At 31.6% G+C, this 60,948-nt stretch overlaps 3 protein-coding genes, 1 long non-coding RNA gene and 1 other non-coding gene across 6 annotated transcripts; 3 read left to right on the plus strand and 2 right to left on the minus strand.

The window, feature by feature from the left end:
* Positions 1-9,231: 9,231 nt before the first annotated feature.
* On the minus strand, positions 9,232-12,443 carry LOC114186348. Of its 2 annotated transcripts, none has more exons than XR_003605025.1 (5): positions 12,371-12,443; positions 11,243-11,862; positions 11,044-11,101; positions 10,730-10,835; positions 9,232-9,580 (listed from the first exon to the last, which is right to left on the minus strand). It is a non-coding gene; the product is annotated as an uncharacterized LOC114186348 (long non-coding RNA). The 2 variants fall into 2 exon arrangements; XR_003605024.1 differs by lacking the exon at positions 12,371-12,443 and adding an exon at positions 12,103-12,215.
* Positions 12,444-12,842: 399 nt separating this feature from the next.
* On the plus strand, positions 12,843-14,688 carry LOC114185638. The gene is made up of 4 exons (XM_028073491.1): positions 12,843-12,935; positions 13,014-13,320; positions 14,034-14,608; positions 14,649-14,688. The coding sequence occupies exons 2-3, from the start codon at positions 13,052-13,054 to the stop codon at positions 14,566-14,568; spliced, it is 804 nt and encodes a 267-aa protein (XP_027929292.1). The 5' UTR covers positions 12,843-12,935; positions 13,014-13,051; the 3' UTR covers positions 14,569-14,608; positions 14,649-14,688.
* A 13,621-nt stretch (positions 14,689-28,309) lies between these two features.
* LOC114185518 (nucleobase-ascorbate transporter 12-like) lies at positions 28,310-34,855 on the plus strand. Its single transcript, XM_028073276.1, has 10 exons — positions 28,310-29,085; positions 29,235-29,332; positions 29,645-29,815; positions 29,969-30,069; positions 31,359-31,494; positions 31,588-31,638; positions 31,730-32,017; positions 32,719-32,953; positions 33,379-33,665; positions 34,250-34,855. The coding sequence occupies exons 1-10, from the start codon at positions 28,599-28,601 to the stop codon at positions 34,469-34,471; spliced, it is 2,076 nt and encodes a 691-aa protein (XP_027929077.1). The 5' UTR covers positions 28,310-28,598; the 3' UTR covers positions 34,472-34,855.
* Positions 34,856-48,467: 13,612 nt separating this feature from the next.
* Positions 48,468-50,148, plus strand: LOC114185572 (arogenate dehydratase/prephenate dehydratase 6, chloroplastic-like). Its single transcript, XM_028073388.1, has one exon. It carries the CDS (start codon positions 48,594-48,596, stop codon positions 49,866-49,868), a length of 1,275 nt encoding a protein of 424 aa, XP_027929189.1. The 5' UTR covers positions 48,468-48,593; the 3' UTR covers positions 49,869-50,148.
* An 8,786-nt stretch (positions 50,149-58,934) lies between these two features.
* Positions 58,935-59,015, minus strand: TRNAL-AAG. Its single transcript has one exon. It is a non-coding gene; the product is annotated as a tRNA-Leu (tRNA).
* Between the last annotated feature and the right edge of the window lie 1,933 nt (positions 59,016-60,948).

A 60,948-nucleotide genomic window follows, 5' to 3' on the forward strand; every position in this document is an offset into this window, starting at 1 on the left:
TAGTAGTGAAAGAAAATTGAATAAATTATAAACTACAAACTAAAATAACGAAAATAATCTAAGCGAATAACCAGTTTATTTCTCTTATCACTTATTTTCAATTTACGTGCAACTAGCATCCAAATTGTACTAGTTTTTTTTTATCAATAATTATTATACAATGTAAACTTAGATAAATGTATTAACATTTTATAATTTTTTATTTAAAATTTAGTCATATTTCCAATCAAATGTCTTTTATTATTTTTTCTTACTTTAATAATAATAAAAAAAGATTTAACTTCCTAAGCACGCTTGGAGGAATTATAACTTTTGCAGCGTCAGGAGCTATCAGAAAGTTCTGGAACTTAATTTGAAACTGTTGCCTATTTGCTCTATCACTGCTGTGTCCTTCAAATGAAGTCTTCAATGAAGAACTCAAAACTCTTCAATGCCGATTACCTGTATGATGAAAGTTCCATTCTAACATTTTGTATCCATGACTTGCTTGTGATTGTTATATATTTATAAACTCTAAGCTGAAGTTCATTGCTTTTAGCATCTAAGTTCATTGTTTTTGTCTTCTGCGTCTTTTAGCCGAAGGAGAAGAGCATACCAAATGTGAAGCATCTCTTTGATTTCATGACTGCTAGAACTATTGAGGCCTACCATGTGTTCAAGAAAACTTTATCATCACTTCTTGTTAAATTCCTAAAATCTGCAATACCACAAATGCAGATAAAGATGAATCTACATTACATCCTTTTAGTTTGTTTTCATTATTATACGTTGGTATTTCACAAATCTATCTTCACATCGTTTTTTACAGAAATTGTACCTTTCTGCTATGCTATATTTTGATCAAACTGTATCGGTGACAAGGATTTTCCTTGCTTACTTAATGACCCTGTTCAATGAGCGACTGAATGATTTACTTAAAGAAAACTTGGATGGAGCAGCTTAGCAAGGATTATAAAGGATTCAGATGCAACATCATTAGTGTATAATTTTTGATACTGTAGGATCTCGGTTGAACTGATGAACCATTAGCTTTTTTTGCTTTATGTTGAAAGATGCTTTCTTATTTTCTTTCTCAGTGTGAACTCTGCTTAAAGTTAATGTCGAAAAATATTGGTTCAGCAAAACCAACACGCACTAGAGAATGGTTGAAAGTATATTACCAATTTTTTGAAGTGATTTGAATGGGTTGAAAATAGTCTTACCAATTTTTATATGTGATTTACTGACCAATACCAATTTTTTAAATCACTTCAAACCATGGTGGAGTTATTTTCAACCTATTTTTAAGAGTCTATGGAGTTTTCTTGACCAATATTTTGATTCCTAAGATCACCAAAGTATAATGTTCACTACAGCCCCCAAAAAAAAAAAAACTATTTCAGTTAATAGATAAGCATAATTATTCAGAGAATTAGTATTGGACAAAATGTACGAATTGAAATAAAATATTATTAATATTAATTTTAAAAGAGAGGATTGAAATTGAATTAATTTAAATTATTTGAATTATACAAATTTTTTAAATTTGTATTGATGATGGATATCTTATTTTGAAGCGTATGTATTTTTATTTTATTCAAGACTAGATTATTCTAAATGATGATGTTTAGAATAGTTATTTTTTAAAATAAATTAATTTAACAATTGAGTGTAATTTTTTTAAATAATTCAATTTTTTTGTTAATAAAATCACAGTCATATACCAAGTAAGAATATTGTCTTAAATATATAGTTTAATTAACCCTTCATTTAAATATGATATCTATTACTTCGTGATAAAAACGAAATTCAATTATCGAATGTCATCATTTTATCCATGTGATGTGAATATCCTTAATAAAAATATATAGTTTATCATCCTTTACCTTCCATGTCAAAACTATTGTCTCAACTGTTTCTAAAAATTACTTTCCAGAATGGAGATTGATACCACTCCAAAATGTAGTTTTGAGACACTCTTTGAATTTAAAAAAAAAAAAATTCTACATTTAAAAAATATTTTATAATATAAAATAAAGATATCTTAATAAACATAGAAGTTGAATATAATTTGTGCAATAATCGTATCTCCCAAATCCTCCGAGATTGGGCTTGTAGAGGAGTATAAAACAATTTTGGGCCGTAGTGGATCACAAATGTTAACCCAACTTAGAGATTCAAACCGGTATTTAATAATAAAAAATAAAAAATAAAAGTTCTACACTATTTATTTCAAGTCAATGGAGAATTTGGTGTTTTCATTCGTGCATCTGTCATATTATAAGACAAATAAGTGTTTTCACGATAATAATTTTTTGTGTTCTCAATCGAAAATAGGTTAATAATGCAACTCTATAATATAAAATAGATAGAACAGAATGTATATATATGATTAGGTTTTAACTTCTCAATGGATGGTCAAACTTTTTTCATCTACAACCTATTCATTTTCCGATCTCTCTGTTTCTCGTTCCTATAGTTTTTGTTTTAGAGCATAATTTTTTTCTAAAGAGTTCATGTATGAGAGAAATGCAGCCCTAGACACAAACAATACTCACAGAACCACAACTATTTTTGAAAATCCAGCAATAACAAATATTAAAAACATAGGTTCCGACTAGATTGAAAATTCAGCAAATAACAAATATTAAAAACGTAGTCCCGACTATTCTGAAAATTAACCAATAACGAAAATTAGAAATGTTGAGAGATACTTCTGTTAGTGAGAAACCTTAGTCTTCTTTGGACTCTCCTGCCATCTCCTCCTCTCATCCTTGCTCCTATTAGGATTTTACAGCTCCAACTAAAATGCTAAAAACAATAAAAAACAAGCATCTAACAAATAATTAAAAAAAAACAAAAACAGCAAAGGAATCATCGTTTATACCTCATCTATTTTTTTAATACATATCTTCACTACCTTCCATACTCGTTCCAGTTTGGCAGAGAACTCTTTTCGTTTTTCAGTGACATCTGCAAGCTCTGCCTCAAGTCGAGCTAATCTGTTTATGTCTTTTTTAAGCGCGACTGCGAATTCCATCACTATTTTTTGATTGGGGGAGAATTTGGTTACGACTTTCCCTCGTTTGTTTTTTTTCTGTTTGGCCTTGCCATTCTTTATCAAACGAGAAACAGTAAAAAACCTCATAAGATTGAGGGCAGCAAGAAGAACGGTAAAAAAACAGGGCACCGGTACCAAAGCACGCACTAGAGAAAAAGTATCAATCGATTTACCCTAACAATAATATACACATGGTATATATATGTGATGGAGGATGTGGATCCAGAGGAGAAAAAGCCCAATTATAAAATTCTGAGGTCTCTTAACATGATTTTTATTTTAAAGCATAACTAGCATGAGACCCGTGCATACGCACGGGTCGTTTTTTTTATATATTTTGTAATTTTTAAAACAAAATTTTTGTTATTATATATAAATTAATTATTTGAATATTTATTATTAATTTAATTATTTTAATATATATATTATAGTAAAATGTAAATAGTCTACAAAATATTATATAATATGAAATTGATATTAAATTTTTTAAATAGAAACACATATAAATATAAATACAAATATATTTTATATTAAAATAAGATAGATATCTATGGATCGTTATAGGAAATAATTAAAGAAATTTAAAATATTTAAAGAAGTCAACAAATAGGAATATATAAACTCAAAATCTTCAATTTAATGTTAAAGAAATTTAAAATATTTAAAGAAAACAAATAGGAATGTATAAACTCAAAATCTCCAATTTAATGTTAAAAAAATTTAAAATAATTAATGAAATCAACTAATTGGTAAGAAATCTTTACATACTAAATATATAATTATTAATTACAACTATATAAATTTAAAAGATTTCAAAACCTATGAAATAAATTATAAAATTAAAATAATTAATAGAACTAATTGGTCAATTGATGAAAATATTTAAAAACAGATCATATAATTGATTGCAAAAATTAATATTTTAATATTTTAAATATTGAAATCCGGTTTTGAAATAAAATAATTATTACTTTGAAAATATTAAATTTTTAAATTTTTTAAATTAAAAATAACCAAATACACTTTTATTATTTTCGCAATACGAAGGGCAAGAAATCATGAAAGTAAAAGCGGAAAGGACCAATATTTATTCGATCAACCGAATCTGAAATAACAGAGTAAATCACATTTTTGTTATAATTATTTAACTTGTTATCATATAGTACTTGTTTAAACTACAATTTTTTGTCAAGTCTTATATAAATAATCTCCTCAAGAGAAACTACTGTTGAGAGAAAATACATAAAAAAATTTATTAACTTTCTTTTATTTTGTAAAAAAAAAAACATTGTTATGAAAACATTGATATTTTAATTGTCCGAAGAATAACACAATTATAATGTTTTAAAGCAGTGCAAAGATGGTTAACTCTTTCGATATAATGTTTTACAATATTTTACTAACACATTTACAATGTTTTACTATAGCTTCGTAACCATATACAATATAATGTTGTTACTTTTTTTTTTTTTTGGTGAAAAACAATATGATGTTGTTACTCATTTTTTTTTTGTCAAAAACAGACTATGGTAAGTCTTTATGTTCACATCATATTATTTTACTTTTAAGTTAAAAATTAACGTTAATTATATTTTTTTGTCTCAAATATATTATATAAAATATATGTATTATATTTTATTTTATGACTTTGTTTATTATAGTTGTAACAATATTTAGTATTAATTTACAATTTTAAAAGATGTATAAATTGATTGAAATTATATTAATGGTTAAAAATATGTATAAATTGAAAAAGCAACACTACCGAATAAAATAAACATCACAACCTTCTTGATCCTATATGGTGCCAAGCAAGTATGCATATAACATCGCTAAACAAACACCCCAACCTTCTTCATGACGTCAATGTCAATATGTGTAATTTAATGTTCCAATAAAGTCTCATAATTATAACTCAATCGATTATACACCACTCACTCAACTATGTTTACCATTACTCTCTCCACACAACCAAAAAAATAAAAAGGGACATAAAATGCTTAGGCTCTACCAAAGAAAATAAAATGGAGTACATGCTACTATTTAAGTTAATAACAATACACCCTTTTTTCATTGATATCTTTCTTCAATACTATCTTTTCTTCTTTAGTAACGCAACTTATCTTTTGATAAAATGTATAATAACAATAATATAAATAGTTAACAATTATAATGATAATATTAGCAAAAGTAATACCAATTATACTAATAGTAATATAATACAAATAATATTAATAGTATGCGCGGGTGGTTGCTATTTTTTTTTTATATTTCAAAAATAAATAATATTGTTATTATATTTAAATTGGCAATTTTTTTGGAATAATCATATTTATACGGTTTAATTATTTAGTGTATGAGATTAATAGCTATCAAGCTAAATCAAAATTTTCAACCGTAAGTTGTCTAGATTAAGTAACTAAATATGACTACAAACAATTTGAATATAAAATAATTGAAATAAAGTAAATCAAATACCACAAAATATATGACTTACCATCACCCTCTAACAACAACATTAACACACGTCCAATTAAACATTAGCATAGGAGAAAAAAAGTAAAGAGAACCACACACCTAATGTTATTCTTATTCGTAGCTGACATTGATTTTCATAACAATAATATTTAATAAAGATAATTTCTTTTTAAGTCTCTTCATAAGAATAATATTTAAAGAAACATTATTTTATATATTTATCTATATTATTTTTAAGAATAACCATATTATTTTTTGAGATATAAATCGTAAAATTACATTAACATAAATATAATTTAATAATATAAACGTAAATTTAAATTTAGTAATTAAATGTATCAATTTAAAATGATGATTGTGTATCTTTTAGATTATAAATATATATTATATTATAAGTTATTTAGGTATTTCGCAACAGGTGCTAAGAAGATAGATCGTTTATTTTATAAATGGCCTGAAATTGTTATTCTACTTAATTAATTGTTCAAGTTTTATGTATTCACCGGTCTAATTTTTCAATTTCAGGTAGTCATGCTTAGTTCAGTGTCAAAAAATAATACTAATACTATTAATATTAATACCAATATTAACAACAACACTAATAACAATATTAACTATTATAATAATAATAATTATTATTATTATTATTATAATGATAAAATAACAACAACAATAATAGTAATAATAATCTATAACAATATATAAAGACGATATCTCTTTTGTATGCACATTTTGTTTTTTCAGTTTTATCCTCAATTATTATTTTAAATATTAATTATTTTATAAATAGTTTACTTTTAACAATTATTCTAAAATTCTCTTACGTCTTTAACAGTTATTTTAACAGTTTCTTTTGTGTATATAATTTTTTTTTTCTAATTTTACATTTAACAACTATTTTAAAAATTATTTATATATTCTTTATTGATCTTTAACTCAAATTTCTATAAAAGTTATAAAATGCTAACATAAGTCGCGCCTGTGTTTTCACTAATAATAATAATAATAAAAGATAAATAATAAATTATGAGTATTTTTATATAATAAATTAAATAAAATTAAATATTTTTTTTAATATTGATTTTATTATGTTAAAATAATACATTATTAAAAATAGAATTAATAATACCAATAATAATAATACAAATAAGATTAAAAAATAACATTTGGATATGATTTTTTGTTTTGTTTTAAATTATAAAATTGACACAACAATTGGTTAGTGATGCATAAAAAACAATATTGTTATATAATTAAAATTTATAATAAAATTTTTAAGTTATATATTATATTAAAATGAAATTTCTATTGGTAATTGTTAATAAGAAGGAAGGCATATTTTGCCAAAGGATCTCTTTCAAAATAAATTTAACATGTTGATGTTAAAGTTTTTAAATAGAAACGTAAAATATTTTAAATAAAAGTAAAGTATATATATATATATATATATATATATATATATATATATATATATATATATATATATATAATATCTTTTTAATATATTTTAAAACGTCAAAATTAGTGACAATTAATGTATTATGGAGACACAGTAAAAAAATAGTACCAAAAAAATTCAACATAGAATCCAAATTCATAAACAACTTAAAACATAGACAAAAAATATCGAAAATGTATTGACCATATGAAATAAAAAAAAATGAATTAAACTTCAAATATTTAAACAAAAGTGACATGTATATGTGAATAAAATGCAACATATTATGAAATGTAATCCATATTAAAAAAGTTATAATAATTTGAATTTGAGGTTAAAATAATTTTTTTAAATAGAAATAAATAGAGATATTATTATTAACGTATACATTGACATTATAATAACTAATTATTATTGCATATATAAATTTTTTTTTATCCTAAATTATGGATTTAACATAGTGATTGAATAGTGATGTGTAATAATACAATATTATTATAGATTATATTAAAATAAAGTGTCTATTCATAGGTCGATGTTAAACTAAAATGTAAGTAAATTGAAATTGACTTTGTGATTGAAAGTAATAAAATGTAATAAATATTTTTAATAAATATTACTTCAAATTGTTTAAGTCATAAATGAATGAATAATTTCAAATCAAATATTTTATTGATTCAAATAATAATAATAAAAATAATAGTTATATAATAGTATTACCAACTACTAATAGAAAACTCCGGTCATAATTAAAGGAATTTAAAATAATTAATAAAATTAACTAATTAATAAAAAATCTTTAAAAATTAATCATATAATTATTAATTGTAAATATTTAAATTTAAAAGATTTCAAAACCTATAGAATAAAAAACAAACGTTTCACAATTAGAAAATTAAAAATAGTTAATGACATGATTAATCAATTAATAAAATAAATTTAGAAACAAATGATATAATTATTGATCCCAAAATAAATGTTTTAATTCTATAAAAATATGACAGTTAAAGATACTTTATTTTGAATAATAATAATAATAATAATAATAATAATAATAATAATAATAAATAACACCAATGCTAATATCAATACTAAGGGTAATGTTACTATTATTATTAATATCACCAATATTAATATTATGTATTATGGATATCGTATATCATAAATACAACATCAAAATTGAAATTGAGCTTAAAATGTGATAATATGAACATAAATAGATACAAACGACTTAAAATAATATTTAAAAAGAATCTACTATTACCTTATTGTATTTGTAGTAGACTAAATTACAATTTTTTGACGTGTATTAGGTAGTATTGAATATTAATAATATAGGAAATAAATATTAATATTTATGTAATTCATATTTTTGTAAATAAATATTTTTAATATATAATTATATCATGATTAAAATTCATAATAAATGCCTTTTCCAATTTTAAGTATATATTTTTTAAATGGTTATATTGAAAAAAAATCTATTACCTTGTATGGTGCCAAGCAATTCTTAATAGTCGATTTTAAATGGTTATTCAATTGGAAAAATTGATCTGAACTTAGTAAACATGTTAGACAACTGGTACATTGGTACGCACAATTTATGAGAAAATGCAAATTACTAAGGGGTACATTTCTTTAGCAAACTGAAGCGCGATATTTAGAAATTTATACATTTTGCTCTTTAATGTTTTTATTTTCACCGTTTTCAACAGTTACCGTAGTACTAAAGTCTCATAAAAAACAGTACATTGTAATAGAGTTCTACTAAAAAAAAAGTGCAACGGTCATATAAAAATATTGCCCTCTATATTACTGAGCAATGTTTAATACCAGTATCATAGTATAAGAAGAAAATATGAAAGACCTGCATCAAAGTTCAAAAAAACAAAAGACATTCAAAAGTTCAAGACGTGCAATGATAGCACATGAAACCTAATCAAATTACATATTCAAATGTCATATTAATGCATTTTGTATTTTGATATACTTGAATACAATTTTTTTGTTTTTCCATATTGTGTTTATATTTTGGTTATAGACATTGGAAATAAAAATATAAAGCATTACTTATTTTTAATATGAAAACATGAAAAACAACTTGATCTGCTTTTTTCAAAATTTTTATTTCAAGTTTTTCTAGACAAAGATGCAAACCAACATGAGTGAAGTATGCGTTAATGATTGGAAACGTATTCAATTCTTCTATGTAAAAAAATCACCACAATCTAATGTCTCTTGGATGGGTAAATCCAAGGAAGTAAAATTGGCTAGAATCATTAACACAAACTGCTCTATCAGTGTAAATTTATAATCTAACAAAACCTTTGAGAGCAAGGGTCATTTCATTTCCACAGCATCCATAAAGCATATATGTACATAATATATGGTAGAAAAATTATGAAACATGAAACAGCCATAGAAGATGAAGATAAAAAGCCTTTGCTTTTGTGGCCACCTAGCAGTGTCAAATATCTCTTATAGTACATCACGCTCAATGCATGATTGGATGTTCTACCAGTAAATGTAAATTTGCTCATCCATCATCATCACCTCAGAATAGATAGAACATAAGACCATAAAATCTTCTGTATTTAAATATAACCCCGTCAATACATGTGCACCTATCATTACATAAAAATATGAAAGAAAAAATTTAATAGTTAACACAAAGCATTTGAGTGATGAATACATATAGTATAGTAGTATATACTCAAATAGATACTAACATGAAAAGAGATGAAAAAAGGAGTTGTGTTTGGCATTTGATAACAGGGGGCACTTAAGGGAATTTCCTATTCTAACATACCAGATAGTCGAATAAAGGAACAATTTCACATAAAAAATGTATAATATACATACACAGTTTCAATTCAACCTAGTTGTTATCCAAACTACAAATTTTTTATAGTTACTAAATTCATTAATTGTGGAAGAGGAGGGAAGTAAAAGTTTATAGGAAATATCTAATAGAATACAAAATAAAAAGCCTCTAACTATTAATCAATGAAATAAATTTCATTCATCTCAATGAATAACTAAAAGAATACAATATAAAATAAGTTTCATTTATCTCAATGAATATAAATGACGTCATGTGAGCACCAATATTCATAATACATGTTGATAATCCATTTACATGACTGCTGCAATATCGGTCAAGTCAAATAAAATAACACCTTATGAAAATGTTAGAAACTAATTAAGAAATCCTGACAAAGAAATCATTTCCAATTTTGTCAGATATTGTATTGATTGTTCTCCACCAACCCCGTCCTACAAATAAATTTCATAATCCATCATAATCACAATTCCAGATATAGATTAAAGATATCATGACCATTATAGCACAAAGGATTTCTAAATCAAGAGAATAAAGTTTGAGAGTACGAAAATATGAACAAAGTGGTATGCAACAACTTCCAATTGTAACACTTGGTTTTATTTGGAAAGTAAGGTTACAATATTATCAAGAGTAGCAACAAAACAATTACAACCACAATGATGAATGTGTATCATCTCAGTCATTAATATTAATAGTCATTTATACCTGCAATCATCATATGAAGTTATAACAGCAAGTCCCTATATGGGACAAAAATTAAGTTTGGGTCCATTCTAAAATGAATTCAAATAAAAAAAGAAAGTCATTAATTGATGTTAATAACCATGTCTACCAAATAAAAAATAGCTATAAAAGTAGCAACAAAACAATAAAAAAAAAATGAAAAGAGAATAATAAAATACTGATATGATCATTAAATTATACTTACTTTCAAATCATTAGCAAGTTTTAAATTTTCTTCAAGATAACCTTTTCTTGAAGCCAAATCATTAGACGCACAGAGAGATAACTTCATTTTGCTCCTCATCAATTGCCTAATAAAAATGTAACTCAAAGTTTAAGATTGATATCATATAAGTAAGATGGTAAAATACAACAATAATTTACAAACATATTTACTAATCATTTTTAGTTTAGAGAATTGTCTCTCTAGTTTGCATTTCTATTCAATAGCTGTAGTTCCTGCTACCATTAAATTTAGTTAATTTCCTTAAACCTAAGTGACACATTTATATTTTGTACCTTCGTGCGGGAAAAAACAATTTTTTCATGAAGGGATCTCCTATTCTTGCCTGCTTGCCTGTGAATAAAGAATTTTTGGGATCTTTTTAGAGTATATCTATCATTGCATTCATACATATTAAGAATATATATGAATTTAGAGTGATTTCAATCTAAAACCATGAAGGAAAAATATGGAGAAGGCAAACTTATAGTAAACCTTCAGCAACTCCAAACACGCAGATCAAGGATTATGCTCCCTAAGGTTTCATAAGGACAAAGAAAGGAAAAACATTAGATACACATTCACATGGAAAGGCTTTTTTGGATTATAAAACATATTCAAGATACAAAACAAATAGAAACATCAAGATAGAAAACAAAACCTTAACAAAAAAAGCCAAAGCAAACCTTAACTGCAAAAGCTAAAACAAACCTTAACAACAATCATCTCATGAAAGAAAACAAAACCTTAATAACAAAAGCAACAAACAAACCAACCATCAATATAATAAACAAATATACAAAAATAAAAACAAACCACAAACCCATTTGATAGATCCACGAAAATACGGTAATAGGAAATGGAAACAAAACAATCAGTTGATTAAGGAGAACAAAACCTTAACAGAAAAAAGCCAAAGGAAAAATATATAAATTTGGGGTTTCAAAAATATGAGCAGGAGAGAAAGGAGGGACTGTTCGCAAGTTCATTCCACAAAAGCACCACAAAATATAAAATTTCAGTCGTGGCTAGAAGCTTCCTCGACAATTGATTTGCAAAGGGCCTTAGATCCTTATCCATGAGTCTTATTTTCTTTGACGTCAAAGCACTTCAATCTGCAAAAAAATCAAAACTTTCATAAAGAACAGTCACCACAAAGTAAAAAAAAAATAACATAACACAAAGTAAAGAAAAAATAGCAGAGTATGAAGAAAAAGAAAGAAGAAGGATCCACAAAGAAGAAGAAAAAAAAGAAAAAAGGATGAAGAACAGCAAAAACTTATGTAAACCTTCAACAACAACAACAATCACAAAAAAAAAGACCAACAAAAAAAATAAATAGAAGAAAAACTTACCTACACCAACCAAAACTTCTGTCAACATGCAACAACAACAATCAACCCAAAAAAAGCATTAAAAAAAATATCTTCCACCCAAAACTTCTGTTAACATTCAATAACAACAATCAGCCAAAAAAAATAAACAACCAAAAGAATATTTAAAACACTTACGGTGTTGGTATGAAGTAGAAGAAAGAAGAAGCAATGGACTTGAAGAAGAAGAAGGAAAGCAAAAGACGGAGAGGAAGAAAGATAATGGAAGAAGAAAAAAAAAATCAAATACCTCGATCAACTGCAATGGCTTGAAGAAGAAGGCTCCGCCTGTCAGCAAACGTCAATCACCATTTAATGTTTTCAGCTGAAAAAAAAATAAAACCCAAAAGACAAAATTACCCTCAATTTGAGACAGGTGTCAATTAATTACGATGTCTATCTCAGTAAATTACCTATACTAAGAATTTCTTAGATATATAGTAGATTTTTTGTTTGTCAGAAAACATCGGTCAATATCAGTCTTTCCTAAAATATTGGTTACTAAAAATTACTTTCTAGAATGGAAATTTTTTACACTCTAAAAAGTAGTTTTAAGACACTTTTTGAAAGTTTTAAAAAATTTATACATTTAAAAAATATGAAATAATATATTAAAAAACTTAAGAGGTTAAAAAGAATTTGTGCAATAATTGTATCTCCCGAATCCGAATTCACCGAGATTGGGCTTGAAAAGGAAAAAAAGTTTGGGCTTCAATGGATCGCTAATGTTAACCCAACTGAAAGATTCAAACTGGCGGAGGAAACTATTTAATAAAAAAAAATAAAACATTCTGCACTAAGCTATCTAATTTCAGGTAAATGCTGTTTCTTTTAGATAGGTTGGAATCTAAGTATCATATTATAATTTGTGCTTGTTTGTTTGTGCACAACAGGTGTTTGAAGAAATTCCCCATAACCATAAACGAAACTCATGGGCAAGAAAGGAGGGGCGAAAAAACTGGATTCTGTGTCTCATGCTCCAATATCATTGAGGGAAGAAGCTACTGGAAAAATAAAAACCAAGGCAACCACTAACGCCAAGTCCAAATTGAGATTTGATCACTTAAAAAACCTAGCCGTATGGGCCACCACCAACGACCCTCTCATACCGTCTTTGGGTGCCTTCTATGGATACCAATTCGCCACCTTTGGAGAAGCCAACGGGGTACCTCCTGATTCTTCTCTAATAACTTGCCAAAGGTCTGTTTGCTTAGTCCCTATTTCAATTTTGCTTAATTTTTTTGTTTATCTCTGTTCTTCTGTGCCTTTTATTTACTTTCGGTTCAGAAGTTTTCCATTCAATAAGTAAATTTAATGGGTTGAACCACTAGTGGGGAACTCAATTTATTAAATTAATCTTGCTGCGACACTTTGAATAGTAATGCTGAACAATGTGGTCAATTTATTATTTATTATCTGATCAAATATAGTAAAGTGTTCTATTTATTAGCCATTTTCATATGTTATATCACCAATTCTAATTGGTGAATAGTAACAGTGTTCCATAAATAACATGCTTCAACTCTCTTATTAACTATCCAATTTGTGAGAACTGTATCATGGTTGCAGAGTGTTTTTCGGGTGCTTCTTCTCTATGCTGTTTTGTTCGTCAGAAGTTTTAATGGGGTTTAGGTTATAGTGTTCTGTTGCTTACTTACCTTATCTGTGTGGTATATTGTTGAAGAATTTAGTCATCTTTCATTAATAATAATTTAATTTGAGAGAATTAAAAAAACATGGGATAGTTTCAGTCTGCTAAAAGATTTTGAAGTTGCATTTATTTGAGAGTCTTTGAATATCTGATCAGATTCATGTTCTGAGGTATCTTTAAGTAGTTTATCCTTGGAAATTGCATGAGATTTCTGTTTGAACATGTGTTTATTAACCCCAATCATCATTGAACTGCTCTGCAGATGCGAAACTGTTCTTCAACCTGGTTTTAATTCGACTGTAAGAATTGAGAAGAATAAATCGAAGGTCAGGAATAAGCACAAGAAATCTGGTAACATCACTCAAAACAACTTAGTACACAAGTGTCATTTCTGTTTGCATAAGAATCTGAAGAGAGGGACTCCCAAGGGACACATAAAAGGAATCTATCCATCAAAAGATAAATCAAGGTTGGAGACAATACCTCCATCAAAATACATCACAAGTGAGACTTCTGAATTAGAGAAAGATTCCGTGAGTTATGGTGAAATCAATGAGATAAATGTGTTTCCCTCAAGTACAAATACAGTATCTTTGACAGAAGGAAGGAAGAGAAGGCATGATAGTTCCTTGTCCAAGAATGCCATTACCAACATGTCTTCAAAAGAAGTAGCAAAATCTGCAGGTACATCCAGCAAAAGACGAAGAAAATCTTGGACCAGTTTAAAGGAAATTGCACAAAAGAACGAGCATCATAGTCAAATTGTTAACTTCACAATCCCATTCATGTTAAAGTAGGGAGGTTTTCTGTGTATGGTTTATTGAATTATATATATATATATATATATATATATATATATATATATATATATATATATGTTTTTTTACATTATGCCTGCAGACTTTGCTTTGTAACGTCCCATTTAATTAATAATCTAAATTAAAGGAAACGTCACGCGATAATAGTACTGCAGAGTAAAACTTGGGGTCCCTAACACAACCCATACGAAACTAGGCACACCACGATGCCAACAAAAGCAGGATAGATGAATACGAATACAACGTATAAAGAAGCGTAGAAATACGGAAAGAAATACATGGGCCGTGGCCCTAAATAAACACGAAGACGACTCCAGCCCAGATGGCTAAGCTACTGGATCACCGCTCCCTTGCTGACCGCGAGGAACTCGCCCATCTGCTCCCATCAACCCAAGTTGATGATCATCGCAAGAAGAACAGCCACATACATCACAAACATACAACAAAAAAACGGGTAAGCTAGAGCTAACAACATGCATCAAGCAGTCAAACATATATTCATCATTTCATATCCACATAGCAACCAAGCATATTATGACTCTTCATCCATTACACTACGACTCGACTCGACTCATCCGGATACGTATAACTTGGTCGGATTCAGCGGATGCTTGCACTTGTGTGGGTACCCCTGCTCGATCCTGAGCTGCTCGATCCTGAGCCATGTATTTCCAGTGTTGCGATAAATCAAATCTCTCCCACCACAAGGTTAGCCCTTAATGAGTTTCAGGCCTCCTGCTACTCCCACCACAAGAGTCAGTCCGCTCTAAGTGAGACTAACTGACTCCCCGGAGCGTCAGGATGCAACCTTACCTTGAATCCTTACCTCGTTATACAGATGGGGCACCACCATGAACACCCACTAACAGGGGCCATGGAATTACGTCCCGACCACTGAAGCGCAACCCCGGAGGTCTCACCTAGAGACCCCAAGGAATTAGACGCTGACACGGACCAACATTCATAATTCGGTAATAAGAGAATATTAAAAGCATGTTTACGATTCCATACCCATCCATGAGATTTATTCCTCATACGCGTCACATTTGAGTCCATACCACTAATCATCTCCATCCTATGAGTCTAGGATCTCATCTCATGTCGATACCATGTTCCTTGGATTTTCAAACCACACATTTATTTCGCATGCTAAGTCTCATACCAACTCATTCACCCACAAGTCATGAATCATGCCAAACATATGTTTCATACTCCATTATATACATATACATCATCACATAATCATGCCTAATCAAAACAGATCACACGGGAAGCATCAAAAGTCCAATACAAAGCGCAGTCTCGCCCAGCATCTCGCCCAGGCTGAGGGGTCTCGCTCAGGCGAGATGGCTCGCTCAGGCGAGTCTCCCCTCGCCTAGGCGAGGGCACAAAAACAAGGGTGTGGCCATTACGGGATCTCGCTTAAGCGAGATCCCTCTCGCCTGGGCGAGTGGCCAGCTCGCTCAAAAGGTGAGCGAGTCGCCTGGGCGAGATTTCGTGCAGAGATCTCCCTGTTTCATCTCGCCTAGGCGAGATCGACTCGCTTGGGCGAGATTTACAGGTCTCGCCACTGTTCATCACTGTAACAGCCAAGAAAACGAACCAAGAGACACATGCAATATACTTTTGTACACCAGAACGAAGTATCACACCAGAAAAATCAATAACCAACTCCACACAACTCAGAATAATGACTCGACGTTGAAACCCTAACTTCCCGTACCTGGAAAAGGGCTAAGAGCGGGTGCGTCTCCAACAGCGGAACGCGAGGCTCCAATGGCAGATTAAGGTGCTGTGGAACAGATACAGAAGAGCATACATGAGCCCACTACGAATCCCTACTGGAAGCACATCGTAAGGCGAAAGAAAACAAGAACTGAGGTGTAGAGCACTTACATGAGGCTGGAAAAACGTGACTGGCTCACTGGTTCAGGGTTAGGAGTAAACCCTAGCAGAAGGGTTCTGTGAGGAGGATGACGGCTGCAGCTCTGGACGAAGGGCAAAGGTGCCTCTGAAGTGTAGGGTACCCTAGGTTTAGGGCAGACCTAAGACTTATATACACTGGGCCACGCTTAGGCCCACTCAGGAGCAGCCCATTAACCTTTAGGGCTGGAAAAACACAACAAAAAAAAAGAAAAACAGAAATTGGGCCTTACATTCTCCCCAACAAGAAAATTTTCGACCTCGAAAATAAAGACTCACCAGGTAAACAGATATGGATGTGATTTTCTCATGTCCTCCTCTAACTCCCAAGTCGAGTCGCCTGTCCTCCGATCCCAGACGACTTTGACAAGACTGACGGTCTTTCCACGACGTTCCTCCACCTTGCTATCCTCAAGAGCGATGGGTGGTACTTCCACTGTGAGGTCCTCCCTGATCTGTATATCTTCGGCTTCCAACACATGAGCTGGGTCGAACACGTACTTCCTCAGCTGTGACACATGAAACACTGGATGAAGGTTCGCCAACTGCGGGGGCAAAGCTATCTCATAAGCCACTGGTCCTATCCTCCTCGTGATCTGATACGGGCCAAGGAACTTGGGTGAAAGCTTCCTTGAGCGGAGAGCCCTTCCCACACCCGTGGTTCGGGTCACCCTCAAGAACACATGATCTCCCGCTGCAAACTCCAAAGGCCTCCTCCTGCGATCCGCATAAGCCTTCTGCCTGCTCTGCGAAGCCAACATCCTATCTCTCACCATCCTCACCTTCTCGGTGGTCTGTGCTAACAACTCCGGTCCAACCAACACTGCTTCTCCATCCTGATACCAACAAAGAGGAGTCCTACACCTCCTGCCGTAAAGAGCCTCGTATGGCGCCATGCCAATGCTCGCATGAAAGCTGTTGTTGTAGGTGAACTCTATCAAAGGCAATACTTCGTCCCAAGCTCCCAGATGATCCAATATGCAAGTCCTCAACAAATCTTCTAACGACTGGATCGTCCTCTCAGACTGGCCATCGGTCTGAGGGTGATACGCTGAACTCATGGTGAGCTTGCTACCCATAGCACTTTGCAGCGTCTGCCAAAACCGGGATGTAAATCGTGGGTCTCTGTCGGAAACTATGCTCGAAGGTACTCCATGCAACCTCACAATCTCTTTGACGTACAGCTGGGCCAACTTGGCCATGGACATCCTCAAGTTCATTGCCAGAAAGTGTGCACTCTTGGTCAACCGATCCACTATCACCCAGATAGTGTCATGTCCCCTGAAGGTCCGTGGAAGATGAGTCACGAAATCCATGGAGATGCTGTCCCATTTCCACACTGGTACCTCTAACGGCTGTAAAACGCCACCGGGTCTCTGATGCTCCACCTTCGCCTTCTGACATGTCAGACAGGCGGACACAAACTGAGCCACATCCTTCTTCATTCCCTGCCACCAGAAAGTTTCCTTGAGGTCCTGGTACATCTTAGTCATGCCAGGATGCAAGCTAAGACGACTCTTGTGTCCTTCCTCAAGGATCAACTTTCTCAACTCAGCATCATCCGGTATACATACTCTGCCTCGAAACCTCAGGATGCCATCATCACTCACAGCAAAGTCTCTAGCCTCATCTGATCCAAGCTGCTCTCTAACTCTGTTCAGACTAGCATCCAACAACTGTCTCTCTCTGATCGAGCCCAAGAAGTCACTAGATATAGTAAGGGTACTACACCTAATAGACTCGGACTCCAACTCCACCTGTATCCTCATATCTCTGAACTTCTCTAGTAGCTCTGCCTCTTTTAACATGAGATGTGCTGCGTGTACCGTCTTCCTACTCAGTGCATCTGCTACCACATTTGCCTTCCCCGGATGATATAGGAGCTCGAAGTCGTAGTCCTTCAAGAATTCCATCCACCTCCTCTGCCTCATGTTCAGCTCCTTCTGATCAAACAAGTACTTTAAACTTTTGTGGTCGCTGAACACCCGAAACTGAGCACCATAAAGGTAGTGCCTCCAGATCTTCAAGGCAAAAACTATCGCTGCCAACTCAAGGTCATGAGTAGGGTAATTACGCTCATGCACCTTAAGCTGTCGTGAAGCATACGCCACTGCCTTCCTTTCTTGCATCAAAACACATCCAAGTCCAAGGCGGGAGGCGTCACAGTAGACCTCAAACGGCTTTCCGACATCCGGAATCACAAGTATCGGTGCGCTGGTCAGTCTCTTCTTCAGTTCCTGGAAACTCTCCTCACACTTATCCGTCCAGATGAAGGGTTGGTCTTTCCGGGTAAGCAAAGTCAAAGGTGCCGCAATCCTGGAGAATCCCTCTATGAACCTCCTGTAGTATCCTGCTAACCCCACAAAGCTCCTGATTTCTGTGGCTGATTTAGGACTTTCCCACTTTACCACTGCCTCAACCTTCGTCGGATCCACTGCAATCCCATGGGCGGATATCACATGCCCCAAAAACTGAACCTCATCCATCCAGAACTCACACTTGGATAACTTGGCATACAGCTGCTTCTCTCTCAAAACACCAAGCACCAACCTCAGGTGTTCCGCATGTTCCTCTTGAGTCCGGGAGTAGATAAGGATGTCATCTATGAAGACCACGACAAACTTATCTAGAAAGGGTCGGAAGATCCTGTTCATATAGTCCATGAACACTGCTGGGGCGTTGGTCACGCCAAAAGGCATAACCACATACTCATAGTGGCCATACCTCGACCTGAAGGCTGTCTTCTGCACATCATCCGCCTTTACCAAGATCTGGTGGTAACCTGATCGCAGATCTATCTTCGAGAACACTGATGACCCATGCAACTGATCCATCAAGTCATCAATCCTCGGAAGCGGGTACTTGTTCTTGATAGTCACCTTGTTCAGTTGCCTGTAATCCACACACAGGCGTGAACTCCCGTCCTTCTTCTTCACCAACAACACTGGTGCTCCCCAAGGTGAAGTACTGGGTCGGATGAACTGTTTCTCCATCAGGTCTTCTATCTGTTTCTTGAGCTCTACCAACTCTGCCGGAGCCATACGATACGGAGCCATCGATACCGGGCCTGTTCCTGGGACTAGATCAATAGAGAACTCCACTTCTCTACTGGGAGGCAACCCTGGTACTTCATCTGGAAACACGTCTTCAAACTCATGTACCACAGGGATGACTGATGGTCTCTCTCCCTCTTCCACCTCCATACGAGCGAAGATTATGAAGCACTGCGCACCGTCCTTTAGCTCTCTCATAACCCCCTGGGAGGATACCAACTCATACTCCTCTGAGTCGGGAAACAACAACTTCTTCTCCCTACAATCTATCAGAATGCGATTAGCAGAGAGCCAATCCATCCCTAAGATCACTTCCAAGTCTTGCAGAGGCAAGCAGATTAGATTCACCTTGTACCTGCGTCCCTCTACCTCCACTGGAAGCCTAGCACACAGGGACGACGTCCTGACCAAACCCGACGCCGGAGTAGACACCGCAAGCTCACACTGCAGCTCGCGCACCGGCAGACCCAACCGTTCCACACAAGCAAAAGACACAAAAGAGTGTGTCGCTCCAGAATCAAATAACACACAACAAGATACACCAGCTATCAAGCAGCAACCCATAACCAAGTTACCTGAACCAGTCGCCTCTGCTCCTGACATAGCATAGACTCTGCCCGTCGCCTGAGGCCTGTTGCCTCTGTCTCTCCCCTGATGCTGCTGGGGTGCCTGAACTGGAGGGCGTGTCGCTGCCCTAGCAAGGTTGGGGCAATCTCTCCCAAAGTGGCCTTCCTTGCCACAGTTGTTGCATCTACGGTAACCCTCCCTACGTGGACAGGCGTGCCTCGGGTGGGGTCCTCCACATGAGTAACACTGCACTCGACCCTGCTGAGGAGGAAAACCCCTAGGCCCCTGAGACTGATGGTGAGGCCTATCATACGGTCTCCTCCTCTCCTCCTGCCTGGGCCTGGACCCAGATGGTCCACCGATCCTCTGAAGCGGCTGTGACTGCTGTGGGCGCTGGCCTTCCACCTCGCGCTTCATCTTCTCCATCACTCTGGCCTTCTCTACCAAAGCGGCGAAATCCTTGATGGACAAGGGTGCCACCATCAAGCGAATATCACCGCGAAGCCCGTTCTCGAACTTCCTGCATCGCCACTCCTCATCGAGTGGTAGGGTGTAGAAACGGCTGAGGTGTTTGAACCTCTCAGCATACTCTGCCACTGTCTTCCCTCCCTGGGTCAACTGGAGGAATTCCACCTCCTTGGCGTACCGAATACTGTCAGGAAAGTACTCCGATAAGAACCTCTCCCTGAAAATCTCCCATGACACGGGCTCATCCCTCTCCTCCAGGATGGATCTGGTGCTGCTCCACCAATGCTCCGCCTCTCCCGTGAGCATGTACACAGAGAACGCCAGCCTGTCCTCTGCAGGGCACATCTTTGCATCATAGATGCGCTCCAAGTCCTTCAGCCATTGGTCTGCGGCGTCAGGACTAGTCTTCCCGTCAAACTTCGCTGGGTGGTGCTTCAAAAAGTCCTCCAGGCTCCACTCCCTGACTGCAGGTCTCGGCTCGGGACCAAACACAGGCGTCGTCGTCCTGCTCTCCTCCATCTGGCGAAGAGCCTCCATATGCTGCCGATGAGCATCCTCAGCAGCTACCCTCGCAGCCTCCATCTGCTGCATCACAGCCTGCTGCTGCTCGAGCGACGCTGCCTGTCGCTGCATGGATGCCTCATGCTGCTGCATCATCACAGCACTCTGCTGCGTCATCGCTGCTACCATCGCCTCCATAGCTCTGGCGATATCTGATGTGTCCCCCTGGGATGACTGAGAAGCTCGGCGAGGAGGTGCCATGGTCTACTGGCACAGAGAAAAATCACTCGGTTAGACTCGATAAGGCAAGAATTCAACTAAGACTACTCAGAAGACACAGAGAAAGCTTAAGCGGACATCCAAGTCCACAGACCTAAGGAACGACCGCTCTGATACCATAAATGTAACGTCCCATTTAATTAATAATCTAAATTAAAGGAAACGTCACGCGATAATAGTACTGCAGAGTAAAACTTGGGGTCCCTAACACAACCCATACGAAACTAGGCACACCACGATGCCAACAAAAGCAGGATAGATGAATACGAATACAACGTATAAAGAAGCGTAGAAATACGGAAAGAAATACATGGGCCGTGGCCCTAAATAAACACGAAGACGACTCCAGCCCAGATGGCTAAGCTACTGGATCACCGCTCCCTTGCTGACCGCGAGGAACTCGCCCATCTGCTCCCATCAACCCAAGTTGATGATCATCGCAAGAAGAACAGCCACATACATCACAAACATACAACAAAAAAACGGGTAAGCTAGAGCTAACAACATGCATCAAGCAGTCAAACATATATTCATCATTTCATATCCACATAGCAACCAAGCATATTATGACTCTTCATCCATTACACTACGACTCGACTCGACTCATCCGGATACGTATAACTTGGTCGGATTCAGCGGATGCTTGCACTTGTGTGGGTACCCCTGCTCGATCCTGAGCTGCTCGATCCTGAGCCATGTATTTCCAGTGTTGCGATAAATCAAATCTCTCCCACCACAAGGTTAGCCCTTAATGAGTTTCAGGCCTCCTGCTACTCCCACCACAAGAGTCAGTCCGCTCTAAGTGAGACTAACTGACTCCCCGGAGCGTCAGGATGCAACCTTACCTTGAATCCTTACCTCGTTATACAGATGGGGCACCACCATGAACACCCACTAACAGGGGCCATGGAATTACGTCCCGACCACTGAAGCGCAACCCCGGAGGTCTCACCTAGAGACCCCAAGGAATTAGACGCTGACACGGACCAACATTCATAATTCGGTAATAAGAGAATATTAAAAGCATGTTTACGATTCCATACCCATCCATGAGATTTATTCCTCATACGCGTCACATTTGAGTCCATACCACTAATCATCTCCATCCTATGAGTCTAGGATCTCATCTCATGTCGATACCATGTTCCTTGGATTTTCAAACCACACATTTATTTCGCATGCTAAGTCTCATACCAACTCATTCACCCACAAGTCATGAATCATGCCAAACATATGTTTCATACTCCATTATATACATATACATCATCACATAATCATGCCCAATCAAAACAGATCACACGGGAAGCATCAAAAGTCCAATACAAAGCGCAGTCTCGCCCAGCATCTCGCCCAGGCTGAGGGGTCTCGCTCAGGCGAGATGGCTCGCTCAGGCGAGTCTCCCCTCGCCTAGGCGAGGGCACAAAAACAAGGGTGTGGCCATTACGGGATCTCGCTTAAGCGAGATCCCTCTCGCCTGGGCGAGTGGCCAGCTCGCTCAAAAGGTGAGCGAGTCGCCTGGGCGAGATTTCGTGCAGAGATCTCCCTGTTTCATCTCGCCTAGGCGAGATCGACTCGCTTGGGCGAGATTTACAGGTCTCGCCACTGTTCATCACTGTAACAGCCAAGAAAACGAACCAAGAGACACATGCAATATACTTTTGTACACCAGAACGAAGTATCACACCAGAAAAATCAATAACCAACTCCACACAACTCAGAATAATGACTCGACGTTGAAACCCTAACTTCCCGTACCTGGAAAAGGGCTAAGAGCGGGTGCGTCTCCAACAGCGGAACGCGAGGCTCCAATGGCAGATTAAGGTGCTGTGGAACAGATACAGAAGAGCATACATGAGCCCACTACGAATCCCTACTGGAAGCACATCGTAAGGCGAAAGAAAACAAGAACTGAGGTGTAGAGCACTTACATGAGGCTGGAAAAACGTGACTGGCTCACTGGTTCAGGGTTAGGAGTAAACCCTAGCAGAAGGGTTCTGTGAGGAGGATGACGGCTGCAGCTCTGGACGAAGGGCAAAGGTGCCTCTGAAGTGTAGGGTACCCTAGGTTTAGGGCAGACCTAAGACTTATATACACTGGGCCACGCTTAGGCCCACTCAGGAGCAGCCCATTAACCTTTAGGGCTGGAAAAACACAACAAAAAAAAAAAGAAAAACAGAAATTGGGCCTTACATGCTTTCTCATGTGTTGCACTTTCAAGTGATTTTTAGGTTCTGTTAAAGAAGTTGTGTTCTGATGTGTGCGTATCAATTGGCTTTTATATAATTTTGACATAAAAAATGTGCAGTGAAACACATTGTATAATGGCGAAAAAAAGTTTGAAAATAAGAATATCTTTGTCCCAACAATCTTGCACAGTTTTTTTTATTATTTAACTTTGTCCTAAATTGTGTGTAAATTTTTAAGTTTAAAAAAGCAACCAAATCCTTGATTAAGAATATATGAATTTGTAGGAAGATGAAACAGCGAATAACAAAATTTTAAACATTTGTAGAAATATCTGCAATGTATGAATTATTATAAATTTCTTGACACTCAAAAGAGATAACTGAAATGAATAATTCAGAAACAAAGAAAAGAAAAGAGGTGAGTCGCTTTCATCCTCAAACGGCTAGTTGGCGTTTGGGGCATTGCACAATAATATATGATGTCTCATTAACACAATCACGCCCTTCCAATATTAACCGTTGCTTTCTCCTTTATGTACTTTCCACCTACTATTTTCCTTGTTTTACCACTCTTCTGTTTTATTTTTTTCTTCCTTTTCAAATCATTAACCTCTCAACTCTACTCTTTACCATCCTTTACCATCGCTTCTTCTTCTTCTCCTCAAGTCTCAAAGTTCATGTTGATTTGTCGATGACCGAAGGTCGATACGAGTCATTCTAAATTAAAGGTCGAGTCAATTCGGCCAAGACAAAGATAGAGATGAGTCAGTTTGGGCTGAAAGACGAAATGTGTTTCTTGAGTCGAAGATCGTGACAAATCGACCTAGGTCGAAGGTTAGAGTAAGCCAATTCAGGTTGAAGGTCAAAGTCAAATCATCCTAAATTGAAAATTAGAATGAGTCGTCCCGAGTCTCGAATGAAAACAATTTGTCCATAATTGAAGGCAGAGAGAACTCGAGATTAGTCTGTTTAAATCGTAATTTAAGTTAAATTGACTCGAACTACCGAAAGATAAAATCAAGTTATAATAAAATTTTGTCTTAAAAAAATAAATTGCTTTGTTGAAAAAAAAAATCTAAAATATTTCAATCACTTCATAAAAAAAATTATTTAAATAAATAAAAATCAACTATAAATAATTCAAATATTATATATTTTAATTTTGTTAAAATTTTTTATCCAAGCACAAATATTTCAACCACTAATATAAAAATATTTTCCAACAAAATAGATGATCATTCTACATAATTCTCATTGTTACCTTTGAAAATACCTTTGCAAATTGTAAAGCCATGATTACCGCAATCAATCCAATATTACAATAAGTAGTCTCTACCCTTAAAGTATCACATTGTACCGGTGGTAGTATATAACCTCAACCTTTCTAAAATGTCTAAAATGTTAAAAGGATTTTAAAATAAGACACTGATATTTTGATACCATTTTTTTTTATTATCATTTAATATTATTTTTTATAATTATTTATTTTCTTTTTCTTTTATAAATATAAAAATTAATTTTTGTTAAGATTACTTTATCTTTATACAAATTGTTAAATGGTAGTCAAATGATGTCAAACAATTTTTTTCTTTAACTTTAAAATAATGAGGTACTTAAAAATAATGAAATATTAAATATTAAACTCTAAACCCTAAATTTATTACATGCAATATCATTAGATTTCACCTTTTTGAAATTATCATCCTAAGGTAATATATATTATGAAGCTCTTTCTGACAACCAATGATCTAGAAGAAGGAACACAATATTTGCAATTTGTTGGCTTGTATTGAATTTTTCAACAATTTTGTGATTCTGAGCACCCCATTTAGACAACCTCATCTTGCTTATCAGAAATAACACTGTCATCAAACTACTCTTGTAAGAAAAACGAAACTTTTACAAAATTCATGTAGAAATCTCCTAAAAGCATCCATAACACGAGACTAAAAATTCACCCTAAATCATTTGAAATAGTAGAAAAAAAAACGCATAAAAGATTTCTATAAATAATATGATTATATATATTATTAGGTTAAATCATAAGTGTAAAATTTTGATTTTGCAAAAGCATCTTAATAAATTATTTTACATAAGATTTAAGACTATTTGTCTTAAATAATAACATGGACTATAAAAAAATTGCTCTTGAAAATATTAGCAATTAAATAAACATTAATTAAAGTGTAACTATTAGTGCAATATCTTCATTTGAGATTTTAGATACAATATCTCCTGCCAAAGGAACATTCAATATCTATAATGTAAAAAAAGTTTTATTGTAGAAGAACTCTCAAAATCTCCAAAAATAAATATCATTTTGTGTCCTTAATAATAAAATTAAAATTGCGAGACCTACAAAAAATTTACTTAACATCTCAAAATTAGGTATACCATTAGGACGAAAGTTATATAAGATTCTATATTATATATATCACAATGGAATTGATAAAAATTATAACATAAAAATTCAAAATTAGTCCTTATACTAATGAAATTGTCATCATTTAACTCTACAATATTAATAATTCTCATTTAACCGTAATCATACAATTCATTTTTACAAAATAACATTGGTTCAATATAAATTAATAGCTTTTAATGAAGCATAGTTGTTTCCAATAGTGAATTACACTATTTAGAGTGATGCTCTAATTGAAGTAAAAAGTTAAAATAAAACTTTAAAAATTCCCTGACAATAGTAAAATAAATAAATTAAGAAATCATATAACATATTTGCAATAAAATTTCAAATGAATTGAGACATGTTGGATTAGAGTTACTTCAAATTATATATAATGAAAACAGAACAAGTAAGAGTTACCAAAACACAATTGCGTGTGTACTGCTAAACAGAGCTGGTTTCTGTTTGGAAGGAGACAAGTTTCTGATTGTGATAACTGATATGTTTTGGAACAAACATCCTTAGAGATCACGATGGAGTTAAATCCCAATGAATCTCTTTTCTTCTACCTTCTTACGTTACATACAAAAAATTGGAAACATACCAAACAATTTGTTCGACCTTTTCTATTTAATACATTAAAAACAAACCCAACCCTTCTTTTACTCCTTCTCTTCACGAGCCTCCCCTTCCCCATGTTGTGTGAATTTCATGTGGATCGGTTACTCTCATTGGGTATTGCAATTCCAATGAAGGTATGCATGTTTAGATGAATTCAAACACATTCTTCATCATTATTGAAGTCAAATTTTCATCCCTGAATTTGTTGTTCAAGCATAGCTGGCATTTTGTTTGAACTTGAAGCTATCCCTCATTACTTCTCATCCCTTCGTCCAAGAAACTAATTATCTCGTGGCGGAGATCAAGTAAATCGAATTACAATTAAATTATAACGTTTGACCTGTTATGTTCTTAAGTAAAATAGAGTTGCGCTTTAACTAATGGCTATAACTTTTGATCTAGTAATAAACGTTTGATCATAACAATTGGTATCAAAGCCAAAGTCATGAGTTCGGTTCTGGTAGACAATTGTTAAGGAAGATTGTTAGTAGGGTTATATGACATTAATTGTCCCGTAATAGAGAATAAGTGGGTCGAGCTTGATCCTAACAAACTTATGAAAATCTTATGAATCCATTAAAAATTGTCTCAAACTTTTTAGTCACCAAAATTGTTTAACAAGTTTAAACTTAAATGTTAGCGGGAAACACAATTTAACAAATCCAAAAATATAACATAACATTCTTAGCTTAAAAGAATCATATAAATTCATTTCTAAAATTTGAAGACCAAAATATATCAAAGTTTGAAACATTATGTATTTTAAAATAACTACATAAATTAATTTTTAAAGTTTAAAGACTAAAATATATTAAAATCTTAAACATTGTATGTTTTAATTTGATGTCTAAATTTAGAGACTAAAAATATATTTAACCCAACAAAATTATTATATATATTGATTTTGCATTTTAACATTTTTTTAATATATTTTAAAACATTAAAGTATTTCAATCAACGACAAAGTTCAAAAGAATGTTAAATTACTCTAATTTCACACAGGTAATATTAAGATGATATCACAAAGCTTTTTCTTCATGTTTGTGTGTTGAAAGCTATAAAACAAACTTTTTGGCTTGTATTGGCTTTATCGAACAGCAAACCAGGTTTCACTTTGGAATAATACATACTGTGAAATTTCTGAACACATAAAGTAGTCCAAGCTATCTTTTCATCATGGCATATTCTCTCAATGGAAAATTTAAAGATGGTACATGCAAATTAAATCAAATTCATGCACATACATTTTTTTTTCACTTCACAAACATTTTTAGTTATAAAACAAGTTACAATTTAATAGAAAAAATCTCAATGTGCAAACCAGTACACACCACAGAATAGTTAAGTTTATACAACTTTAGCTGAATTAGTTGGCAGTTCAATTCTTGAACCGCTGCATATGTCAGAGTGAAAATATTGATGAGGGAAAGAGACCAATCACAGACACAGTTCAATAAAATTTTATATTTGATGCTCATTAAGTGTGAATATCTATCTCAAAACATTAATTAATTTATTAACGAATAATAAATAGAAAGTTTAAGCTAAGAGTTGCATTAATATTCATAGATTGCTACCAAGAAAAAAAAATCTAAAGGAATTTTTCATAATGTGATGAGTGGGGTGGAGGAGGCGTTAGGAAATCTTGGTGTTTTGTTTTGTTGGCATTGAATTTGAAAGCGCAATCCAAACGCGAGTGACGTAAGCAGCACCGGTTATTTCGGGAGAGAAGAAGAGAAGCGAGGGAAAGAAGCAAGACAAAATCAGAAACAAAACAAAACTACGAAAGTAAATAATAAAAAAGTGATTCTAATAACGCGGTTTTAGTTCGGTTTTAGCTTCTTCTCTTCTCACTTCACTCACTGCACGTTTTTTTCTCTTTCATGCCGGAGTTTCATCTCTCTCATCCTCCGGAGAAACTACAAAAACCCTAAACCTTCGCTTCAGCACTCGGCTCTTCAGATCTACACTTCAACTTCTGAGTGAAGCCATTATGTGCTGCTAGCGATGGCCGATTCCGATCCCAAAGCGCCACAGCGTCCGGGGCCGTGGCCGCCGGCGCCGTTGCCGGACGCCAAGGCAATGCCGCCTTCTACCTGGGCCAAGAAAACAGGCTTCAGGCCCAAGTTTTCGGGCGAGGCCAATGCCAGCGACTCCGGTCAGATAAGCCTCCAGCCCAAGCCCAAGGAGCCCGACACTAACGTGGATCTCGAAGCAGGTCGGGCCCGGGCCCCGACTCCAGGCAACGGCGTGGCTCACCGCGAGAAGGTCCCGCCGCTTCCTCCCCCCAAGGATCAGGTTGTGAAGAAGCGCAGAGACTCCGACGGAGTCCCCAAGAGTTCCGTTTCCAGCATCAATGGCCAGGCGCCGCCGCCGCCGCCACCTCCTCCGCCGGGGCGGCGGGCTGCGAGTCACGAGGACATTGTGGACGACGATGGTTTCGTGTCGAGGAATTCGCATATGAAGTACGAGCTCAGAGATTCACCTGGTTTAGGTGAGAGTAGGAATAATTAAAAGCAAAAATTATTGTAGATGCTTGTGTTGTTAGTTATATTATAGTTACTTTGAGATTGAAAATTTTGATATTATAAAGTTTAATTTATGTACTAATGGCTCTCTTTTTTTGGTGGATGCTTTGTTTAGTTCCCATTGGTGTGTACGGCATTCAGCATTACGTTTCGATATTGGGTTCGTTGATTCTCATTCCGCTTGTTATGGTTCCGGCAATGGGAGGCTCTCGCGTGAGTGATTTCAAGTTTTTAACCAAGTTTCTTTTTGTGTAAATCATGAACTTAAGAAAATAAGAATGTAAAATGAATTAAGTTTCTTCCACGAGTTTATATTAACTTGTATGTCTTTGCTTTTGGAGAAGTTAGATGTTAGAACTTCGGTAAAAGCCAAGCTTATGAGTTTATTTTAAATTATGGGAGAACTCAATTTGCAGTATTGCTTTCTTCTTCTATAAGTTTATCCAAAAAGAACTAATTAACTGTATTACCTTTTTATGTGTATTTATTATGGGGTAGTGTTTTCTGTTGTGTTTGTGGGTGTAGGAGGATACTTCTGCTGTGGTGTCGACGGTGCTCTTTGTGTCAGGAATGACCACACTGTTGCATACAAATTTTGGGTCAAGGTTGCCCTTGATACAGGGGCCTTCTTTTGTATATCTGGCTCCGGCCTTAGCGATCATCAACTCCTCCGAGTTTCAAGGATTAAATGAAAATGTGTGTTTTTCTTCACTTTTCTGTATTTCGGATTATGTTTCTGTCGTTGGTTGTTTTGAGATATCATGGGCTTTTGCATGTATGTATTGTGTGAGCCTTTTGGTAGAGTAACTGAAACTAAGACAGCTGAGGAGTTATTGTGTCAATTTTCAGAAATTCAAACATATAATGAAGGAGCTGCAGGGGGCTATAATCATTGGATCGGCTTTCCAAACATTCCTTGGATATACCGGACTTATGTCACTGTTAGTAAGGTATGATTGTGGAATTTTTTATGCCCAATTTGTCTTGTTTTTTAGTACGTAGTTTATTGTTTTATCACTCTGTATTTATTCTTGTGGATTGAGGCTATTTAAAGTGTAGTGCCAACTGCTGAAGTTTGAGAAATACTAGTAGATTATCCGTGGGAGACAATGAAGGAAAGAATAATGAGAATAGAGAAACAATAGGGAAATTTAGTTCCCATAAATGCTAGTGCTTTAAAGTTTAAAATACTGTGTATGTGGGCGTTTTTTGCATGACCATTTCAAAGGATTATATGTTTCTCTTTCACTATTTATTGAAGCTGATCTATATTAATCAATACCCACAATATTTGGTCGTTTAATGCATGCATAGCTTTACGTTAGCAGTTTAATTTTATCAAATTGAGAATATTCTTACCTAAAAATGTGCTGTTTTAAATTATTAAACATAGTGTGTTGAAGTATAATTTTTCCACGCCATTTCTCATGGTTCCATCCTTCCTGTCATGTGTATAATTCCTCTTAATTTATTTTTAGAGAGCGCATAGCCAGTTCTTAGGCTTCCATTCATTCTATTATGTGTTGTGGGCAACCATTTCTTTTTCTTTTCTTTGATGATGTAGTTATTCATTAATTAATTGATTAATGAGTTATATTGAATTCTTTTGCAAACTTAATTGCTTGTAAATAACCCTCTATTTATGGGAGGTTAAGTCCAGTCCAAATGCACTCTTATAGGTTTCTTCCTAACACAGTTAGCAATCCTCCATTCCCTTCAATCAATTCTGCATGCATTTGAAGGAATCTCATTGCCAATAGGATTTTGTAATTATTCATTAACTAATTGGTTAATGAGTTATATTGAATTCTTTTGCAAACTTAATTGCTTGTAAATAACCCTTTATTTATGGGAGGTTGAGTCCAGTCCATAGGCACTCTTATAGGTTGCTTCCTAACACAGTTAGCAATCCTCCATTCCCCTCAATCAATTCTGCCTGCATTTGAAGGAATGTCATTGCCAATATGATTTTGTAATGAAATAAGCTGTCTTTGCCTCCTATTTTGGCAAGTTTCAGTTAGCCTGCTGTAATAAGTGTGTCTAATGGTAGCAGGTGAGAGATGAAAGATCATATTCTTTTTAACTTCACTGGGTATTTTTTTTCTTGTGGATTGCAGTATGATGATATTAACCTATCAGTACCACAGACTTATTTCCTTTAGCTTTCCTTGTGATTATATGACTATAGTGTTAGAGTTATCTGAAATGAAAGTACTAAGGATCATATCTGAATTTTCAGGTTAATCAATCCTGTGGTTGTATCCCCAACTATTGCTGCAGTTGGACTTTCATTTTACAGTTATGGTTTTCCGATAGTTGGTACGTGTCTGGAGATTGGTGCAGTGCAGATATTAGTGGTTATTGTTTTTTCTCTTGTAAGTGTGTTGAATTCACGTTCCTACTGTTTATGGTTGGATCACTGCAATTTGCTAACATTCTTAATCTATCTCTTTTCATGCTTTCTGCAGTATCTTCGTAAAATATCAGTTTTTGGGCACCGCATATTTCTAATATATGCAGTAAGTTTAACACGATAATATCCTTCTCAGTTACTAGCTAACATAATCGATTTCTGTTAAGTGTGATTTTTTTGCTTCACCTAACTGCCAGGTTCCTTTGGGTCTCGCAATCACATGGGCAGTTGCTTTCTTGCTGACTGAAGCTGGAGTCTACAATTACAATGGGTGTGACATAAATATACCGTCCTCAAATATGGTTTCTGAGCACTGCAGAAAGCATGTCTCAAAAATGAAGCATTGTCGAGTTGATACTTCTTATGCATTGGAATCATCCCCATGGTTTAGATTTCCTTATCCGTTACAATGGGGTACTCCTGTCTTCCACTGGAAAATGGCTCTTGTGATGTGCGTGGTTTCCTTGATCTCATCTGTTGATTCGGTTAGCTACTCTTTATTATTTTTCCTTTTGTTTCCTGGACAATATTTATTTATCTAGACTCTGAATGTGTTGATACTCTTGCCTTCTTTTTAATGTGCTAGCAATATTATATGTGAAAAGCTGTTCTCGTTCTTGCATGATGTAAGCTCTAATAGAAATAGTAATTTTACCTAACAAAGCTATGTGTTCAATATATGACGGCTTGACTGTGCTGATGTAGGAAACTTGAATATAATATTCAAGTCATTAGTTTTGTCATTTGATTTTTATTATAACCCTTGACATCATCAAAAGGTACTCAAGAGACTGGAGGTTGTCATACAGTTTATATGATCTCTAAAGTTAAAACCAATGGTTGCCATCTTGTTTTTGTTATTTTCACCTGGTGACATTTGTAACTTTTTTCCCTAACAAATGTTTAAGTGGATACCATTTGTAAGGCTAATGCCGAATGGATTCTGCCTCAGTTTAGGAAATCAAAGCTTTGATGTCACTGATTGTGTAATCACTAAAGTAAAATTTCAACACTGCAAATGCCATTGTGGAATTTTATTTATTTTGAAGATGCTTCCGGGATAAGTAAAAATAGTATTTATCAATCTAATATATCAAAATTGGATTCATGATTTTTTTTTCTATATGCAGGATTACATAATCACCTCGTTTTGTTGATGATATTCATTTTGTTTTAAATTTTGTAGGTTGGTTCATATCATGCATCTTCTTTATTGGTAGCATCTCGTCCTCCAACTCCTGGAGTTCTTAGTCGAGGAATTGGTTTGGAGGGTCTTTCTAGTGTCTTGGCTGGTCTTTGGGGAACTGGAACAGGGTCTACCACCTTAACTGAAAATGTTCATACCATTGCTGTCACTAAAATGGGAAGCCGCAGAGCAGTTCAATTTGGTGCATGCTTCCTGATACTGTTGTCGCTTGTGGGTAAGTGTATACTGTCTTTCTTTTCTTGCATCCTAATTTATTAGTCTACTTGTGAATAGCCACTGATCAAAAGTAGATTTAGTACGGGAACTTTTAGATGAAATGTCATTTGTAATATATCTTGGTTTTACCCTTTTAGAAGTTTATAACAGTTCGCAAAATTATGATGCTTATAATATCATCTCTAGCACACTGAGCCTTTCTGTGGTAGTCCAAATTTGTTTGGATAAATTTCGTTTGTGGCGTGCTAGTGAATCGTTTATTTTAATTATTGTGCATATTGATTTAATTACAAGGTTTTCGGAGTATATTTGGGCGGGGAATGTTGATTTTAGAGGCTTTTCTTATGTCTATTGCAATTTGTACTCAATTTTAGAATTTTTCTTTGCAATTATGACTTGTTTAATTGTACTTGCATTTGACAGGTAAGGTGGGAGGGTTCATTGCTTCAATTCCTGAAGTCATGGTCGCTGGTCTCTTATGCTTTATGTGGGCAATGCTTACGGCACTGGGCTTGTCAAATCTACGCTATAGTGAGGCTGGAAGCTCTCGCAACATCATCATAATTGGGTTATCACTGTTTTTCTCTCTTTCCATACCTGCCTACTTTCAGCAATACGGCATCTCCCCACATTCCAACTCGTCAGTGCCCAGTTACTTTCAACCCTACATTGTGGCTTCTCATGGGCCTTTCCGCACCCAATATGGAGGGGTATGCGCTTGTGTCAGATCCTTTACTTTTGTGAATGATATACTTGTTTTTCATACAGTTATTTTCTGTGATAAAAATTTGTTAGTATAAGACTTAACTGAAAGATTGAAGCAAATAAAACAAAAAAAAAAAACTATCTTCTTCTGTTCGGATGAATGAATAGAAACTACCTTCATTTTATTCCATGGTGACATAAAAGTAGTTTGCCTGCACAAGTAATTTTTAAGAACTGTTTGTCTTACTACCCAGTTTTAATAAGATTTCTGCTCGTGTGCAGCATCTTTTTTGACTGAATCCTGCATGTTATTTCACGGTTGCTAACTGGTAAATGTAGCAGTTATTGTCATTAATTTCTATAATACTATTTGGCATAAATTCATGATGCAGTGAATTAAACTCACAATAAATACACTAGTATCGGAAAGTCATCATAATGTGGTTTCCATCTAGTTTCTTTTTAAACTTTAGCACTTGAATTCTGGTTAAAATTACTGTACTACCTCTTTTAAGTTAAATTTAATTGCCTTTATCTTACATGTCAGGTTTCTCTAACACAACACCCATGAATCTGTTTTCTTTTGCAGTTAAACTATTTCCTGAACACAACCTTTTCTCTACACATGGTAGTAGCTTTTCTTGTCGCTGTCATCTTGGATAATACCGTGCCTGGCAGTAAGCAAGAACGTGGAGTATACGTCTGGTCGGAAACTGAAGTTGCTAGAAGGGAGCCTGCCGTTGCTAATGACTACGAGTTACCCTTGAGAGTTGGTCGGATCTTCAGATGGGTGAAGTGGGTTGGCCTGTAAATGATAAGTGTTTTCTTGGTTCAACATTTTCAGTTCATTGGATTATCAACCAACCAAGAAACTGCTCCAAATCTACATTCACATCTTCTTAGGTTCAATCATGGTTAGTATAGTTGGTGATGTTACAGAGTTAAATTGTGTAAATTGAAGTTCCGGAGGGGTTCTATTTGTGTTATAATTTTATCAGGGTCTATTTATTTCAAAATTTATTAGAGTAGCATGTATCTAGTTTTGATTCATTCAAAATCTCCACATGGAGTTTCTTCTTCCTTGCTTTAAGGCGGCTTTTGACAAATCATTATGTATATATTATATATCAGCAGCACACTATACCTTCTCAATCGGTACTTTAAAGTTTTTGTTTAATATATTTATTCCGATCCACCTATTACCTTTGGCACGTAGCTGTTGTATCTTAGTTGCATTTTTGGAGTCTTCTTTTTGTTTTGACATAAAAGAAAATTAAAACACTGATGTATCAGTGCGTTGTGGACGTAGCAATCCTTGTCAAGCAATTACTGTATCATAGAGAACCCGCTTCTACACCAGTTTTCTGAGAGGATTTATTGTAATTAATTAATGTGTAGGGTTGCCCATAGCTTAACTCATGTGGTAGAGTCGTCAACATTGAAGAAGTAATTTAGCCACTGAAAGGGATTTGATACCAATTGATTTGTATGCCTGAAATTAGTTGTTTTTTACTTGTTTAAAGTTTTATATTTTAACCAATTCGTAGATATTGGCTTGACCAATATTTGCATACATACAAGTGGTGTTCTGAACTTGTTTTGATTTTAAAACAGAATTTCACATTGACTATGAAGGAGTAAAATAATTTTTTAAACTGGATATAAGTATGTATATACCATTCCAATCCCGTACTTATTTTAATACATTTTTTCATTTTAAATTACTAAAAAAATTAATTTATTAAATTATATAATTATTTTGTAATTATTTTAATAATTGTTATTTAATATTTAAATAATTATAATTTTTTTATATTTCAATATTGAATATGATAATATCCTCTCTCTCTTTTTTCTGTGTTTTTAACTTTTTGTAATAATAGATGAGTGGATATAGTTGTCTTCAATCAAAATGAAGACAAACAAAAATTGTATACCCGATAAACATAACCATATGATAGAAATGAGAATCAATTCATATTTTAGGAATAATAATGAAAATCAAACTCAAACTAACATTATCTATTATAGGCCCCGGTAGTGTAAGGGTGATCATTCCTAAAGTCATCTTATCCCATACTAATCCTTACCTTTGTGTTTTTTATGATTTGAGTGAAATCCGAGAATCAAATTAATGCGTCGGAGTTAATATTTTACGTTCTCTTTATATTCGTTATTTTACATAAAATTTAATTTTAATTTTGTTTAAATTTGATATCAAATTTTATCCCTTCCAAAATTTGATATCAAATTTAATTTTTATATAAGACTTATAATAATATTTTTACTAAAATTTACATTTTTATTAAATATTTAATTAAAAACATCATTATAATATTTATATAAAAATTAAATTTGATCTTAATTTAAAAAAAAAACAAAAATTGTTGTATTTTAAAAAAATTCGAACTAAAATTGGTCCCAATCGACAAGTTTTATATTTAGAACACCACATTTATTTATTTATTTAAAAAATATTTTTATACTCTTTTTAATGTATGTAAGATGTTTTTTTTACTATAAAAGCGTCTTTGAAACCACTTATTCATATAGTTTGAGATAGGAAAAAGTTTGATCGGAAAATTTCGAGTTGATCTTCGCTTAAACTTTTATTTCAATTAAATTCTAATTTTTAAAAGTTATTATTTTCGTTAGTATTATAATTCGTTAAAGAAATATTACGTATCAATCTGTTATTCTGTTGTCTTTTTATTTTTATTTTATTTTATTTCTTCATGTATCGTATTTATGATATATTATGTGACACTGATAATAACAATATCTCAATAATAATTTCATGTGTCAGCATAAATCTTGATGTATATGTCAATTAATTAATTAATTAATTATATATATATATATATATATATATATATATATATATATATATATATTTGACCTATTCATAAATTAATATTGTTGAACAATCTATTATGAATCAAATGAACCACTAATCCTAACCATTACCCTCTACGTGGCAAACTAACTTTTCAAAATAAAGCAAAGCAAGAACATTCTAAGAAAATGCATAAAAGTAAGCATAAATATTGTCGATCATGTAATCAAATTGCCTCCACAAAGCTTCATTAGTGACCACAACACATAGAACAAGGAAGCCAAAAGCTACATCGAACAGTACCTTACAAAACCCTAATTTAGATTTAAATTATACTCACACAATCCCTTTACCTACTACTCAAATTATGAAGCTTGTGAAGCTTTTTTGTATTTTAAGCAAATTCACCTATAAGGCTGTGTCTTCTTTCACACTACAAAATTGAATTCCATAATATCTCTTTTGGATTAATATAATTTATTGCTTTCCCAAATACATTTTCTATGACAAAGAATACGTGTCTTCATTTTTGTACACAGTGAGGAGAAATACCCACCCAAAATAAATTATAAGGGTTGTGAACCTTTAAAGATTTGGGCCTGCACCCAAAATCAGAGGCTACAACACTTCTGTTCCTACCTTTTTCTTCTTGTACCTCCATGAAATGTTCGAAACATAAAAAAGAAACTCATGGATCTTTTAGATTTTTGGATTGTGAAACTTAGAAACATGTTTTGCATTATGTGATCATGAAATATATTTTAGATTATATAAACTAAAATGTATTTAGAGATATGAAAATATATTTTAAACTTCTATATTATATAGTATATAATATGTTTTTTGGATTATATAATAAAAGAATATATCTTATATAATTTATTTCTAAATTTATTAATCCATATCTTAAATCTATAACATAATTTTAGATCTAAAAAACTATTCTAAATTATGTTTTTTAAAATTACATAATCTATACATATATTATAGATCATACACTTTGAAATATATTTTAGATCACAAGATCTAAAAATATATTTTATGTAATACAACGATAATACATTTTCGAAACATGTTTTTCAAAAATATATTTTTAGACTCTACAATCCAAATCACATTTTAAGACGGTACAGTCAAAAATATATTTTTAAATTATAAACATTGTACCCTAAAAATAAAGAAATCAAATATATAAATTGACCAGTTACAGTTACAAAAGACTCATTATGAATGACAAATATTTATATCAAATATCCTCAAAACAACACATATATTTATATAGTCATAATATAACTTTCATATCGAAAATTCAAAACCTTTTTGTTTTTTTGCTTTTTTTTTTTAATTTCTGAAGACAGCTGGAAAAAGTATAATTGACTGGAATAAGAATAAGATCGGGAAACCCAATATAAAATTACTTAAACCCAAGATTACATGAATTTGATAATATCGACAAATGAAAAGAATAAAAAAATGCCGTCATCACTGATCAACCAATTACAATTAACTGCTAGCAGCAGCCACGCACGTGTTCAACCCTTGACTTCAAATCCATTTTTATTATAAAAAAAAAAAACATTTTTTCTTCGATATTTGCACATGCAGATTTCAAAGTATAATATGCACTTTACATCTATTATACACATATTAGATGATTTTATAGCATCAGCATTTTCTACATTCCTAGATGATGTATTCATGCATCTGACTAAAATATTTTCTTTATTTAACTGAGATATTTTCTTTTCCATAATAGTTTTTTTTTAGTTAAAATAGTTTTGTCCAACAATAATTCAAAACAAACATGTGAAAAGCAAAAGTTATTGAAATTTTAGTACAATAATCAATAGTACTTAAATTAAATTTAATATCCAAATTAAATTATTAATGTTTAAATATGAGATTAGTTATTTATTATACATATACATATATACAATCGTTATACCGTTTCTTTTCGTATAAGACTTCTCAATCAGCAAAGAGAAGGTCACGTTTATTTAATTTTTTAAATTGAAAAGTAGTCAAAGAGAAAAAAAAACGGCTCAAACCTATGACGTTCTAATTTTTGTATGGTCATATAATTAAACACGAAATACGCGTATAATATACACGTGGAACAAAGCACAAACTGCCAAATGTCAATGAAGTGAGTAAGGAGTCTCTCTACGTTTTCTGCATTTTCTTTTTGTATCTTTTAAATAAAAAATAAAAAATGACCACTTTAATTCAAATTTTAGTTTAAATTAATTTAGACTTGTATTCAATGGTTTACTTGTTCATTTTTGTAGTCGAACTTAAAAAAAAAAAAATCATTTTTTTACATAATGTTTGCATGAACTTTATTATATGATAAATCAAATATATTTAATGAAGTATTAAATAGTTTAAAAATCTTATAAATATTTGTAGACATCATTCATGTAATGAAAAGTTATCTTGAAAACAGTAATGCAAACAAGAGTTTTGTTTTTTTAAGTTTCTTCTTTCTGTCTTTTTTATTGTATAGGCACTTATATAATAAGATATTAAATTACAGTACTACAAGTTATACTACTTGTCGCAGTAATATATCATTTGATGAAACTTAGGAAACACTGCTTTAAAATATGTATACGTGTTTTTGTTGATTATGTATATTAAGTTAGCAATACAATAACTTAATTTTACTTTGTACATAAGAAAAAAAAAACTTGATTTTACTTTTATTCTTTCCCACACGTAAAAAAATAAAAAATAAAATAAAAACTCAATCTTAAACTTACAAGTTTAAGGTGTTTGTCGTATAAAACCAGTCTTAGAAGAAAAACAGTTCGTATCTATCTAAGTCGTTTATTATGGAAGTGAAAAATAATTTCAAATCCTTCTCTAACACCTTGTGGATAAATCCTCTTGCATGTTACGTAAAAAAATATATATATATTGGATTTGTTTACATGTTGAAAACATGAATATATTTTTTTATTAAAAGTTTTTGTTAAGAATCTCTAACACCTCGTGGATAAATCCTCTTGCATGTTACGTAAAAGAAAATATTGGCTTTGTTTACATGTTGAAAACATGAATATATTTTTTTATTAAAAGTTTTTGTTAAGAATCTCTACAACATCCCTAAAACTAATATTATAAATAAAATAATCCATAATACTTAAATTTATTCAAATCAAGCGTATTAGGCATTGATAATTTGGTGACATTTAATAAATTATTTCGATGATATAATAATACAGTGGCAAAACTTGGACAGAAAAATTAGGGGTGTTAATTTAATTTTTTTATATATAATTTATTAATTAAAAAAATATTTCTTTTACTTAAAACATTTTTATATTACAATTCATACTTCTCAATTTTCAATCTTTCTAATTGATTGAATTCACGCGAAATGGGTATTTTAATTTCTAGTCTAATTCAAGATTATTCAACTTAGAGATGGCAAAAATACCCGTGCCCGTAGATATCTGCAGATAAAATCCGTGACGGATAGTTACTACCCGCGGGTAGTGAGTAGCGGGTATTTTAATACCCGGTTATAAACGGGTCGGGTACGGGTATCATACTATCCGTACCTTCGGGTACCTGTTACCCGCAAAAAATTAAAATTAAAATTTAATTTATATTTTATTAAGTTAAATTTAATTAAAATTAGAACTAACAATATATTTTATTATGTCAAATTTAATTATAATTATAATTATAATTTAATTTAATTTATATTTTATTTTTTTAATTTTATATTAAAAAATTTATAAAATACATATTTTTTTAAATATTTGCGGGTATCGGGTATCCACGGGTACCCGCAGGTTTTAAAAATATCCGCGGGTATTTTTTAAGCGGATACCCGACGGGTAAACAGACGGGTAACAAGCGGATTTTTTTTTTGCGGGTCGGGTACGGGTATCATACTATCCGTGCCCGACCCGACCCGTTGTCATCCCTAATTCAACTAATTCATTGTATGTACTAAAAAACATAAAATCACAACATTTTATAATATAGGGTTATAATAATTTGAGAAAAATATAACTAGGGTTCATGTCAATTTCATAAAATAATCCCTAAAGTTAAGTTATTTTTCATACTAATTTAGGGAAAACTTAATTTAGAAGAAATATCATGGAAGAATCATAAATCTAACCTACATAAATTATATTAGGATACTAAGATACTGATTCAGAAGATCTTGTGATCTCTTTGTTCTCTCATATCTATTTCTCAGTCTATCTTTCTTTTTACATTTATATTTTATTAACCGTTTGCTGTGAAAAAAACTTTATAGTTAGATTAAAAACTTTAATCCTTTATTAATTAAGATCCATCAAATTAATTTTTATTTTCTTTTAAAAAATATAAATTATATATATAACTATAAAATAATATATAAATATAAATTTAAAAACAAATAAATATATATAAAAATAAAAATTAAAAAGTTTGGGGGAGCCGTAGCTCCCCGTAGTCATAGCTTCCCATAGTCAAATGCAAGGTCTGCCGTTGAAATAATATTAATATTATTGTAATAGTTAATGACAAATAAGAATTATAATTGATTGTTATTTAATATGCATTAATTTATTAAAAGAAGTAAGAAAAAAATCATAATAACGGATAGCAAACTATTATTCTGTTGATTTTAAAATTGTGAACTCTTAATTTATAAGAGTAATTTATGAATATTGAATATTTGTAAGATGAATTCGTCGTAAATTTAATATGTCATATTTATCTTATATATATATATATATATATATATATATATATATATATATATATATATATATATATATATATATATATATATATATATTATAAGAGTTGAATACAGCATTGAATGAATATCTACTTATAAATTATGCTGTCATACTTAATTTAATAAATAAATAAAAAAACACATATTAACATTGAAAGTGTAGAAATGTATACCTCTTGTGTTTATATGACTATTTTTTAATTAATTATATAAAATATTTAATCCTATAATAACACATTAAATACAATAATTGACATCTTAAAATCTATCTTATAACAATAATATAATTAATAAATGTATATTAGAGATAATAACAAATTAATGTACAGATTTTTTTTATTTAATATAATATATGAATAAAGACAAAAGAGTAAAAAAGTGCTGAAAATCGAATAAGGTATGCAAAATGTGTTGACAAAGGCGCGTGAGAGGATGTCATGTGGTCAATAACGGCGGTCTATTTTCAACTTAAGACCCTGAAAATATTATATATTTTGCTCTCATTGGATTTTAACGAGAAAAATGAGATAAAATTGGGTTGTTTGGGTTAAAAAAGAATATGAGAAATTATGGGATTTGAGATAAAATTGTATTAAATAAATTTTTTAGTCGATGAAAATAAAATATAAGTAGTGTCGATTATATTTAAATGAGATGCGAGCAGTTGTTGTTAATAATAATATTAATATTATTATAATTATTATTATTATTATTGATTTTATTATTATTATTATTACAATTATTATTATTACAATTATTATTAGTGTTATTACAAAATTATGTTTGTATAACGAAATGCAACTTTGTACAAAAAATGAAAATTAAGAATATATAGAGTTATATTCAAATAAAAGAATCTTTACCTACACATATAATATATATATAATCCGTAGGCTTACCCACTCCTAAAAGTCGTAAGTAATTTCTCTATGTACCTTTACCTACTTTTATGACAAATTTGTTAAATATTTTTTAATTAATTATAAAACTTAATATTTAAACAATAATTAAATAGTATATACTGAACCATTTTTTCATTCATGGCCTTCGTTCTTGTGAGAATCTATAAAATTTGATTAAAAGAGTGACTCTATTTAAAATAATGAGATCATATTATAATTATTATTTGAATAATAAATTGTTTATATATAAATAAAAATTTCATAAAAGGATTTCATTATTTAGAAAACATTATTTCTCTAAAGTTTCATGCTCTAAATTTTCTTTGACTTCTCTTTAAAATATCTCACCATTTTCTCATCCTTTTTAAAATTAGAGACCGTCAAAGTGATCACTGCGGCGAGATCTTCAAGTCTGTCTGATCAGAACCTTGAATTGAGTAAGTTATAATTATGCTATTTTCTTGGTCTTCTCTTGAAAAACCCTGCGTGTGATGTAATCTGTAACGCATGTGAGGTTTGCGTATCTTATAAAAATCTATGACGATCAGTAGCTCTAATGATGTTCTCTGATCGTGTTTCTGATAATTTTAGGTTGATTTGTGAGCATCGGCAGTTGAAAGGGATTTTAGGTTTTGCCATAGTCGTACAAATCAATCAGGTAAGGAAAGTTGATAATTGAATTTAATTAGAGGATACAATGAATGTAATTGTGTGTAATCAGAATTGACTGCTTGAATTGTGATGCAATGTGAATTGTTTGATGCTTGGTATAAGTGAAATTGTGTTTGCATTGTGTGAATTGAGGTTGAATTGGAAAATGGACACTTCAGTCATGACTCTAATTGGTATCACCTCACTTTGCTTGATAACCATTTTGAAAACTAGATAACACTGCCATGGAGATGCCAATTAGGTACATGAAATCAAGTGAAACATCTTCCAACGAAAATCAGAATCTGTGTTGTTATCTGATATGACGCTAAGCCTCAGAATTCAACGCTAAGCGTTGAAAATTGCGAGAGGATCAGCGCTGAGCGCTGCCTCAACGGTAGCTAGCGGTGAAAAATGCAAGAAGAATGGCGTTGAGCGCCAGCCGGGCGGTCTGCAGGTCTGGAACAAAATTTTAATGCTGAGGCTAAGCCGTTGGATCTCAGGTTGAGCGTTGAAAATTGCGAGGCGAATGGCGCTTAGCGTTGGAACTTGACACTGAGTGCTAAGCTGCCAGGTTTCATGTGTTTGCTGTTTTTACGTGTTTCGTTGCATTAACTGATTTGAAATAGATTATTTTGACTGTCTTGGTATACTATGTGTGAGAATGGGTGAATATGGATCTGTTGTATGTGAATTATGGAGGAGTTTTGTGGAGAAATTCTGAGTGTGGATGAGGTAAGGTATGCAAAGACATAAGGACTTAGTTTTTGTTGGTATCTTGACGCTCCAATAACTATTAAGACTCATATAGAGTATAATGAGTTATGTCGTGAGGAGTAGCGAGAGGTCTTAGCCACTGGACTCGATTAAGTCTTTAGCGCGAAGGAAACTTACCTGGTGTGATGATTGGGTGATAACCCCTCGAGGCCAAACTCTGCAGAGTTTGGAAATCATACACCAATGCAAGCCACCAAGAAGTCCGATGTTAATTGCATATATCCGAATAATTGAGTTTAGAGTCGACTGACGTGTGAGTGTTGAAATGTTCCTGTGTGAATTTGTGATAATTGATTATTATTATGCTCTTACTCCAATGTAACATTCTTTAAATCATTATTAGCTTACCCTACGTGTTTTATGTTTGTCTATCATTGTTTTATTCTTTGCAATGATCACTTAATTGTGTGAGCAAAGGAGGCTGCAGGTGGAGAGATCTCACGTGGTGTTGATAGTAGGACTGAGTAGTAGTATCCGATGGTTCTGTAGATAGGTGTGTTTTGTAGTAAGTTGTTAGAATTCATCTCCACTTCCTACTAGTGGTCTTGTATATATAGCATCGTCATTACTCAGTTTTGGATGACTGTATAAGACTTTTGCCTAACTTTCATGTTATCTGCCTTGGGTTATCACTATATAATGTTTTATTTAGTAGTTTAAACACTATCATATGAAATGTTGCAATTCTTTCAAACAATAAAGACAAATAACGAATGATGAAAACTCGGATAACTAAAAGTTTACAAAAAATATAAGGGATTGTAAAATCAATATACTATTCTTTAAAGCGATTTTTCTAGTTTTAAGAAGGGCGTAAATATTTTTGTCCCTTATGAGATAGTGTATTTTATTTGACATTTTTCATGTTTTGTGAAATTTTTTTCACCACTTGCCAGTTATTTAAATGATTTTTCTGTACTTAGTTTTAAAATATATTTTTTTATTCTTTCCCTTTTGTAAAACGGTCTATGTGTGAAACAAAAGAGATGCTTTAGTTGCAAGGTTTTAGGTAGAAGACTTGAGTGGAAAAAGTAGTCTCTGTTTTGAAGAAATGGAGAATTTAAAAAACACTAACGTCAAATTTGCGATACTACTTTGATAAAACACTTATAGGTTATGCTACCTAAAAGTATTTGAGTCCAAAAAATATTTATTTTAATAAGATTAACTTAATATCTTTCTTCTTAATTAAAGAAATTATTTTAAAAAGTAGCAGCTTAATTTACTTAATAATAGGTTTCATCTGATTTAATTTTAACATGGATTAAGCCATGAGTCACCATACCAAACTTTTAGGATATTTTTATCCCTAAATGGAAAATAAATAAATTAGTTTTAATAGAACATTTTAGATGCATCAATGTGACGTCAACTTGGGTATTTAACATATGTTTAGGTTAATTTGAGTTAAAAAATAACGTTCGTCATTATTTCCTGAAGCTAGTTACATTCATAATCGTGACATTAACTAATTGCTTATTTAGTATCATATTTAGGTTTAAGTTCTAAAATCACATTCACAATTATGTTACTGTGTGGATAACATCTTACTTAAAACTCGTTTTTGTTTTTTTATTGAAAAATTATGTGTGCATTAATGCAGTCTTATTTTGGTCAGTTAGTTTGTAAAAGATAGTTTTAAGTAGTATCTCTCATATACAAATTATGAATTAGTTATAAGTAAAATAAAAAAAAATTATATATAAATATTGTAACAATAATTTTGGTCTAATGTTTCATATCTTTGTACAAGTCTATCGATAAGAATAAAATTAAAATAAGCATAGTAATTATAAAATCAATATTTACATTAAATAAATATGTCAAATTTTAATATTTTACAAAATATAAAATATAAACTAAATTATTAAAAAATATAACATTTAATCAATGTTAAAATTGTATATAAGAGTATTTATTTATAAATTCAATGAAGCCAAAGAATATCAAAATAAAAATAAATAAAAGAGTTATGTTTGACTAAAAAATTAAAATACTCCGACTATAAAACTAATCTACAAATAAATAGTTTAATTACCTCTTAGACCTATAATTTTATCACCAAGAAAATAAATGTTTATTCTCTCTTGTGAAGTTTAAGCTTCAACTATAAAACTAAGTGTCCATTTATTCTCAGTAATGTTCTGTTTGGGAAGGGTTTAAATAAATAAAGAAAATAAGAAAAATACATTGATATTCGAAAGCTCTTTTTTTTTTTTTAAGAAATAGTCAATAAAATTTTAAAATTATACTGGGATTTAGCTTGCAAAGTTTTTGAAAACTGAAAACAGGTTTTTTTCTTCTTTTCTGGTCAACTGGTTTTTCATATTTTTCTCTTTCTTACTCTGATATGCCTGTCTGCACTGAACCTGGTTTTAATTTTATTACGAGAATTTATTTTTTTTCTTTAAACGATCTTTTTATTACTAAATTTTGATAACTTTTTCTTATAATTTTAGGTATCATTTCTTAATTAATTTTTTATTTTTATATATTTTCATTTTCAATATTTCAAAACCACTTAAAAAATATCATCTCATATTATAAAATATAATTGTCAAATATTATTGTTTTTTTTTTTCCAAATTCACCATTTCCTATTATTATTATTTTTTAAATTTGCTATTTTTACTTAGATTCATCAAAAACATTTTCAATGAATTAAAGTTGTATAACTTTTGTTTCCTTTTAAATCACATATTTAAAAGTTATAAAATAACTACTGTATATTTACAGGCATACAAGTAAAGAGCGTAATATTATAATTTTACATTATTTTTCAAATCCTCATACTGCAACTATAAATATTAACTAAAATTAAACGCCTTAAATATTATAAAAGTACCACATTGCTTTGTCGTGATAAAACAAAATAGATAAAATTTGATTAGGAATCTGGTTTAAAAAGTATTTTCAATTAATAATTCAATGTTAGTCCTTCACAACTTTGGGTCTTCAAATTGAAAGTAAGTAACTAAGTTATTTCTTAATTAAATCATAAATCATCTATAGAGTTATGTTAATATATAACAAATTCACGATAAAATTGAAAACATATTTTGTTGTCATAACGTTAAGGGTTTATTGGAGTAAAAGATAAGTTTGTGTTGTAGTACTCCAATTTTTTTATTTTTTTAAGACTTTGTATTTTAATACTCAGTTTTTAATTTCAGGAGTTTGTTTTCTGTAAGTACAAGTTTTCAATTCAAGAGCTTCTAAGGAGAATCTCCCTATAAATACAAGACAATTATCACTTAGAAAGGGAGAGTGAAAACTTGAATGTTCTTCTTTGAATCCATTTAGACTTTGAACCACAGCATGAGGTTCAATTAAATATTTTTCAATATCCTTCTTTTTATTGTGTGACGATTTTTTAGAAGAGGGTACAAAGCTCATTTTTATTTTGAAATTTTCTTGTAGGATCAAAGCTTCAAGTGTTTATCTGTTTTTAACTTTAAAAAAATTGTAATAATAAGATTATCCAAAAATAAGATTAATATCGATCTCAACTCATACGAAAATTAATATTATCATAATTTTAGCCAATATTTATTCGACTCAGTTTGACATTAATCTTAGTATGATAAGACCAATATCAATCTTAAATCTAGAGTTTAAATTTATAAAAGTTAACAACAAAAATATTAATGATTTCCACACAATTTACTATGTAAGACATTACAATTTGAAAAAATTTTCTTTAAAAATAACAAAATATTTGAAATCTTAGTGAAAGTTTTCAAATGTCACTTTTAGTTAAATATTTTCATCTTATTTGACTTAAGGTCAAGAATTGTGTATTATCATATTAGTAATTCAATAATTGTCATTCACATGTGAATCTTAAAGGTCAAAAGTAAATCATTAAGTTGTCCCTTAATCAAATTGTATAATATCTCTAAATCTACCTATACTAATCTAGAAAGAAATCTAAGCCAATAATGAAAAAATATTTGGTTATCAAAATATTAATGATTTAAGAGAGTGAAAAATGGATTTATTTCCTACTACTCCAAGCTTTTGGCTTTAAGAATTTGTTTTATATTACTTCAAATTTTTAATCTTATAAATTTATTTTCTTGTACTCTAAAATTTTAGTCTCATGAGTTTGTTTTTGTGTACTCTAAATTTGTAGTCTCAATAGTTTTTAAGAAGATTTTCTCTATAAATACAAAACAATTATAACATAGAAGGAGAACAAAAACTCAAATGCTCTTATTTGAGATTACTCAGACTTTCTTCAAACAAATACAACATACCCCAAATACAATACAATAATGAGAAAAATTGATTTAAAAACTAGTTTAGATGCACTTAATTTTAGATTTTATTTTCACTCACCAAGAAACATTTTATTTTTATTGTATTACAGAATAATAATATTTCATACCTAAACTTGATTCACACTTATGCTTCATAAACAATAAGACAATTTAGACATTTCCTAGTTTTACCTACCCATGATTTCACCAGCTTCATCACAGACCTAAACTCGTTCAAATAATTCGTGTATCTAACCGCCCTAACTATTTCATACATGAAGCCACTACATCGTCCATTGACTGTTCTCTTTACTTTTGCACAAAAATTTATATGATCAAATTATATATTTATTTGACAATTATATATTATTTTTGTACAGAGAAAGGAACACGTGGACAAATGAGGCGCAGAAATAGAAGAAAGAAAAAAGTAAATGTAAGAATAGGTTGGAAATGAGGGTAGGTGTGAGATTGACCGAACCACCACATACACCATCCATCCATCCATGAACCCATCCTATCCATCATCATGATCATCATGATGACATGTTATGCAGCTTCACTACCCGTTTCCTCACCTTCCAAACATCCCACTAACAAAAATATATAAAGAGCATAACCACCCCTTTTCTCTCTCAGCTTGAGAGGTTCCCTTCTCCAAAGAGAACACCAAGCTTCACCTAATCCACTCCAATACTCCTCAATCTAACTCCATTATTGTCTAATATTTTTTCTTGCTTCACTCCCACATCGATATGCAGACTCTTTCACCCCCAACCTCCAACGCGCTTAACCTCAACCACGTTATCCGCACGCGCCGCCTCGGACCAACCCGACTCTCCGTCAAATGCGCTTACGCATTCGAACCGGCGAGCTACGGAGTCGGCTCCAGTCGAGCCGATTGGCAGAGCTCATGCGCCATCTTAGCCAGCAAGGTTGTTTCTCAGGAACAAGCCTCCTCAGCCGACAAGAACGGTGGCACTGCCGACCACGTCGCCTCCGTTAATGGCCACAAGGCAGCCGTCAGCGACTTTCAACTCGTTCCCATCGGGAACCTCGAGGCTAATAACAAGCCGCTCCCGCCGAAGCCGCTTACAATCTCTGACCTCTCCCCGGCGCCGATGCACGGCTCGAAGCTCAGAGTCGCTTACCAGGGCGTTCCCGGCGCGTACTCCGAGGCCGCAGCCGGGAAAGCCTATCCGAACTGCGAGGCCATCCCGTGCGACCAGTTCGAGGTGGCGTTTCAGGCGGTGGAGCTTTGGATCGCCGATCGAGCGGTTTTACCGGTGGAAAACTCCCTCGGAGGCTCGATCCACCGCAACTACGACCTCCTCCTCCGCCACCGCCTCCACATCGTCGGCGAGGTCCAGCTCCCGGTCCACCACTGCCTCCTCGCCCTCCCCGGCGTCCGCAAGGAATTCCTCACGCGCGTAATCTCGCATCCGCAGGCGCTCTCTCAGTGCGAGCACACGCTCACCAAACTCGGCCTCAACGTGGCGCGCGAGGCCGTCGACGATACCGCCGGCGCCGCGGAGTTCGTCGCCGCAAACAACCTCCGCGACACCGCCGCCATCGCGAGCGCACGCGCGGCGGAGCTCTACGGCCTGAACGTGATGGCGGATGGCATCCAAGACGATCCAAGCAACGTGACGCGCTTCGTGATGCTGGCCAGAGAGCCCATCATCCCCCGCACCGACCGCCCTTTCAAAACGAGCATTGTTTTCGCACACGACAAAGGCACCTCCGTGCTTTTCAAAGTCCTTTCCGCTTTTGCGTTTCGCAACATTAGCTTGACGAAGATCGAGTCGCGGCCGCACCGCAACCGTCCCATTCGGCTTGTTGATGACGCAAACGTGGGAACCGCAAAGCACTTCGAGTACTTGTTCTACGTCGATTTTGAGGCTTCCATGGCTGAAGTGAGGGCTCAAAACGCGCTTGCTGAAGTTCAGGAATTCACCTCCTTCTTGCGAGTGCTGGGAAGTTACCCTATGGACATGACACCCTGGACCCCTTCCTCCCCCCGACATTGATTTCCATTGTTTCCTCTTTCTTTCTCTTCACACCTCCATTCTGAATTTTGTGAATAAAAAAACAAAACAAAAACCTCATTATTTTTATCATCACACCATATATTTTCACTGGTGTTCTCGTTCTCGTTCTTTACTTGCGTGGATTTCCTTTTTTTAATCAAATTTATTTAAGCTAATAGAATACGTGGTGGTGGAGCTTGCAGCACCTTTAAACGCATAATTGTACCTACACCCCATTGCTCACTATAATTCGATGTGGGATTCGTCGTCCTTTTTTTCCTTTCTTTTTTCTCTTTTTCTGTTTATTTATTGTCGTTTTCATTTTGTTGCAATCCTCCACTTTTGCTTCTCTACCAACCACCTTTAAAGGAGAAATGGCTCATTGAATGGATGAAAAGCTAGCGTGTGAGTAATTACGACTTCCAAACAATCATTTAAAAAATATGTATATATCAATGTATGATTAAAAAGTATATTTTAAATTTATCAAATTAAATTTAATTGGACAACGTAACATCGAGTGTAATAAGCCTGAAAATTGGATGTTTTAAAAAGATTGTGCTTCTGTAGATATTTTTATCAAGTCTGCAAATAATTTCGCCCTCATTTTTTGGAGGTAGAAAGAGTGGGAATGACATAATATTTCGAAATTTGAATTAGAAAAAGTAAAAATAAACAAAAAAAATTGTATTTCCGTAAGCAATTTTGTTTATTACGAAGTTGCAAAGCCAACAACTATTATCATTGAACCCTTTTCCGGTATAAGTAACTTTCTAAAATATATAAGCTAAAAGTTTCGGCATTTATCACTTTTCTTTTATATAAAACTAGACACGTGCATTCTAATGATATGATATCCTTCTTTCTGTGTATTTTATTTTCTTACTATTTTTTTCCATCTTTTTATATTTGTAAAGTTTTCATGCGTTTTAAACTTTTAAGTCAGAATATACATCCTATTTATCGTTAAATATGTTATTTTATACAACAAAATCTGTAAGAAGGTTAATTTATTTCTTTACAATTTTCTCTTTAGGTTGGGTTGTCTTTATACTCAAAATTGACATGGGAATCTAAATAAATAATAAGCATGCTTATAAAATTTTACAAGAACACATAAAAAAAATTCACATATACACACTGTAGCCTTTGATATTATTAGGATTCAAAAGTAAAAGTAACATGTGGAAATGCGATTATTGTCGTGCTTCATGTCATTAACTACAAAACAATTTCCATGAGACATTTTTTCAGTCTATGTTGGGTATATACTTAATACAATAAATCTTTAAATTTTAAAATTATTCCCCTATTTTATATGCCATGATTATTTAAATTTAATATAATATTACTTATAAATATTTTATTTATATATTATTTATTTACTTAACGTGAAAATTTTAACCCAAATGCACAAGTATAAACTTCAAATAAAAATAAATTATATGTCATATTTTGATATTTACTATCAAAAAATTACCAATCTACACTTAATTTCACACAACCAACCTTTTTCATTCCAGTGACTAGAAAAACAAAGGACGTTACAATTATTTTTGCCTGGCCCACGCTGATTTGTGAGCATAATTAATTTACAAATATTTTCCTTTTTAAACATGTTTCTGCATCAAAAGCAGTGGGGCACACGCACGACGCAACTTGCAAACATGAAAAGGAAGTGTTGAATATTACTCCCAAATAACTACACAGTAGCATTAGCCCAACGTGGTAGGGGTAGGTTTTAGGTATTATAATAGAGAAATTAGTGCATAATTAAGCTTCAAAATAAAGGCTAAGCAAGATGACTCGTGTGTGTAAAATAGAGAGCGTGTAAACTTATTTTTGTTTGTGTATTACTTTATTATAAATCTTGGTTGACCTTTCATGTTTTCTTATTTTTTATTTGAAATTAAATATGTTTTTAGTATTTAATATGTAATATCGGAATCCGTTCATATCATGATATTAATATAATTTGATTATTAAAATTAAAAAATAAGTAACTATAATATTTTTAACCTGAAAGTTTCTTCACCTCGTATGCAAATATAAAACACACCAAAAATTGATATTATTAGACTAAAAGGATTATATATTTTTATTTTTGAGTTAAATATGTTTTTGGTCCCTTAATTCTTAATGAATTTTGGAATTAATCCATTTTGAAACTTTAGACCAATTTAGTGCTTTATATTTCAAAATAAGTGAATTTAGTCATTTTAATCAAATTTTGTTAGATTTATTTGATGTTTCAAACGCGTTTTATAATAGTATTTGACTTTAACATTAAAGAAAGAATGTGTCAAACAATATGAACAACTCAAATACAATCCTGAAATGTGTCAAATAAACTTAACAAAATTTGATTAAAATGACTAAATTCACGTATTTCGAAAGATAAAATACTAAATTAGTCTAAAGTTTCGAGATGGATTAATTCCAACATTCGTTGAAAGTTGAGGGACCAAAAATATGTTTAACCTTTTATTTTTTAAGTGAAGTAAAAAATAAGATAGATCAAAATTTGAAACTGAAACATGAATTTTAATTTTACATTTAAGTTTGAAAAAAAGTTCAAATTTAAAGACTTAAAATATATTTAATCATTTTTTATTTTATTTATTTAAAAAAATTATATGATGATATAATAATGTCTAATAGAAGTTTTTTTTAAGGTTTGAAAAATAAACGGTAAGTAAGATGTTCACAATCGTGACCAAGCGATGGTGTAAGATATGTCAACACAATTTCACGATTCAAGATTGATTGCTAAAGCAAAGAAGTCAAAACTTGGAGTGCAGAATGAGTTGTCTTTCTTTGCTTGGTCGTTGTTTCTTTCTTTCCTTTGCACCAACCAATTCTTATTTTTATAATCCACTCTTTCTAACTTATATTATTTTTTAAAAGCCTCCTTTTATGAACTCATCAACCCCAAACTTATAATAATTAATTATTTATTATAACATCATCCTTCAATACATTCTTTTATTCTCTTTCACACACATGGGGTTTTCTTCTTTGGACTAAATGGAAGTGAAAAAGAAAAAGAAAATGTTTAAATTGAGAAAAGAAAGTAAAAGGTTTCTAACAGAATAAATTTTATTATACATTTAAAAAATAATTTGTAAACTGAATTTTCAAAAATAATTTAGTAAGAAAGTAATTTTTAAACTATAAATTAGAGTTAAAATAAATTTTAAATTAAAATTACAAAATGAGACATGTAAAATTTGGATTAAAAATTAAAAATGTGATTTGATCTGTACTTTTTTTGTACATAAGGAGAAAATAAACAAAAAAAAAACAACTTTTATTACAGTAATGATTAAATTCACAGTTTTTTTTTTTCATGTTTATCTAAGTAATGTAACAAGGTAAACATTGAGTAGAGAAAATGAAAAAAAAAAAAACGAGTCTTATATGCATGACATCAAATATGTTTAGATAAATTTCTACAACCAAGCTTATACAACTGAAATATATAATCTTTTAGAACATTTTTATTTGTTTTGATTTTCATAATTGATTGTTTTTATTTGTAATTCTTGATGATTGATATGTGTTTAATAAGTTTAATATATTTTTGTAGTATTTATTGAAATAATTCAATGTGGTTCATTAGTTTTTTATTCTTATTTTAGTTAAAATAAGTTAATGCAGGCTTTTTCGTCGTATTAACATTAATGTTAGATGAAGATTTAATGATTTCACTTAGACAGATAATAAATCATTTAAAACACTAATATAAAGAAAAAATAGAACACGATACGCTTGTTCCTTTTATATAGTTAAATTATCATTTTTTTTTTCTAGAGAGATTTTCTCATGAATTTATGTATATCCTTCATTCTTCGTCAATAATTTAATATCAGTCCTCAATACCTAGAAATTACAAAAATGAATGTAATTCCAATTGATTTTAGTTTCTATAAATATATTTTTTTTATTTGGATTGTTATAAAGTATTACTATTAGGGTAAAACATGTTTTTGTCTTTCAAGTTTTAATGAATTTTGAAATTAGTCATTCTTCAAAACTTTATACCAATTTAGTCATTTATCTTTAGAAATGCATAAATTTAGTCATTCTTACCACATTTTGTTAAATTTATTTGACATTTTAAATGCATTTTATGATAATATTTGAGTTAACATAACAAAGAAAATGTGTCAAACGGGGTAAACAATTCAAATACTATCATGAAATACGCTTGAAACGTCAGATAAACTTAACAAAATTTGGTTAAAATGACTAAATTCATGCATTTTTAAATATGAAGGACTAAATTGGTCAAAACTTTTAAAAAGAAACTAATTTCAAATTTCACTAAAACTCAAGGAATCACAGTCATATTTAACTCTTACTTTTATTGTACTTCTTTGTGCTGGGATATACATAGACACTTTTAACAATGTCGGTATCACCCATTTGATAATTTTTACCCACCACTAGGGCAATTTCTTTAAAAATTATCTACTAAAGTAAATAAAAAATGTAAGGATCAAAGCTAAAATCCAAGTAATAAACGTAATCAAGTGATGTAATTTATGTAAATTATTGCGTTGTAGTCTTTTATTTTCCATTTGTTGTTGTTTCTTATGCAGTGAGTGGAGCATAAATCAAATGATTAGGTGGATGATAGTGTTTAATCAATGGATTTGTAACCACTGTGCTCCATTCAACTACTTTTCTGATTAAGTTCAATGTGTGAGGGTTTATTCTGAAACTTTATGATTAAAAAATAAAAGTTTATTTCTAAAATATTATTATAGAAAAACATTGATGATGATGTATGACTGAGCAAAGTGAGACAATTTTTCTGATTAAACTATAAAAGATCAATCTCTAAAATGTTTAACACAATTATTAACTTTACAAAATCAGAATTTCAAAATATATATGTGTGTGTGAAAAAAGATCGTGTAAGTTGACTTGACTTAAAAATAGAAATAAAATAATTATGATCATTGTTTTTGCGTGAATGCTAGATACTAAGAAGATAAGTAGGTGGAGTTAGATAAAGTATAATCTAAATTTCTTATTTAACTTAATTAGTTTGAATTGTGTATTTTATTTTTATTTAACAATTTATCTGAATTCAACTTAACTATATTATTTGGTGTTAGGTGGGACAAACAGGTCAAATAATTGTTTTGTCTACGATAATTTAACGCACTCACCAACAACTGACGTATACCCTTTTAACATTGGATTAAGTAATTTTTAAAATATAACTTATTAGAAACATATTCAAAACAAATACTTGTAATATTATAAGGTAATGTAAATATTTATGATAGATGCAGAAATAAAATCCACATAATAAAATATATATTTTTACAATAAAATAATTATATAAATAATCTTTTGTTGTGTATTTAGTATTAGCATACAATTGATTTTGATCAAGTTCATGAAATTTGGAATTCACAAACTTATTATTCAACCTAATTCTATTTACACGTAATAAATAAAATTCAATTATATCCAAGTATGCAAAAATATAATTAAGTTAAGTCGAGTTTACTGAATTTATAAATTAGATATAATCCATTTATAATTATGAATGTCAAAATGGATGAATTTATTATTATTATTATTATTATTATTATTATTATTATACATATATATATATATATATATATATATATATATATATATATATATTCTGTTTTGGTTTGCTTGATTCACCCTAATAAAAACGTGTTGAAAATTTCTGCCCTTTGTTTATTATATACAATTAAAACCAACTTAATTATATAAATATTTTATAATTTTAATTAACTAATATGTTTAATTAGATAAAATAAGATGTTTGTTAATTTACGTATTAAAAGATTTTATTGTTATCAATAATTGTTAGGAATCCAAGTGTGAGTCTAAGTCCCACATTGACCAGAATTGAGAAAGTAGAGCACCATATAAGAATAAAGACCCATAAACCCACTGCCTTAAGGTTTTGGGTTGAGAGTGGTGTCAATGTCTTATGTGATTGGGCTCCGGCTCAGACGAGTACAGTACCAGTATGGTCCTAGTATCGAAAGTCTTCCTGTAAGGATTCCAGGTATATTTTGATTTACATCTTTCGAATAAAACATATTACAAAAATTTAGTCTTTTGCATTTTAATTTTGATGTATCAATTTAATAAAATAGAGAAAAAAAAAACCGGTGCTCTACCCATCTCATGAGAAATTTTGATTAAAATAATATCATTAGAACAAAAATTTCTCCAACAACATATTATGTCAAATACTTAGATCAATAACACTTTTTTTCCTTTTCCAACATATCATAAACATGATTAATAAAATTATTTCAATTTAAACAAATTGGATTAATCTCAATAAAGCATTTTATCCATCAAAATATATTAAGAACATTTTTCATCTTCATCTTTCTTTATTCACCTTTTCTTATCAGAATAAAAAAAATCAATAAAAAAATATTATTTGAGATGCTATAACTTTCTTACAAAAATTTTTAAATTTTTCTTTATTCACTTGAGTATAAGAATATGTACAAGTAATCACATTGAATGTTAAGACATGGTATCAATATTTTTTCCTCTATATGGATGCAAAATACTTTATTTTAATTGTGTTTAAATTGAAATAAAATGGTAAAAAATCTACTATTTGGTTTAAAATTTCCAAATTTTCTCACCAATCACAATCTAATAAATCCCTTTCTTTGTGAATATGAATTAAAAGATATAAATATCTACTAAAAAACATTTTTTTAAACTATTAAACTAACAAATATCACATACCCATCTATTATATTCCCAATAATGCAAAAGTTCTATATCCTAAGCTTCATTATGGAAATAGGAAAACCTAACAAAACTTTCCACAATTATTTCAAAGATCACTGTGAGAAAAGAAAAAGAAAACTTGTTACTTTGAGGGAAGATATTTTCTCCACACTTTTGAAAAAAAGAGAATATGAGGCTTTAAATTACATTAAAATCCACAATTTTTGACTTCAAAAGGCAACAAAGGAAGGGTAAAAATGGCAAAAGTGCATACATATTATAGTAGTAAATGGCATATACCACAACCACAACAATTGACATTGACTTGAAATAAGAAACGAAGTGTGTGTATTTGTCATAGACGATTGATTGAGTGAAAGGCACTTTAAATATTTTTATTTTCCTCTCCAGAATATATTTTAGTATAATTGATTCAAATAAAAAAATGTGTAATAATATGAGAAAATAGAAGATATCAGGCAAATGAAAAATGTAAATATTAATTTATTGTTATTGTTAACTAAGTTCGATGAGGGTTTTTAATTATTTTTTCAGCATTTAGATGCATTATGATTTAAATAACGATTATAAACTCCTACTTTTATATTTTTGTCAGTGTTTTATTTTCTGTATAAACACATTTCATTTTAAAATACGATTTCTTAAATTAATTATGCCTCAAATAAAACAAAGTTGTGGTGGTTGAAAAGAAATTTCAAAGAAAATAGAAAAGTAGTAATCAAAAGACAATCACATGTCTATTTGGAAGTTACACGAATTTTGTTCGAAACTTCTAGCTTTTGGGAAGAAAGCTTTTTGTTGCATAGCTAATTAGATTCATAGGTGAGAATTTATTTTAATTGTACCTGTAACATATAGGGAACTAGACCTAACATGCTCATTTTGATTTTGACCCGATAAATATTTATCATAAAATGAGGAATTTCAGTTATGGGCCGATGTGTCAAACAAAGAATCTAAGCATGAATTGGATCGAGCAGGAATTAGGCTGAGCATGAATTGCGTCGAGCAGGAATTGAGCCAAACAGGATTTGGACTAAGCAGTAATTGGGACGAGGAGGATTTGGGCCAAGGTGGTTAGTTCGTTCCTAAGAGAAAGAGATTTAATATCCAACGGAAAAATAGGATTCAGTTGCTGATATTTTGTCACACTAACACGTTTTCCTACAAATCAAGTAAGTTTGAGGCCTATATAAAGGAGAAGAGAGAAAGAGATGGGGCAGACATTTTTTAGAACTAGAATTATTGAACTCTAGGAAAGGAAAAACACATATCTATCGGTGTAAGAGTCAGAATGTGTTCTTAATTTTCGTCTTTTGAGATTCGTGACAAAAAAGTACTTAAACGTAACGTTTTTGTCTAAAACGTTTTTGTGATTATAAGTGATAAAAAGTAACATTTTTGTTTTATTTTAGTTTGTTTATCTCTCATTTGTAATAAATTTTCCATCAAAATAAAAATATTAGACAGAAATAATTTCACCTATAGATCAATTTCACGAATCTTCGTCCAAACAACAATTTTCTTTTATCTATACTTATTATCATTATTATAATATGTGTGTGTACACTTGAAGAAAATTATGTAGTAAAATTAACATTGTCTCATATACTTGAGGGTTTAAGTTTCAAATTCTATTTATTTTTTAGATTATATAAATATATATACTCTTTCAGATAAAAAGAAAATTTATCTATGCGAGACTCAAAATTCTTTAGTCCATGCAAAATTCCCTTATATATATATATATATATATATATATATATATATATATAATATTATTATGGTTGCCGAAAAGTTTCAGAAAGAAAAATGTCAATTACCATTTACACGTGTATATTATTATTTTTGTATTAGAAAATAATTTAGAACCCTTTGTTAATAGTTTGGTTCTAAAAGGTAGTAATTTAGATTAAAAAACAACTCACATAAGAGTGATAATAGAAATATATAATAAAAACAGTAATGAAAATAAACACACCCTATGCGTTTGACAATATTCATATCTCAGACCAAGCCTATGCTGAAGTATTCTCTTTGGGCTGCTCCTCAAATGAACAGTCCATAACGGGCCCATAATAATTTATGACCCAAAACACAACAAAAGCAAATTAAGCCCACATTGATGGACCGAGGAAAAACACACCCTATGCCCACATAACGGGCCCTATAACATTTTATGACCCAAAACACAAAAAAGCAAATTAAGCCCACATTGATGGACCGAGAAACGAAAAAATATCTAATGTTGGCGCTGACTCGCCCAGATTGATGAAAGAAGATTAATTTTGTTGAGAGTGGGATTTGAACCCACGCCCTTTCGGACCAGAACCTTAATCTGATGCCTTAGACCAACTCGGCCATCTCAACCGTTGATTTTAAATTCACATAATATTATATATAACATAGAAATTTACATTTTAAGTTCCGACAACCAATGGCTCCTTGCATTACTTTTTGGAATAACAAAATTGCTCTTACAAGAAAAAACACAGCAACATATAATTCATATTTTTTCCATTTTGTAATCTTACTTGATTTTTAGATTTCAAAAAATACAAAAACGATTACAATACCAAAAGAAATATTCTAAAATAAATGTTAGCCTCGCTTGAAAACACTAGTTGTTAAATAGTTTAAGCACAACCATTTATTAAAAAGAGCTGTTAACGTATTTTGATTGTGATTTCTGATGTATCCATTGTACATGTTTTAATAGAAATATTTTAATCATAATCATTATCTTATAGACCCTTGTTCCCCATAGTTTGGGATACAAAAAAAAATGTTTTAAGCTATAGATAGGTAAAATTCATCATTAACAACGAAGAATGTTTTGAATAATTTTTAAAAACTAAAAGATCAAAGTAAAGTTATCAATAATGGAAATATTGATAACGGGATACCTATTTATACTTTAGTTTTATGTATTTATGTTTTTTATTTATATCCATAGAATTGCAATTATTCTTAAAGTGATTAGTTTTTACATATATTAATATTTTGCAGTGAAAATTATTTGACTTTTTAAAAAAAAAAATAATTTAATTTGTTTCAATATTCTGTAGTCGATTTTAATTTGAATTATGTTTTAGGATTATTTTTTATTTAAGTTTGTATTTCAAAAAATGACTTTAATTTAAATTAAAAATAATTTAAGGTGGGGGGTTGCATTCCTACCCATTCTCATAATTTAATGGCAGGGTGTTGGGGAAAAGTTGTGTGAAAAAATGCACATAAAGTTTGAAAGATAAAGAGAAGAAAGAAAAAAAAGTGTTATAGGCACTACTCAAGTGACTTTGGTAATGCTTTTATCATGCATCCTTAATAGAGAGTCCTGAAGATGCCTTTTAAGCCCTAAAAAGGCAAAAACAACTAATTTTCTTCTCTTCTCAACAAGTAAAAATCAATGCTAACATTATCAACTTGCAAAAGCACATAATGTCTCAGTGCCTTTTTTAAAAGCTATGAACTTGATTTGATTTGTTCACACCTCACACTCTTGCCTACCTAGTTATTCTCCTACAATTTTTTCTTTTTTCCCTTTAGAATTTAACTGAACCCATGATTTAAGAGATTCCTTGGGGTAGGTTCCCAGGTTTCAAGCACTTTAAGAGTCTTATTTTTAATATATAATATCCACTTTCGTTGTCTTTGATATATTATTATTTTTATCCACAATATAATTAGTCTCTATTCATATCATGGATTATTAATTTGATCTATGCAAAAGCTTGTAAATCCTACACGTGTAAACATTATCATTACCAGCATCAGTAAAATTGCTTTTTAAGTATACCGAACTTTCTTTTTTACATTTAACTTTGGCATGCACCGATCAATATGATATTGATGGCTATTTTTTTTAGAATATTTACTACAATGATATATATATATAAAGAGATGTAATACTAATAAAATAAATTTTAATAATTTAAACGTGAGTTTAAATTTTACATCGAATCAAAACGAGAAAGTAAAGTATTATATAAGGATAAAGAACTATAAATTTATTATCTTAATATTTTAGATTAAGAATAGTGTCGATCCTTATAGTTAGATTCAGATCTCATTAATTTTTTTCTCTCCTATAAATCTTTTTTCTAGAATCTTTACAAGAGATACCAAATCCAGATCCGAAGAATTCATAAACTCGGATCGAGAATGATGATTTTAATATATTGATGAGTATAATCTAAATTAGAAATTAATATTACTTCTTATCCAAAATCTTAAAATAATAAAATTTATTAATCTTTTTATATAATACTCGTTTTTCTCATTTTTATTTACTTGTATTCAT

The sequence above is a fragment of the Vigna unguiculata genome, chromosome 5 (assembly GCF_004118075.2).
Source record: "Vigna unguiculata cultivar IT97K-499-35 chromosome 5, ASM411807v1, whole genome shotgun sequence".
In the NCBI taxonomy this organism is placed as follows: Eukaryota; Viridiplantae; Streptophyta; class Magnoliopsida; order Fabales; family Fabaceae; genus Vigna; species Vigna unguiculata.

Bases quoted from the DNA above. Each gene is read 5' to 3' on its own strand.
- LOC114185638 (XM_028073491.1), top strand. From the start codon at position 13,052: ATGGGCAAGAAAGGAGGGGCGAAAAAACTGGATTCTGTGTCTCATGCT. The intron at 13,321-14,033 runs GTCTGTTTGCTT...ACTGCTCTGCAG, and splicing joins TCTCTAATAACTTGCCAAAG to ATGCGAAACTGTTCTTCAAC.
- LOC114185518 (XM_028073276.1), top strand. From the start codon at position 28,599: ATGGCCGATTCCGATCCCAAAGCGCCACAGCGTCCGGGGCCGTGGCCG. The intron at 29,086-29,234 runs GTGAGAGTAGGA...TGCTTTGTTTAG, and splicing joins CAGAGATTCACCTGGTTTAG to TTCCCATTGGTGTGTACGGC. The intron at 31,639-31,729 runs GTAAGTTTAACA...CCTAACTGCCAG, and splicing joins GCATATTTCTAATATATGCA to GTTCCTTTGGGTCTCGCAAT.
- LOC114185572 (XM_028073388.1), top strand. From the start codon at position 48,594: ATGCAGACTCTTTCACCCCCAACCTCCAACGCGCTTAACCTCAACCAC.